Source organism: Marmota marmota, unplaced genomic scaffold, assembly GCF_001458135.2.
Source record: "Marmota marmota marmota unplaced genomic scaffold, marMar, whole genome shotgun sequence".
Lineage (NCBI taxonomy): Eukaryota > Metazoa > Chordata > Mammalia > Rodentia > Sciuridae > Marmota > Marmota marmota.
In genome coordinates this window covers 19,012,657-19,075,618 of record NW_025999982.1, presented here as the reverse complement: position 1 = coordinate 19,075,618, position 62,962 = coordinate 19,012,657, and the positions used below count along the sequence as shown (strand labels likewise).

General features: G+C 39.2%; 2 protein-coding genes and 1 pseudogene across 2 annotated transcripts; 1 reads left to right on the top strand and 2 right to left on the bottom strand.

Moving 5' to 3' along the window:
• Positions 1 to 2,953: 2,953 nt before the first annotated feature.
• Il17f (interleukin 17F) lies at positions 2,954 to 12,683 on the top strand. The gene is made up of 3 exons (XM_015487384.2): positions 2,954 to 3,052; positions 10,676 to 10,896; positions 12,012 to 12,683. Exons 1-3 carry the CDS (start codon positions 2,954 to 2,956, stop codon positions 12,247 to 12,249), a joined length of 558 nt encoding a protein of 185 aa, XP_015342870.1. The 3' UTR covers positions 12,250 to 12,683.
• Positions 12,684 to 15,233: 2,550 nt separating this feature from the next.
• LOC107144094 lies at positions 15,234 to 16,096 on the bottom strand (annotated as a pseudogene).
• A 37,692-nt stretch (positions 16,097 to 53,788) lies between these two features.
• On the bottom strand, positions 53,789 to 57,066 carry Il17a (interleukin 17A). The gene is made up of 3 exons (XM_015487944.2): positions 57,040 to 57,066; positions 55,728 to 55,927; positions 53,789 to 54,182 (listed from the first exon to the last, which is right to left on the bottom strand). Exons 1-3 carry the CDS (start codon positions 57,064 to 57,066, stop codon positions 53,945 to 53,947), a joined length of 465 nt encoding a protein of 154 aa, XP_015343430.1. The 3' UTR covers positions 53,789 to 53,944.
• Between the last annotated feature and the right edge of the window lie 5,896 nt (positions 57,067 to 62,962).

The window sequence follows — 62,962 nt, the reverse complement described above, 5'->3', positions numbered from 1 at the left end:
ATATATACCTTTTTTTTTAGTGAGTAAGATGGGGAGAGTCTCAGTTTATTTTTTGAATTTAATTTTTTTGAATACTGTTTAAACTGTTTAAACCTAGTGCTGTTAACTATCTGTTTTAGTGAAAAATCAGATCCCAAATGAAAATTAAAAATAAGCAGAAAACTGAAAGATCCTTTAATGTCTCTACTAGTTAGTTTAGACCACGACATGTTGCAGAAACAAATAATTCAGAAGGAGATTTCCCAACCCCAGTGTCTTAGAACACCAGAGGCTCTTGTTTTGTTTTTGTGATATTGGGGATGGAACTCAGACCCTTGCACAGCTAGGCAAGTGGTCTGTCACCAAGCTATCACCCCAGCTCCAGAAGCTCATTTCTTGGCCAGGCTGCCATGCCCAATGTAGGTCAGCAGGGCGACAACTCATTGTAGTCACCCTGAGGTTGATAGGGGCTCCACCTTCTTGCCATGCTGTCATTTCCCCACATATTTCCATAATCCCCAAGGCAGAAGAGAAGTTAGGTGAATGACACATGGGTTTGACATTCTTCTGCCTGGAAATGACTTACTTCACTCACTTTCACTCACATTTCATGGGCCAAAGCAATTCACATAGTAAGAGGCATTTTGTTGCTCTTAACTTTACCTATCGCCATTCACCTTTCTTGGTTTTTGCATGCATAATATCTTCACTCCCTCCCTAAGAAAGAGCACCCCAAAGCCCCATGCAATCAGAATATCTCAAGAAAATCTAGGGTTTCTATATGGTGTATATAATTCATTATATAAGGTCTGAGCAGGTAGAATAGGAGCAGGAAAATAGCAACAAATACTTGTACTTGGAAATAGAGCAGGAAATGCATGGGAGTTTTGACCTGTAGCAACTTTGAAACCTGGTTTGGTTGGATTATTGGGAACTCATAGCCAGACACTTGGAATATTCTATACCACACTCTGGTTCTGGGAGTGGATCATCTCTTTTACTTTGTGGCATTCAAAGAAAGTTTTTTTTTTTTTTTTTTTTTGACCTCTTAGTAATCTCTTTAGCCACATATGAAATGGTGTTGGTGAATGTTTGGCTTGGGGGTCTTATAGTTCCTGCTCCTCAATGTTAGGGGACTGACGTTTGGTTCCTGATCAATTTTGAAAGCTCTTTCAAAAACCTAGCAAACTTCTCATTTAAGTCCAGTTTTTTTGAGGCATAACTTCCAGAACATTTCTGTTTCTTAGCTTTTTCATTCCTATAACTTTTCCTATCTTGATTTAAAGGTAGGTTACAAGAACTGTCTATATTCTTACACACTTTATTTTTCATTTTTTTGTCCAATTAAAAGGATTCACTTCATACTTCATTCTGATTCTTGTCCTTAGAAAATTTATTTGGTTGAAAGTTTTGCTAGATATTTCTCCCTCAAAACTTTTTTCAATCTTATCTTCTACTTTTGGATAATAGAATAGCCCCTCTCTCCTTCCCTTTCTTCCTATTTTTTAATCATGGACTTCTGAACTCTCTTTATTACCGTTCTATTTTGTTTGTAGACTATCAACTCCTTCCTGAGTTTCTCTCTTCTAGTATTACTTTGTCAAATAGAGAATATAGCATCCAACACCCACAACAAACATTGTTTTCTAATCTTTTTCTCTAGAGCTACAAGTCATTAGGTGTAAGATCTGCTTCTCAAGTTATTGCAGGCAATAGTTTTGCCTAATGCTTTGCGGTTACATAGCACAGACCATCTTTGATCCAGCCTAAGGTTTGACCACCTGCACGGCTTGCCTCCAGACTGCTGCCACCATGCTACTATTCAGTCTTGCATTAGGGTAGCATCTCACTTTGATTTCTTGATCTTCAGATATATTGCAGCATATCTTGATTAAATGTATCTTTTTAAAATTAGGACAAAACCTCTTGAAATTAGATTTCTAAAACTAACTGTGTACTATCAGTACAACAATCTCATGTTATTACTAATTGAATTAATGCTACAGATCTGTTGATTCTGTTTGAACTTAGTGATAGCTAGTTACTAGTTCTCTAGTCTGGCATCCTGATAAGATAGTTTTTTAATTTTTTTTACACAGAGGGAGAAAACTTTGTGACCACTGGATATAAAGGTCAGTGTCGCTCCCTTCTTACATAAGGGATCATTTTGTTCTCTTGCACAATTCATAAAATCCTCTTGGATTGAATTATGTACTCTTGGTTAAAAGTGATATACTTGTTTCTTCTTCAAGATGGCTGGTATATTATTCTGCACATTGAGCTATAGCTCTGTATGGAGTAGACCACTGAAGAAAGTGAGGGACTCAATCCACATACTGAAATTTAGGTTCTCTTGCATATCTTGCTTTGGCAGCATGGATGATGTAAGCAGAGCTGACAGCTAAATGCATGCTTCTTGCTTTTAATGAAGCTAGCTTCTCTGTGTACGTGGAAAGTATATGGTGAGGCCTTAAAATTCTCTATAAGATGGGCCTGGGGACTTTAATCTGAGTAGGGGACTTTTCTTGAATCTGCATTGTTTTAATTTAGATTGTATATTGGGGATGCATATTTGGAGAAAGAGGCTGTAGACATAACTGGGGAGGGGCTAAAGTTACCCCAAATCTGTGAATACCCTAGAAAACCATTCTAAAACACATAAGTGAATGCAAGACAGGTGCAATATAAGCTCAGAGTTAATGAGGAAGGGAACAGTGCCTGAAAGATGATTCGAGAAAGCTTCTTGTTGGAGTTAAACTTCTGCAGAGGAGAGGTGCAGAGAAGACTCATAGGCATGTACAGGAGCAAAGTGGATGAAAGGCCCATGATCACAGAATTTTGATTAGTTTTGGAGACCTTTCCAATGAAGCCAAGGACAGTTTCCTCTCCATTTTATTTAACTAAAGAAGACTTGACAGCTGGAGGGCAGAAGAGGCCATGCAGCCTGTGTTGTCCTTACCATGTGTCCGGGAAGATGCCAGGAGACTATAGCAGTGGCACACACTGTAGGTTCCAGACCAAGTTCCTGGCACAGCTGGAGAACCAGATTGATAGGCAGCAGTTTGAAGAATCAGTTTGAACTCTAAATTACCTTTATGCAGAAGCAGAGAAGCTTGGAGGCCAAGCGTATCTTGAAAGCTGTTTGGCTTGTTTAACAGCATCTACCATCTTCTTATGCATGGAAACTCATTATGAGAAGGTTCTGAAGAAAGTCCAAAATATATTCAAGGATAGAATGAGAAAATATGTGCTCCCCAAAAATTCCCCCGGAAAGACACTATTGAGGGAGGACTTCAAATTGCTGAAATTACCATTTGTGAGGACAGAGGCATGAGCAGTGGAGGATAAAACATAAAATTAAAGATCCCACCTCCAGCTGGGACCCTCATCTACCCAGTGGCCGATCACAGAGTCCCTACCTCCTCTCCAGAGCATCATTCCTTTGTATCTGCTACCAGAGCTGCAGTGCCATTTACTCCAAGGACGAATTTTCTAAAATTCCACACCTGGAGTGACCTCTAGTCTGTCAGCACCCACTTCGTGTTTCCAGATTGTGTAGGACTCTGATTCATTTCCAAGAAAAAAAAATGAAGAATTTCATATTTTTTTTTTAATTCAAAGTGATTTAATAAAATATGCAGTTGGTCAGCCCAATGCAATGTTGTATTTCTTACCTGCCACCAGTACCATGAATTCTCTTCATTTCTTGGGTTAGGTTTCCAGGTGGCTTTAAACTTCATATCTTAGCCAGTGTTCAGTCTTATTCCCTAAAATTAATAAAAGGCTTTTTTTTCCAGGTGAGAGATAGACTATGTCTATAGTTAGGTTCATGCATTTTCCAGATTTCATAGAACTACCAGTTTTGCCATGATTCAAATCTTAAGATTGATTTCTGCTGCTCAGTTTCTCAAACTGAAGCTCATTGAAAAAAATATGTATAATGTATTTGTTTTATTATAGTGAAAATACCTAATTAAAGCAGTATTGCATGCAATTTACAGTTATTTAGAGACTTTTATGTTATTATTGCATTCCTTTGAATGTTGGAAAGATGTGGTATGTGTTGCTTGTTCATTATGGAAATAAGTAAGCACAATAAAGTGGGTGTTAACCCATCAAACACCTATGTCCCTGAATGTGTAATGAGTAAATATTTTAATTATAGTTTTGTTATAAGTATAACTTGTGAGAAAAATTTAATAGGCTAATTTTTAAACATATTGGCAATTTCTTTATGATTCATAAATTCCTCATATAGTATTCAGTAAACAGAAATCTTATGGTTGGTTCAGTTGAGTGAGTGACTTCAAAGTTAAACTCTCAAGTCTTAGTCAATATTTCTAGCTTTTATTTTGTCTATGTGTTCCTAGTGTTTGTGTTTCTCATACCCTTCATTCTTTTCTGGGTTTGAGAGCACTGTATTTGGGAGAAAGTTAAGAAATATATTATGAGAGATTGAAGCAGTAAGCAGTAAAAGTTTTACTTTCAAAGATATTATAGGTGCTAATGCTGAATTTGACCTTTCTTGGAAGTGGTAGTTATTCAATGTATCCCATAAGTCTGTGTAACATTTTAATTGTATAAAACTTATTTGTTACTTTATAGCCTCTTATAGTGTGTCTGCCTTTTAAACCCATTGCAATACTTTGCTGAAATATTAACACATTAGTACAATTTTTTCTTAAAACAACAAAAAAATGGAGGAAACCTGTTCAAACATGTTAATAATAGTGGAAAATAACTTCATGATGCTAGAATGTGCTCAGCCTTTTGAAAAGTGCATGTGTAATTTTGCCTTATTTTAACAGAGGTTTTAAAAAGGTAAGTTACCATTTGTTGGAAATGTCTGTGTATTCCTAGGGTACCATGTGCTTCATAAACATTGATCTGAACTGAACTGGGACAAATGAAAATTTTGACCATTATTTAAAATTACACATCAGAACATTTGAAGACTTCTACTTGCTAATTCATTTTGGTAAAAAAAAGGATTATTAATCAGAGATAACCAAGAGCATAGCCATTTATATGTTATATAAAAAATGACCATTAGCGACTAGTAGGGGTCTAATCATAGGGTTAATTAGAATTAGTTCAGGAAGTCCACAAAACTACCTGGGGATATAGCTCCTGAGTCTCACTGATGCAAATCACTTTTTTGATTTCCTGTACAAAAAATGGAGCTAGATTTGGTCCTTTTGTTTAATTCCGATTATCGTATGACTGGAAAGTAGAACACATGGTGCGTGACGAGGGTGTTGGCAATTTGTGGAAGAATCTAAAAGATCATGACAGTAATTTGTACCTTGGCTCATCTCTGTAGTAAATCAGCTAAGAATTTTAGTATAATTTGAGGGTAATGGGGGTGGAAGTGGGGTAGAAGAAAAGGAAGATTTGGTCTTTTCCCGTCATCCCTTTTTGTAAAGGGTTCCCTTTGGTTCCCCTTCAGGAAGTGAAATAGAAAAAAAAAAAAAAAAACACAACAAAACTGCATTTGTCAGCAATGTCAGTATCTCTGGGTCAACCACAACTCAAAGACAGTAAGCAGGTCATTCAAAACAAGGACAGTGATTGCTATAAAACCGACAGGTACTCCTGTTGACACACACAGGCATACCCAGGGAGACCAGACTTGCTTCCTGCACAAAGCAAGCAACTGAAGGGAAATAATGAAGAGCCTACATGATAAAGCAATGGTGAGTAGCAATAACTCCAGCTTAAGGGCAAGCATTCCTAGGATTTCAGAAAAGCACATTTCTAGAGTTAGCCTTCATTAGAGTCTTTAAAAAAATTCTTCTTCTTCTTCTTCTTCTTCTTCTTCTTCTTCTTCTTCTTCTTCTTCTTCTTTAAAAGCTGACTTTAATTTTGATTCTTGCTTGGTGGAGAGAAAGAAAAAAATAATTAGAAAACTTATAGTGGGGTGTAAAACATAACTGATGATTTTTGCCCCAGTGGTGTTAGTGAAACCGGTCTTGAAAATCAGAATCAGGTCTTTGTTCTCCTGGTGTTGAACATTAAACACCCAAGAAATGCTGAGGGAAGACAATATGTTTTATTTAAGGAATAAGAGAGAGAGAGAGAGAGAGACTCCTCCAGAAAAGAGAGGGTCCAGAGCTGGTGCCCAAGGCAGTGGGAGTGTCTTGGCCCTTTGTAGATTTTAGGTTTCCTTTCTTCTCATGCCTTCCTGACTGAAAGGTGGGTGTGACCAAAAGGCAAGAAGAGAGTGGTCCAGGGGGTGATTGCTTGTGTTGGAAAGTGTGATCCTTCCCCTCCCCTGGAGGCTGTTAGCAACTGGGTGATGGTTGAGTGTTATCTATACATTTTCTTTTTAATAATCAGCTACCAGGTTGCCCTGGTCACATCAGCATGTGCATTCCTTGGTACATAACGACAGGCATGGTCTCTGGTGATCACTCATGATAGAGTTAGGTTGGCCTAAAACTCTTATCTCATGGGGGGAGCTTAGCCAGTCCTTTAGGAAACATGTATGTATGTATTTTACCCAAGGAAGCTGGGACCCCAAGTGGTTTCGTGATCCTCCCAAGAGCACAGGAGCATCCTGGAGGAGAAATGAAACACCCAGTGATGAATTTTGGACAGCTCCTGGAGGACAGAAATTTCCTGTGTTTCTGGTAGCAGGTTGTTTTTTCCATTGTCTTGTTCCTCTGATAGTCAGAGGGAGGTTAATGTGATGGAAATATATCCCCTTCCCTTGTATCTGGACTCCTGCCAATGCCTGACATCAGCCAGATAAGGCCTGGGAAGAATTTAATATGGAAGTACATGAAAATAAGGCTTAGGAAATCAGGCACCATGTTATTGGCCTAGATAATCCCTCTTTTATTCTCCTTTTAAAAGCTGTGCAACTTAAAAGAGGTTGGATTTCATAAAAGGTTCATGGCATATGGCAATGATAACACTTTTATTTTATATTTGTGTATTATTTTAGAGATTACAAGAAATGTGGTAAAATGCAGTATCTAGAGGGTTTGGAGTCAGTCAGACTCACTCCCCTGCTGGATAAATGTGGGATTTTAGGTTAGTTAGTTAGCCTCTTTATGCTTTAATTTTCTTAACTGTATAGTGGAATAATAATGGCATTTACCTTATGGCATTTTTTTTGGTGTGGATTAGCTGATATAATTGAGAGTAAATGAATCTATACTTTGTGGTGGAAGATCTTTGCATGCTTAGCTTTTGCATAGTTTGTATCATGCAACAGTAAAGATAGAGAAAGCATTCAATAAGTGTTAATTTGTATTATTATTATTAACCCAAGACTCTCATTATCCACTAAATAGATGGGAATTACTTCTTCATTATGTAAATGATCAAAAGCTCAATGAAATGATTTATTTAACCTCACTGGATACTGTAAACACAAGAACTGAAGCATAAATATAAGTTTTCTGGCTCCAAATACAGTATGCTTCTTTCTGAAAGATTCAGAGGCAAGATTGCTAAATTTAAAGCTACTGTGTCCAAGAAAATCTTTTAGGTAGTTTTGTTCTCCTAAGCCATTTCTATTTCTGGTTTCTTTGAAGAAATCTGATGGATTGTTAGCAAGAAACGTGACAGTGCAAGAGGCTTTGGAGTTGGACTAGACGTTGAAAGATTTGGCAAGCACAAATTCTCATGGACCTACTAGCTGGCCAGCTTCTGTAGGGCATTCCTACATGGGGTGGGTGTAAACTGTAGATGAGACTGGGGAAAATTCAAATGGGCTCTCTGCTGGGCTCACAATAGAGTGAGGTGCCAAGGCAGGCTGAGGATGGACATGTCCTGTTACTGCCCACCTTCAGCTGGAGCTTTCTCATTCTACAGAATGAGAGTGATATTTATTTACCTGTTTTGTAAGTGACAATAGAAATTCAAGTTTATAAAGTGCTCTGAACTTTTCTGGGAAGAAGTGCTCTTTGTTTTATTGCTAAGAATGAACAACAGCTGTGTGCTGGGGGCCTGTGAGCCCAGCTATTCAGTAGGCTGAACAAATTTGAGACCAGCATGGGCAATACAGTGAGGTTCTGTCTCAAAATAAAAAATAAAAAGGAATAGGGATGTAGTTCAGTGGTTAAGTGCCCCCCCGCCCCGATTCAATCCCTAGTACCAAAAAAAAAAAAAAAAAAAAAAAAAGGCCTGCAGATATAGCTCACTGATAGAAAACTTGAGGTCCTAGGTTCAATCCCCAGTACTAGAAAAACAAAAACAAAATAAAAACCAGCAACAGCCTTATCAGAGTTTCTGCTCTGTATTGCATAAATCTACAACTAAATCTATAGCTTTATGGAGCTAACCAGAGTGATTTGCAGACATCATCTGATTTTCTGATAAAGAGCCATGTGGTCTATAAAACTTATGCAATTCTAATATAGCTTTCACATTGTTTAAAATGCTTGGATCCTCTAGTGAGACAAAGCTAAGATCAATGTTGGTAATAATGACCTGCAATGGCAATAGCTCTAACCATTGACATGTAGGTTGGAGTCTCTCTGGCACTAATAAGGCTGGTGAATCCAATCAAGGTATTTATTGCTTCTTAGATGTAACTCTTTCACCTAATTGGGATAATTAATATTAGCTATGTAACTCACAACATAGTTGTTAATGTCCAGTATTTAAAGAGATGTGAAAGTATGTTTCCTAAAATTCTACAAGAATTCTTAAGTAAAAATAATAATGACTTGTTAGAAGCATGGTTATTATTACTAAATCACATAAACCTAAGGTATAGTTACTTTAGGCCTTGATCATGAAAATAGAAGTGATTCAATGAATATGGTACACAAGGAGAAAGAGAAAATTCAAAGAGGGAATTTACTAAAAAACCTAAAATTTCTTAACTTTAGGGGAGCTATCTAAGGACCTTTTGATATAAATTGGAATCTTTTTTTTAAAAACTTCACAGCACTTTGTCAGGATAGGAGGTGCACAAAGTAAATTCCACTGTGTAGGATTAGCTCAGTATTGACTATTGCTACCCATATCAAATACTTACCATGTGCTGGTAGGACTCATTTTGAATTGATCATTGCATTTGATCTTAGCATTTTCTATTTTTTTTTAAGTTGTAGATGGACACAATACCTTTATTTTATTTGTTTATTTTTATGTGGTGCTGGGGATCAAACCCAGTGCCTCATACATGCTAGGCAAGCGCTCTATCACTGAGCTACAACCCCAGCCCATGATCTTAACATTTTCTGGTGGAGGAAACTGAGTCACAGTCATAAGAGTCCTGTATGGACTCCGGACATTTGACTCTAGAGCCACCACAGCACAGAGTTAGGAGAGAGCTGTTGAATGAGTGAATGATTGTGGGGGACAAGAGTGGATGACTGCTGATCACCTTGCTTTCAACTATTTTTAGTACCAGCTACCTCAGTACAACTAGTTGACATCATGAACTTTTGGTTTACTCTTTTCATTGTTTGCCTTCAGCATCTGCAAAAGAATAAGAGAGCCTTTTAAACCAACCTGTCTAATTACTTGCCATACCTGAAAAGTGTGAACCTGAACAACATTGGGCCCAGAGAATGAAAGCAACTAGGTTTAACTCTTCTTGTGCATTGTTTTAGACCTTGTCCATTCCCTATAAGGGTCAGTGGGGATGTTCAGATGAACAAATCATGGTCATGCCAAAGGGAAGCTGGCCAGATGGTCAGATTTTTAGTTCTCCTTTTAGTTTGGTTTTCACAGAGTGCTTTTTTTTCTCTGTGTTCCAATGATACCAGATAAACTGATACATCACTGGTAGTATAAAATATACATTCCAGAGCTAAAGAGAAATAGTTTCCATATTCTCTGTTGTTGTGCATCATTAACGCCCCTGCTTCTTTCAATTAGCAAAGATAATTGGAACTTTGCTATAGTTGGTTTTGCGTAATGTTTTTCTTAATGCATCAAGCATAACCATATTGTTTAATTTAAATGTGTCATTCTGTTCATTTGCTCATCCACTCCTTCATTTATTCAGAGAGTATTTATGGAACACCTGTACTATGCCCATTATCATACAGGGAGTTATAATCTAAGGGATGTACATATGACATGAACACAAATACTACATTTCTAGATAATATAAAAATGCTGCTTGAGTGATAAATGGTAAAATTATTATTTAATAATGGTAAACATCTAATTAAGCCACAAATTAGTGGGGCCTTGATGGAAGGATATGATTCAACAGATAGAGGTGGGACAGTGAATTTTAAGAGGATAGATGGTTGGGAGGAAGGATTTTGTGAATATTTGAGGGATCTGAGGTTGGGAATAAAAACAAAAGTGGTCATTTTTTTAAGCCTGTGTTTTTGTCTAACAGACGTATATGGGCTTCACATAAATCATATAAACTGAGTATTATCATACATTTGGGAACAGGAGAAACCAGGGGCTTAATAGGGAAGCCAAGACAAGATTTAAACATAGTCCCAGACTTTACATCTCTCTGTCTCCCTGCTTATAAGGTCTTGAACTATAGAGGGCTTCAAGTGCTAGGCTAATGAGATTACTTTTCTGTTTGGCACCCAAATATCTTCAAGTATGACTGTTCCAATTTCCAGGTGAAGACTTGGGGTCTAGAGAGAAGCCCTGATCTCACTAAGGGACCAGGAAAGCTTGGTTCATCTAGATCATGCATTTTCTCATGCCTGCAAGTGACACAAGAGTCCAACCAACTGCAATCTTCTGTATTTTCCAGGTCAAGTGTCTGCTGCTATTGATGTTGGGGTTTGCCTTTCTGAGGGAAGCAGCAGCCAGAAAAACCCCCAAAACAATGGCTCCTGTCCTCCAGAAGCCTGGGAACTGCCCTCCTCTGGAGGACAACAGTGTGAAGGTTGACATTCGCATCCTCAATCAAAACCAGGGCATTGCCATATCACACGACTTTCAGAACCGCTCCATCTCCCCATGGGATTACAAGTAAGTGCACAGGAGACAGATCTTCACATCCTTTTGAAAACATGGTTATTTATTTTAATCATAAAGTAGAAAATTTGTAATATGTACAAATGGAAGAAAAAAGCCCTCATATTCAGTCTGAACAACAGAAGTTCTACTTTCCTTGGGAGCTCCGATTTTTCTTGCTGTTTTGGGCTAGGTCTACCTCTGTGGTTGAAGGTGGTAATATATTGCTTGCACTTTCTCCTTGACTTTCTGCCTTTTTTTGATTCATCCAGTTCCAGGTTGGAATTTACAAACTTTTTGTGTAGGAAGAAAGGATCTTTTAAATGAAGATAAATGGGAACCAGAAAAGTCAGTTAGGAGAGAGCCACTCAAATTTGACATTGTCCTCAAGGCATGGGTATGAAGGAAGAGTTGGGGAGAAAGTCCATTTTGGAAAGTGGATGGTAGTGTGGGGACCTTCGGTGATAGTCTTGTGGTTTTGTCCTAAGATATAGGTCCTAGGAACACAAAGCACCACCACTACTCTCCAAAAATGAGCATGAAAACAGGTTTCAGGTTTTTGGGGATCGTAGCATAGATCCCCCCACAAGAGGAGAATGTACCTTGGCAAACTGGCTGATTCTCTTCATACTTCATACTTCTAGGCAGAAGGGACTATTGAGAGAAAAACTAGCATAAGGCCCTGGATTCAGACATAAGGCTTTGCTTTTCCTCCAAGTAGCAGGCTTTATAGATTGTATATTGGGAAATCTAGTGGTGATGTTCAATCTCTAGGTAAAGGATAAGCAATGATCATCATCATAATAATGCAAATAAAAATGAACTCAAAGATCTAACATTAATTGAATGCTAATATTGTAGGGGTGTATTGTATATGCATTTGTATCACTGAATGTTCTCCACAATCCCACCAGAGAATGATATGGGAGAATCACCATTTTATTATTGAGGAAACAGGTTTAGGGAGTTAACTGCCCAAGAGTGGCATATGCCAGGCTGCCTGGCTCCAGTACCCTTCTTACTCAGAGCTGCTCCCCTGTAGGCGAAAGCCCACTGCTACGGGCTCTTATCCATGGTCCATCTTCCTTTCTCTGGTCTCACCATTTCACTTTGGCTTGTTACTCTTGCAGCATCACCAGGGACCCCCACCGGTTCCCCTCCGAGATTGCAGAGGCCCAGTGTAGACACTTGGGCTGCATCAATGCCCAGGGTCAGGAAGATAACTCCATGAACTCGGTTGCCATCCAGCAAGAGATCCTGGTACTTCGAAGGGAGCCTCAGGATTGCTCTCATTCCTTCCGGCTGGAGAAAGTGCGGGTGACTGTTGGTTGCACCTGTGTCACCCCCATCGTCCACCATGTGGCCTGACAGCTGTACATCAACTCTTCTGAGGAAGCTATTGAAATGCCACTCCTTACCCACCTCTCTGCAGCAAGTCCTGTCTGATCCCCAATTTTCTTCACTTCTTAGGGCTCTTACTGAGATCTGCATGGAATTCTCAAAGCTCTGTATTAAATGTAGAGTTAATTTTCTGGGTGTTTTAGAATCATTACATAGTCCTGACATGTTCCAATGTCTTGACCCCCTAACAATGGATGGAGGAAATTTAAGGAGTCCTTGGCCCACTCTCTTTACGTCATATAATGACCACCTCCTAGTCACACAGTTACCTTGATCCAGTGCCATTCCCTGGGATCTCTTTTGGGGAAAGAGGCCTCTGTTTCCCCTAGTTGGAAATGCAGAAAATGTATTTATAATGAGAGTGTGGGAGGGACTTTGTAGGGTGTGATGGGTTGGTAAGGATGGGGACAAGGATCTGGCACATGTCTGTAGGAAGCAATAACTACATGTTCATGAGGTTGGTTTGAACTACTAAATATTTATATTTGCAAGGGAATTGTCCATATATTTATGACCTATTGATTATATAAAATGTTGGCATAAAAATTAATATATGCAGGACTAATATAATAAAATATTATTTAAAAATACTTGAGGTGTTTATGTTTAGTCTCAGTTTGTACTCACAGATGGTATAGCCCTCAAGAGTTTGAAATTCTGTATTCATGTCATTCATTTGTCATATTTCCTCTTCAGAATACTGGTGTTAGAGTTATTTTATTATTGGTGGTTCTTGAGGGTTGTTGACATGGATAATTAAGGAAAATGGTGCAAATAGTACCCAGGTTCACAGTAACACTTTATTGCTTCACCATTCCTGTTATATTATTTTACAGAGCAAACATTTATCAGCCTCTATGCTAGCCACTGGAGATACAAGGTAAAGCCAGAAATGTCTATGGAAGGGGGCAGTATTGGCAGCAATCATTCGCAGAATTCCTAGTCATTAGGGCCATGTGGTCATTTTGCATCCTTCTCATTGTGACTTCTGGTCCTTTAGATTCACCCATTGTCCTTCATCCATTTTTCTTTTTTTTTTTAATTTTTTTTATGGTTGTAGATGGACAGAATGTTTTTATTTTATTTATTTTTATGTGGTCCTAAGGATTGAACCCAGTGCCTCACATATGCTAGGCAAGTGCTCTGCCACTGAGCTACAGCCCCAGCCCTTTTATCCATTTCTTGTGTTTCTTGCGGGGCACATGCATATCCGTATTCCAGTCTCAATGCCTCCCTGGGGAAACTTAGAGGCCCTTTTATGCCTCCCTTGCCTAGATACAGCATACCACTTTTTCTCCTTTACTGCCAACATGCCACTGGCTGAGAGCACACCTGCATCATTGCTGCCTTCCAGGTTCCAGGGAGGAAGTGAAATATCTGTCTTCACTCCCACCTGGGACTTGACTTGAGATTGGCAGGTAGCAGGTGCCTGGCTCCCATTCCTTATTCTTTTATTCAATCTGTTGAGAGTAGGGGAAAGGGAGTGGTTGGAGAGGCTAACTCCTCACTTATTTATTCCAGAATCTTTTGCTTAAGATATAAATACTGACTTTTGTATTTAAAACTTTCAAGCTCTTGAAACTTAAAAAATCTTTCTCTCTTGGCTATCAAGAGCTTACTGTGTTTGGCTGGGGACATAGTTCAGTGGCCGAGCCCTTGTCTAACATGCGTGAGGCCCTGGTTCAATCTCCAACAAACACCCGCCCCCCCCCCCCATGCCCCAACGCAGAGTTCGCTATGAATCTCACAAGTCCATTTTGATGTTTAAATCTGTGCAGAGAATTTTCCTTTCTCTGCTCATTTTGCAGAAATTGCCCTACCCCAAGGATCACATATATAAAAAAGCCCTGTGGATATCAGTTCAAGTATAGAAATGAAGGACTGAAGGGAGAAAAAATAATTACACTTCTGAGTGTCAAGATATTTTATGATTACATATGTACATATGTGATTTCAAAGCAGAGTACTAAATACTATGATCAGATACAAAATATTAGGATGACAGTTTGCTGGGAAATGTCAGAAAGGAGATGAATATGAAATGGTTTGGAGGAAAATAAGGGAAAGGCTTTCCATGCAAAGGGAGGAGCACCTGCAAAGGTCAGAGGTATAAGAAAGCCTAATGTTAGGAGAAAAGCGAGTAGTTTCATGTGCCCAACATAGTGTTGACTTGGGGCCAGTGGGGAACACACAACCAATATTTCCTTAATGAATAATGAATGAATGAGTGAGCACAGCTGTAGACAAAGAGCTATAGGCAACTGGGTCCCTTGTGGGTAGTTTTGTAAGCTCCCTTACAGGAGGTACAAGAGCATGGCTATATCTCACACAGGTGACTTTGGTGATGATGAACAAAAGGGATTAGAAATCTAAAGGCCATTAACGATTGGAGAGAAGGCAGATTCTCTCTAATGATAGATTCACCTTGTTAGAGCGAGATGGACCCCTATAGATCACTTTGTCTTTCTCAGTTGCAAATGTGACCTGGAGAATTAAGAGACTTGTTTAAGTTCACTGAAGTAGTTAGTGGCAGAAACAGATTCACTGACTCCAAGTTCATGATTTTTCGTGTTGATTTTGCAACAATGCTATAGTGTGTCCAATAAGAACCCTTTTTGGTCATTTATCTACGTGTTCTAGGGATGACCCTTGGAGAGGGTACAGAAGTAACTCCACATTTCCAAATACATGGAGTCTTGGAGCCTGGGCCCCTGAGCACAGCTTAACTTCCCTGTTTGTGCTGAGGGTTGGTGGTCCATCAGGCAGTTGCAACTTCTCTCCTTTCCACAAGGTGGCACGCTGCAGGCTGCGGTTCTTAGATTCCTTAGCATAGGTTGAAAGGAAATAAATGGCTGCTGTATGAGGGTGTCTGTCTGTTTTTTTTTTTTTTTGGCGATTTGAGACACTGCTGTGCAGAATGAGCAGACTGTGTTCTCCTCCTCCTCCTCTTCCTTCTTTTCTCATCCTGCTATATTTTCTTTAATTAAGTACAAAGATCTCTACTCTCTAGGCATGTCACCTAAAGACCATTTATTTCACCCACTGCTCTGTTTGGCCACCAGTTTCTTGCCTCTCTCTTCAGCCTTTCTCTTCCTGGGGGAAGAGAAATCCATGGTTCATTGCCTTTGCCAATAACAAAAATTTTGGAGAGCCAGTGGCAAAGCTGTTGCCGTTAGCATCTTATACATGAACCACGACAAAAGAGCCAGATTCTCTCTCTCTTTTGGTGATGACACCAGTTCTTCCCAAGTTAGCACTTCCAGTCACCATACACAGGTTACAATGTCAAACTTGATGAAATTGGTAATCTTGCCAGTCTCCAAATCAATCTGAATTGTGTCATTCATCTTGATTAGGGGATCAGGGTAGCAAATGATTCGAGCATTGTGAGTCACCGTGATGAGGGATTCCTTTTGTGTCCACAAAGATCTTTCTCACTTTGCCCAACTTGGACTCGGCTTCCTCAGGTGTAATACGATGAACAGCAAAATGATCCTTGGTGTCATAGATCAGATGGAAATTCTCTCCAGCCGTATGAATGCTGATGACATCCATAAAACCAGTGGGGTAGGTTATATCAGTTCAGACTTTGCCATCAATCTTAATGAAGCGCTGCATGCAAATCTTTTTTTACTTCATCTCCTGTCAGGGCACAGTTAAGTCTGTTTCTTAGAAAAATGGTGAGAGGAAGACATTCTCTCAGCTTGTGGGGACCAGTGGATGGACAAGGAGCAGGTATATTATCCAATTTACCCATCCGCCAATGCTTTAGAGCTGCTACCCACTTCAGATGCTTCTTGGGACCATGAGCCATGGCTGCTCTAGGCACAGAAAGACAACAGACTGTGTCCTTCAGCTCTGTGTCCTTCAGCTCTGTGTCCAGTTTTCTAGAACTCGGAGGTCCCTTGTTTTGCATGTAGGAGAAATGGACTAAGTTGAGTGGTTCAGCTGTTCAAATCCAAAGTTCCCATCCTGTGCAGAGAGAGGACCTTTCCGTGAGGAACCTTGGAAGCACACTGTACTTCTTTTGATATCTAGTTCTTTTTTATGAAGGCTTGGCTGAGGGAAAAACCATATCCTCAGTCTGTCTCTGGGTTTCTCTTTCTTCCTATCCTGTCCCCAAATTTTGATGATAGTCATCGAAATTTTTAAAACTGTGAGAAATTTCACTTGTAATTTTCAGTGAGGAAAAAAGCTGTTTTGTCTCTCTTTTTTAATCCCTAATAAAAGGAGAGTTAGAAAGAATGCATTTAATATGCAGACAGTTATTGGCTTTGAATCCTGTTTTACTATTTCTGGTTGTGTGAATTTAGGCAATTTAGTTCTTCTTAAATGACTTAATACAATATTTGGGAAATCTAAGCCCTGTAACAGATAAACATTATACCGCGAGAGACAAAACTTCTGTTTTCCCCTTTGCTGGGCCCAGGGAAACTCAGAACCAACTTTAATACTTAAGTACAATGACTATGTTATTCCACATGGTTATCAAATTGCTTTTTCCACTTAATTTCTACACACACACACACACACAGTAGATTTAAAGCGGTTTAAACAAAGAATGTCTATATGCTAATGGTTGATAAGTGGTTGTTTGTTTAAACCACTTTTCCAATTGTGAAAAGTCAATGAAGCTATAAATTTAATACATTTAAAAAATCCCCTTTGGACCCAATTGTTTATTATAACCGACTCTGGTGGTATAATTTGGAAGAGAAGCATTTTTTAGTTCGAGAAACTGCAGGGGTAGTAATGTCCAGCTGGATAGGTATGTACTTGACAGTGTGACCTACTGCTATCTCACTGGCAGCTCTCAGTGGGTACCAACTTTTAGAATGTTGCTCAGCAGTGTTAAAGAAGATATTTTTAACCCCTTCCCAAGGGAAGGGCCATGATTTGTGCAAAAAAAAAAAGCTTTTGCCTGAAAAATGTTCATTTCTTCTCTTACATTGTACCAGCATCATTAGAGATCACCACAGCACAGTGACTAAGCGCAAGGATGTTGGAGCTAGATGCTAAGTTAAAATGTTAGTTCTGGAACTTACTGACTGTGACTGTTACTAATGATTTGAGCAAGTTACTGAACTCTCTTTTCCTGCTTTTCCTCAGTTGTAAAATGGACATGATGCCACAACCAGCTTCCTAGAGCATTTGAGGGGACAGAATCAGGTTATATGTAAGGTGCTTAGGACAGGACCCGACCTGGTCAGTCTGTCATTGCTCAGTGCATTATTTCAAAAGAGAAAAGCCATCCATTATCCCAGCACAATAATGTATTGCTTTTGATATTTGGCTTTCTCTTCTGCTCATTTGCCTCACAGGTACATACTTTATAAGGCTGACAGTGTGACATATGTGAATTTTTATTTGATGATTTTAAATTTATTGTTTTATTTCATGTATTTCCAATGTTTCCATAGAATTTTAATGGTGATTTTTTAAGGCTACGTAGTACATTCAAGGAGATGAACCAGAATTTATTTCATATTCCTCTATTTAAGTATTTCCACTTAAAAATTAGATAAGTCTTATACTTGTTTTAATTATTTTTCAGGATTGTGAACTACATAATACAGATAAGAAGAATGAATCTCTCTGATTGGCTTGTGTGTTAAAATTCTGTGTCTGCAAATCTTTAGTTTACTGGGTAAGCTTTTAATTTCTCTGAGTCTTGGTCTTTTCAGCTCTAAAATGGGATGATAATAATAATTGCCTCATAGGCTTGTGATGTGGATTAAAATAAGAACTAAATGCAAGCATTTAGAGCAGTTTCTAGCTTAAACTAGCTGCTATTAGTCTTACTGGCTAAGCAGGCTTAGCCTGTGGATAAATGCTTTTGCCTTTCAATTCTTGTTTTTAAACTCAAGCAAATCAAAGCATTAGCCAAAGATGGATTTATGAGTTGTCCTGGGGTTGTGGCTGTCACTAAACCTAGAGGTTTCTGACTCCACTGGCTTACCTCTGTGGTTTCCTTATGTACTGTTTGTAGGTGTCACACCACAGCACTTGGTATGGCCTAAGGCGAGGACTAGACCTTGTTTGTAGTGGTGACAACACTAGAAGCCCTGTAACCATTTCTCACAACCACATTCTCATGGCTTTGATAGAAACTAGGTCTGGGAGATGTAGCTCTGGACACTCTGTGTGTGCCAAATGCTGGAGTAGGTAGGATCTGAGTGTGAGTGTCCCCTGGAAAGGAATGCCATGCTCATGGGAAAGTGCCCAGTATTCTTAAGATATTAATCAATCAGGAAAGAGCTCTCTGGAGTCCCAAACTTGTGCCAATTCCACAATCCTGGGCTTCTCGACATTTAGAGGAAAAACCCCAGATTTCCCACAGACCACTTGTCAAATGCCTGATTGCCTTCTGTGGTCACCTCAAACCCCAAGTGGGATCTATTGTGAAGACAAAGTTTTCTTCTGCCTCTTGCTTTGACTACGTCTATATATGAGATGCTGATCTTCTGGATACTATGTTGAAAATACATAGAAAATAGAGTCAAATATAAAAGCAAACAAATCTTTTCTTTTGGATCTATGGTGCTTAACTTTATGAGATCTATTAAGTTCTCTGATATGGATATAAGAATTTGAATGAATTGCATTCAAATTCATATGAGAGTGATTTTTTTTTTGGTGAAGAAATAAAATAATGTAGTTACTCCTATTATATAGTGGGCAAATAGAAATAGATTCCCCATTATTTTCCTTAGTACCAGAGTCCTTTGTAATGAAAACAGTGTTACTGTTCAGTGGATAAGTGTTACAACAGAATAGACACTCTTCAAATATTTCATGTATTTACTCAATTTTAAATCTTTTTTTTAAAAAAATAAATTATTTATTCTAATTTGTTATATATGATGGCAGAATGCAATTTCATATTACACATATAGAGCACAAAGTCACTGGTTGTACACAAAGTATTTTCACACAATTCGTGTCTTCTTTGTACATGCACTTAGAGCAATGATGTTTAACTCATTACACCATTATTCCTACCCTTTAGTCCCCTCCTCTCCCCTCCCTCCTCATTCCTCCCAAAATTCCTTCATTCCTCCCATAATTCCCCCATCACCATTAAGAGTCAGCATCCGCATATCAAAGAAAACATTCAGTCTTTGGTTTTTTGGAATTGGCTTACTTCACTTAGTATTATATTCTCCAACTCCATTCATTTACCTGTAAATGCCATTATTTCATTCTCTTTTAAAGCTGAGTAATGTTCCATTGTGTATGTATACCAAAGTATCCCTATCCATCTACTGAAGGGCATCTGAGTTGGTTCCACAATTGATATGGTTGTGTCTCTGTAGTATGCTGTTTTTAAGTTCTTTGGGTATAAACCAAGGAGTGTGATAGCTGGGTCAAATGGCGGTTTCATTCCAATTTTTCCAAGGAATCTCCATACTGTTTTCCAGGATTCCTGTAGTGCAAGAATTAAAACCAAGAATCAATAAATAGGATGGATTCAAACTAAAAAGCTTCTTAGCAAAAGAAACTATCAGTGAGGTGAATAGAGAGCCTACAGAATGGGAGCAAATCTTTACCACAAGCACATCAGATAGAGCACTAATCTCTAGGATATATAAAGCACTCAAAAACCTTAACATCAAAAACAAAAACAAAAACAAATAACCCAATCAATAAATGGGCCAAGGAACTGAACAGACACTTCTCAGAAGAGGACATACAATCAATCAACAAAAATATGAAAAAATGTTCAACATATCTAGCAATTAGAGAAATGCAAATCAAAACTTCTCTAGATTTCATCTCACTCCAGTCAGAATGGCAGCTATCAAGAATACAAACAACAATAAGTGTTGGCAAGGAAAAAGTGGGGAAAAAGACACACTCAATATCCAATCTTTATAACAATTTAAACATTAAGTACTCATGGTAGACAGGAAAAATGAAGTACCATCTGAGTTAGTACCTTTCCTAAGGCTTTGGTGGTAGAATACTGCATGTACCACCAAGCTACCTACTACAATCACTTGTCATATACTGGAGTCTCTGAACCATAGAAACTTCTTTGAGGACCCTATTCTTTGTGAGTGATCAAGTGGAACATGCTAATTTCAATATTTTTTTTAGTGATACAGTTATAGAGTTTTAAGCTGTATGGAAATATCATTGGAAATATAACCAATAGATCCTTTGGTTTGCTTTTCCATAAATACTTCAAATTATGATGGTCTTAATCTTGCTTGTCTATTGGAATTTCAGCCCTTTACCAGGTCATTTTTCCCAGGGGTTTCTGGGAATCTCTGGACAACATCTTCATTTGCCTCAAATCTTTCCTAAGATTGTTCACTGTTCACCACTTTGACCAACTATCTGGTTTTGGGGAACCAATCATTGCCCCACCCAGCCACTTATAGGTAGAGACCTAATAACTTTGATCAAGCTCTATGATTTCTAAATTTCAAAAATCACAAAATATGTAGCTTCCACCTTGTTCTCATTGGAAGCTCACTCTGGGGGGAACCAACTGCCATGCAAGAAGCCCTACTGTCGTGAGAACGCCATGTTGGAAAGGCCAAGCATTGGTGCTCTGGTTGGCAATCCCAAATGAGCTCCTGGCTGACAGCCAGCACCTGAAGGAGACAGGTATGTGAAGGAACCATGTGGATATCTGACCATGATCTAAATACCACTTGGTGCACAGGACCAGCTACAAAATTGGTAGGGCCTAAAGCAAAGTTAAAAAAAAAAATTAGGAATGTCAAACAGAGTATTAAAACAAGTGTGTGTCCCACTGAAGTGCAGGTTGGATTTGTCTACACAGTTTGTATGTCCATGGAGCCAGACTGCTCACAAGATCCCAAGAAAAAACTGCCCAGCTGAGCCCTTGCCCATTTCTTTCAATCAAAATAGAATGGTTGTGATTTTTCACTTGGAAGATGATTTATTTAATGGCCCTAGTAATCACATTAGGCCCCAAGAATAATTATTTTAGATCCAGGTAGCCCATCATTGTTACATTTTCTAAATGTCCACTCAGCATTAAATATGTGAGTCTAATTCAACTCTTATTTTTTGTTCTGTTATCCACGGGGTATTGAAAATTGTGTCTTTGTATCACTGCAGCATTTCTGGCTAACCCAACAACTAAAATTAAGAACATGTGAACACACACCCCTGTAATACTAAGCAACAATGTACAGCAGCACAATATATGGGTGATTGGGCATTTTCTGCAAAGCACAGTCTGCAGAGATGCCACTGTGCCTGTAGTAAAAATGACCTTTTATGTTTGTGTGTCCATGGAGTGCACCTTTTACAAAGGGCAATTAAATTCTAGGAAATGCAGCTTTACTGTACACTTGCCTAATTAAAGGGCCCAACTGTGTATATAGCTGAGAAAAGAAACAGAGGGTTTCAAGACACATTTCCTGCAAGGCAGAAAAGCACTCACCTCTTGGAAATGCAGATTTTCAAATTCTATTATTTGTACTAAGAAAGCAAACAAAAAACAAGATGATATTTAGTAATTTATTCTGAAGTCAAATGGAACTTTGCCTCTGATTTTATTTATTTACCAGAATTCTGTATTAATGAGTAGTGCTGTGCCCCTAGAATATGGTGATGAATTGATGTTCACAAGGATAATAATCTCAGGTCCTGCTCTCTGTATAATCAACAGGGTACTATATTTGGTTGTGTTAGAGCACCAGGTGCATCTGTTTCTTCTGTTTTGAAAATCATTTTTACATGATGTATTAGGCTGACAAATGGTCTCTAAAGATACCCACATCCCAACATCTGGAACCTGTGACTGTTATCTTATGTGACAAAGGTGACTTTGCAGATGTGATCAAACTAAGGATTTTGAGATGGGGAGACCATTATGAAATTCTGTGTGGGCCCTGAATGTAATGTTCTCGTGTGAAGGATGCAAAGATTTGACCTTCGACAAAAGGCCTGTGAGGACAAACCAGATGCTTTATAGCTGGCTTATTCGATGAAAAGGACTGCATGTCAAGCAGTTCAGAGCGGTACCTCTAGAAGCTTTCGAAGACAAAGAAATGATGCTTCTCTGTGTCCTAGAGGGAGCATGGCCCTGCCCACATGAGCCTGCTGATGCCTGATTTTGACTCTGCAGTAGAATAAATGTGTTCTGTATTAAGCCACCATGTTTGTGGTTATATGTTATAACACTGATAGAAAACTAATAAAATGTGTATCTGAACATTTTGTTGTTGTTGAAAGTGTTTTTGTTTGAGCAACTCTCCATCAACTCAGATGTTCAATTAGCCTAAGCATTGTGTTCCCAGTCTGGAAGAGAATGCATTCTAGGAATTACCAGGCATTATCTACCTGTTTATAATCTCTGTGCCACCGTCCTCTACTACAGAATTCAGGTTCATTATGTTCAGGCTCCAATTCGATTCAAGTAGTTTATTATGGCCAATTTGCTTTATCCAGTGGTCAGCTTGGTTGAATAACATCTGTGATAGCAGCAGGCTCAGAAATGCCTCTGACTCACCGTGTGGTGGACTGGGAAAGGAAGCAGCAAGGATGCTGTTTCAGTCTGACTATTGCATGCTCTGTGTGGGAGACAGTAAGGTGCATTCTGAGATCCAACGTCTGCTTCTCACCATCCAAAACAGACAACTGTTTACAGTAACCCCAGGGGAAGGAAGTCAGTGTTGGTGCAGCACTCCTTCCACAAACTGAAACCAAGATGCTTGACCTACATTTTCAGCCTCCAAAATGACTTTCATCTTACTTATAGTGGCTCAAGGTTATAAATGCACAAAAGTAAACATTGCATGATGATCATATTTAATATAAAGATGAATTTAAAACTTTGCTGCATCAAACTTTGAATTTTCCAATGAGAGGTCAATAGGCAAAAGGTGTAAGTGGGTAATTATTTGTCTCTGGGCTTGCCAAGTCATGTTCTTAGGAATATATGACCCTTTTACTTTCAGAGTCTATTATTCTTTATTCTCATCTTCAAGTTTATTCAGGGAAGTTGGCTATGGATAGCTCGTGTTGATCTTAGTCAAAGAGACCATTTTTTTCCTTTTTTAAATTTATTTTTTTATTCTACTTTGTTATATATGACAGCAGAATGCATTACAATTCATATTACACATAGAGAGCACAATTTTTCATATCTCTGGTTGTACACAAAGTAAAGTCCTGCCATTCGTGACTTTATTCATGTACTTAGGGTAATGATGTCCATCTCATTCCAACGTCTCTCCTACCCCCATGACCTCTCCCTTCTCCTCCCACCCCTTTGCCCTATCTAGAGTTCGTCTAATCTTCCCCCTCCCATCCCTACTATGTGGTGTGATTTGTGGGACCCTGGGAGAAGACTGCCTCCAAAATATATCTTTGTTCTCTGCCGAAATCTTCTCTTTGAAACATCACTTTTAAGGGCTTTTTGAAAACCACACACCTCTAGGTGGCTGACACAATAATGTGTAAAGGTACATTCAGTTTTCTAGACATCCTTTAGAAACTTTAAGGGTCCAGCACTGTGCCAACCACTGGGAAATCAAAGATCAATAAAGAAACATTCTTTTATCATGCTCGTGGCCTAAAAACAGAGACAAAAAAATAAAAAAAAAAAGGAAAAGTCATCAAATCCCGCCCCCCCATCAGCTGGGGTCACCATGTCTACTGAGGTTGATAGGTTACAACTTGTTGACACGCGTTGCCTTCTTTCCATACCCATGAGTATTTCTGGTTGAATCTGGGGTTTCTTCTGGTAGCCTGGTTTCTGCAGTCCTGAGCTTCAGCAATCAGGGCCCACCCCCTGCAAGACGGTTCTTCTCTGAGGAGACTGTATGCTTTGCCTTGTGAGAAAAGCACACTGTGTTTTATGTGTGTGAAAGAGGTCCCTGAAGATGCAGAGTGACAGGGGCAGGTGCCCAGTAGCACCCTGGTGCAATGAATTCAACACTCAATATTGGATGTTTTTGCTCCTACACATTCTTCAGCCTAAACATTCTGTCAGTGAGGGATTCTCAGGGGTGAACATTTCTCCATAAGCTCCTTGTCTTTCTCTTAATAGCTTGGCCATCACTCCACCTATCTTCTGTTCTCAGCCTCTCATTCAGTTCCTGTTGCTCCTCACTACATTCTAGTACCTTCCATTTTCAGCATGTTTTTGCTATTTTTGTTTCACTATTGTCTGATAAAACAGGTCCCAGTGACTTTATCTTTTGCACCAAACACTGCTTTTCAATGTATTCTACAAATACTTCTTTAATATATATCATAATGTACATTGTGGCATTTTCTTTTTTTTTTTTAATATTTATTTATTTAGTTTTCGGCAGACACAACATCTTTGTTTGTATGTGGTGCTGAGGATCGAACCCGGGCCGCACACATGCCAGGCGAGCTTGCTACCGCTTGAGCCACATCCCCAGCCCAATTGTGGCATTTTCTTAGGCCAAAAACTGTTAAGTTGGTTGCAGTTTTACTTTTTCTTCTTTTATGTGGCTACAGGAAATAATCCCATTGGATTCTGGCAAGCCTGGGATGAGGTTCTCATGCATACGTGAAAGATGGCCCCTCCGGAGAAGCCTAAGTTCTCCCTACAGCAGACAACATACTGTTTACAAAGTCCCTGAGCACACTGCCAGGTAGCCCACCCTGTCACCCACCTGATTCTAGTCGGATTTCCACAGAGATATGTCAGCATTCAACAAACATCCTTATTGGTCAACTCTACAGAGGTTGTTGGCGTACAGGAAACATTAGCTCTGGAAGCCCTGGGAACCTCAGCCAACAAGGGAGAAGAAATCTCTCTTTTCATTAAAGTTCACAGCTGGACCCACCCCTGGCTCCATTCTCCATCATACAAGCAAAGGTTTTTCTTTTTTTAATGGGATAGGATGAGGCAATCTCTCAGAGAAAGAGGCAAGAAGAAATGAGAACTGGCTATGGAGATTAAGAGTCCTGGTGGGTGGAGAGTTCAGTGCCAGTGCCCGGGCCTTAGATCCAATACCCTCTTTCCTCTCCCCTTCCAGTTTCAAAAATGTAAATGTGTCATTTTGCTAAAGCTGAAATGAGGACAAGCCCTTGGGTTTATTTTCTTGGAGAAGGAAGAAGAGTTATCAGATGAGACCAAGAGGAAAGTGAATAAGAGCCAAAATAGTGGAATAGTGGGAAACCCAGGAGAGGTCCTTCCAGGAATAATTAGAAGATGGCCTTGGAGAGATCAATTTCAATGGCATTGTTGTCAAAAAAGAAGAATGCAAGGGCTTAGGGGGCTGGTGGAGGTGAGGGGGTGAGAGAGTAGAGATGATTGGTATCAAATGGTCGTTCATCACATCTGGCTTTGCAAGATTCAGTGGTGCCTATAAAATTACCAGAAGGATGAAAATGGTGCTCTGTGATGAAGCACTGAGAATCAACGATTGTAGAAAACAGGTACTTCCAATGGTTTGGGTAAAGGATCCAGCTGGCCTCATCCACACAGTGAAGTAACCAGGGTCCTGGAGCATTGAGGAATACCTCCTTGAGTCTCCTGAGATCCGAGAAGACTTCCTTGGTAGGATCACCCTGTCACAGAAACCTAAAAGAAGTGGGACAGTCTGGTCCCCCCTGATACCCCACATTGTAGAGTGGGCTGCCACTTGGTGATGTATGTTGCAAAATAAAGACCAGGGCCATCATGTCCTTGGGTCACTTTTCTCAAGATATTGCTGTTGTGCTGCATGGAGTGTTCTCAGATAGTTTGTCTTCTGGATGCCTTCAATGGGTAAATACCTTTTACTGAAGTGGGATCCCACAGAAGAGAGTGATGATATCAGGAAGAAAGAGGAATAATGGATGGTTTCAAGGAAGCGGAAGAGGGTGGGAAGGCAGACACAAGGCAAAGTGTCTCTGAGGCAGCAAAGAGGGTTTTCACTGAGGAACAGGGTGAATGTTGGGCCTTTAGTTCAAAAAAGTTTTCTGGGGAGGAGGAAGAGAATGAGGTGGGGTTGGAGTCTTGAAAATTATTTTTAAAAAAGTCAGCTCCGTAAGATGTAAGAATGGCTGGGGCAAATGTTCCTAAATGTAGTCAAGTGACAAGACCCTGGAAACATGCTCCTGAGTCAAACAGACCATTTTTCCCCCTTTTTAAAATTTATTTAATACGTTAATACAAATTTTATTAACAGTATCTCAACTTTGCATATTCATCTCTTATAAGTTTACATTGTTCAGATATGTCACATTTGGTTAAACTTACATGTATGAAAATAATATACTCTCAATCATATGCACTCATCCGTGAACGATCACTCTGTGAGACAACACAAGTCTCTGAAGTTTCCCCTTTGTATTTTCTTGCTGCTGATCTGAACAGAGATGAGAGAGTGGCTTAGGCTGAATGGACCCAGGTCTAAGATGTGCTGCTAACAAACATGGGTGATTAGAACCCATTGATTCTTTAAATCACAATGAGAATTTAGCACATGTAAGACTCCTGTCTTACCTGAGTTCCTTCAGGTGTAAATTGCTGAAGTCCTATTTCAGGCATTTAAGGACTAATCCAAAATGAACACTTAGAAACATCATGTATGTTCACTGGACGAGGTGGAGCAGGCCTGTAATCCAAGCAACTCCTGAAGCTGAGGCAGGAGGATCACAAGTTCAAGTTCAGCAGCAACTTGGGGAGGCCCTAAGCAACTTAGCGGGGACATCCTGTCTCAAAATAAAAAATAAAAAGATTGGGGATGTGGCTTCATGGGTAAGTACCTCTGGGTTCAAACCCTGGTACTTAAAAAAAAAAGCATAGCAGTTTACCCATGGCACTAACCAGCCTCCTTCACTCTGTCCTTTCTTCTCCTAGTGTTTATTTTAGAGAAATGTAGAAAGGTTACAAGTACAGTGACAACTTAGGAGTGTTCCAGGTTGAGGAATGAAAAACTGCAGAATATTTCATTTTTTGTAGAAATGAAGAAAAATTTGTCTTGTTTTATTTTTCTTCAGCCCTCATCTTGAGGCTGAAATGAAGACAGACAAAGGGTATTAAAAGGAAAGGGAAGAGACTGGCATTGGAATAGCTCTCTCTTTTTGGCTAGGCTCAGTTCACCCATTTTATTATTTTTTGAGATGAAAATTTCTCCTTCACTGCAACGAAGAAGGTACATATTTTTCTTTCCTTTTTTCAGCATGGATCTGAGGACAGAGTTATTATACTATCGTGGTTAGTATCGCTATGGCAAGCCGCCAATTTATCAGGAAGGCTGTAGACATTTTGGTTAACCACACAGCTTGCTGAGAGATGAGGTAGACCAAGGCGAGAGACGCAGGGACTTGTGGGAGTCAACTTGGATGTGACGCAGAGATAAACTCTAGGCTATCTGGGGCAGTGAAGAGCTTGAGTACTATTTTACTCCACAACATCTCTTCAAGGGCAAAACTTTAAACCAGGTACTTCTCATGACATAGCATAAACTTGGGCAAATAATCTGGAACTCTTGATTAAAGAAATAGGAAACGAATGCCCAGCATATTCTGGTAGGAAAAAAAATATATAATAAGGCAAAAATTTGCAGATAATTTTTCTTTTTGTTTTCTGTAACTTACCCTTGGGCAGAATTGTTTGCTCATCCCTGACTTATTGAAAAGGTAGCCTGAATGTATGGTTCAAGCATAAATGCATTTTTAAAAATTTTTTATTTTTTTTACAACAGAGCTTTTGCTAAAATTTGGCAGCAGGGAGTTTGAGGTTGTCATCTCAAGCATTTGCTTCTTTCACTTTAGCATAATGCTTTAAAAAGTCATTCATGTTGGGTGGGGGTTGTAGTTCAGTGGTAGAGCACTTGCCTGACATGTGTGAGACACTGGGTTCAATCCTCAGCACCACACAAAAATAAATAAAATGAAGGTATTGTGTCCATCTACAACTACAATTTTTTTTAAAAAAGTCATTCATGTTGTGTGTCACTGATACGTTTTTTTTTCATTGCTGAGTAGTAATCCACCATTCAGATATGTTCAGATTTATTTATTCATATGCTAGTTGATGAACATTTGGGCTATTTGCAGTTTTTGCCTGTTACTACTAAAAGTCTGCCCATAGATATTTGTGTGGCTGTGTGCTTTCATTTCTCCCAGGTAAATAGCTAAGATAGGATAGTTGTGGCATATGGAAAGTGTGGAAAGTGTTCACTTTTTTCAAAATTATTTTCCATAATGACTTGTCTGAAGACAAAACTACAAGTTTAGCTTAAAAATTGGCAACGTCTCAAATTCCTCCATTCAGTCCTGAGAACTGAGAATTTGACTTTATAAGTAGAAAAAGGCTGGAGAAAGCAGAAACAGAAAAGAGTGGACTGATCATTTTGAAGTTGTTTTCCTTGTAGGGTTAAAACAGGGCATTTTTGTCTTATGTTGACCCAGGCTGACTGCGAATCTTCTCTCAGTTTTTTTTAACCAGTCCATTTAATTATTTGATTACTGACCACTTGGCATATGTGACTCCATTCTGGTTTGGTCTGGTCTGCTGAGGCTCAGTGTAGGAGGCCAGTCCCAAGCTATGGCTTCCCATAAACTTTGTTTAATAGACTGTCTCACTTTGCTTTTCCATTAGAAATGAATGCATGGTATAATTATGTTTTTACCAAAACCTGACATTGTTGGTTTTTAATTTTAGTCACTCTTGTGGTTGTGCATAAGAACTAATGCACTTTTAATTTTCACATCACAATATATTGATTTAAACAGTTGTGACACCAAGGTGCTGGTCCCTTCATTTAAGTGTCACCTTTGGGGGGCGTACATGCAAGGGGGGGCTAATCCCATGCATCAGCAGGCCCATCTTAGATAATGGACTTTTCACATATGTTTTTCTGTCACCATGTCCTGACCTTGTGAGGGTCCCTGTGAACCTGTCCTCTCAGAACAGTGGTGTCTTACTTTGTGTGAACTGTGAGTACTCGGGCTCCAGTTTTTTCTTTAGCACTGAGCCCACGTTTGCCTTTTCCTTTTCTCCTACTGGATTGGCCACAGCCACTGTTGATCTCAATTCTCTCTCTCAGGAAAATCATGTCTTTTTCAATGATTCCTTCTGTTCCATTTTATTCTTCAAACATATTCAACAACTACCTGTTATATAGCACCGTCTTCTAGTAGAGGGTTCTATTCTATCTTGGATATGTTCTCTTGACTGCTTCCTTGCTCACTCATATTAGCTGTCTAAAGTAATTAATCTTCCTCATTCCTGTCTCACCTCTTACTCAAAACTATCTACTCTGCAATTTAATCCCCCAGTCTCCAGCTAAATGGGAGTCAGACACATCAATGAAGAGTAGGTTAAGGGGCTGGGGTTGTGGCTTGGTGGTAGAGCACTTGCCTGGCATGTGTGAGCCCTGGGTTCAATCCCCAGCACCACATATAAATAAATAAATAGATAGATAGATAAATAGATAAATAAAATAAATGTCCATTGACAACTAGAAAAAAAAGTAAGAGACAGTAGATTAAATTAATTTAGCCTCACTGAGTCACAAGCTTAATGGAAAATCCATAGTTACTGCTGAGTGTATGTTAGTTGAGGACCTCCATTCCAGCAATCTTTGACCCTATTCTTGTTAAGCCCTATAATCAACATACTGTCCTTTGTCCTCATGTTCTCTTTCCCTCCTTTCCCAGATTGAATCCCATGGCTAGTCACAACAGTTGCTCTTTTGCACATGATCTCAGCCCTTCAGCTCTTCCCCTTGGTCATATTCAACTGGTGAAATTCCAGCCACTGTTACACTAATTTTTCCACTTTGTGCTTGAAACCTGCACTGCTGATTTTGGCTGAAGAAAAACACACGTCTCTGCTGACTTATCTCACTCTGAATGTATGATTACTAAATGCACCTGGGTTCATGATGCTACCCTCCCCCTCCCCTACAGGACTGTTTCACACTTTTCCTTATTTTCTTGTGCCAGTAATCTAATTGCCTTTCATTCCTAAATCTATCTTGGTTGATGCACTCTTCAAATCTCCAATACCTGTGCCACTGTTTCCACTTCTTATTTTATGCAGACACTAAAAGCAACCAGAAGGGAACTTCTAGAAGTCCTATAAATCTACCCACCTCCTGGATCCATTCTGACCCATAACTGTCGCTAGCATTACTGTACGCTGGCTAAGGCTGACTCCTCCAGTAGTTCACTTCCAGTAGTTTAATGGCTCCTGTTCCTTTACCCTGCTCAAGTTTACTGCTCCAGAATTATTAAGTTCTTGCTTCATTCATGCAACACAGATCTTCCCCAAATGGGAGTGTACCTTGCAATATGCAATTTGTTGGATACAATTTAAGAAAGTATTATATCTTTATATGATATCATTATGAACAATTTTCCTTTATTCCTGAATCAGTTATTTATACATACTATTTTCTTTAATATATTTTTTAGTTATAGATGGAACAATACCTTTATTTTGTTTATTTATTTATTTTTAATGTAGTGCTGAGGATCGAACTCAGTGCCTCACATGGGCTAGGCAAGCACTCTACCACTGAGCCATAACCACAGCCCCTATTCATATTATTTTCTGAATTAAAAGGGAAGGTTAAGTGCTGGGGAGTGATAATGGCCAAGTTATATTGTTATGTTGTGTGTGTGTTCTAATATGTAACAACAAATCCTACCATCATGTACAACTATAATGCATCAATAAAATAATGTGGAAGAAAGAAAGGTAAGGTTATTATGGTTTCTTTGATATCCCATTGCATCTCCCCTAAGGTAATGATTGTAATGAATGTTTACATACATGACCTAAGATTTCAATGGGACATTAAGAAGAGCTTCTTGCTTTGGGGGATAATGACTCATTGGATTGTGAGATTTCCATATGTGAAGTTTTTTTTTAAATTGCCTTGATATATTTGCTCATGAATAATATCACTTTCTCATATATTTTGTCAGAGAAATGGGCTGCAAGACCATGCAAAGTCTTCCAGCATGATGATTTTATAATTGCCTTCTGATCATCCAGTAAGAGGCAGCTGAGGGCCTATTTCTCCAGGAAGGCACTGGGCAGGTAAAGGTGAATGAGTCAGCCTTCCCACCTTTGACTTTCCAGTAGTTCATGCAGGACCAATGACACAGGTGCCCTCAATAAATGATAGTTTATAATTGAGTCTTCATCACCATCACCATCATCATCACCATCATTCATATTCAGCACACATATGGGAAGAGCAAACTGTTACTCTTTCCAGGAACTTATGGGAGTAACCTACCTGTGATGTTCTAGCATGAGGCTTGGGAGGTATAGGTCACTTTTGATCTAGGCCTTGTAAGGCTGCTTGCTTGTAACCACAGACCGAGTCAACTTCTCTGACATCACTAAGAAGTAGCTTCATGTTTTGAGAACCGAACATATCATTTGAGTCCTGAATTATATGCTCAATGAGAGTTGTTGCTTGGGAGAGTGAGGATGTGTGGGGATAAGCACAACCACCCCTGAAATCTCTAGGCTTGTCTTGTTGGTGGTTAGCCCTTGCCTTCCCTCACCTTGCCTTGCCTTCTTTTCCACCCATCACTACAAAGGTGCTGGTGATCAAACCCAGGGCCTTGTGCATGCTAGGCAAGTGCTCTACCTCTGAGCCACACCCTCAGGCAAGCTCTTTCTGATTTGCTCATTTTGTGTTGGACTCTGTGCTTCTGAGCCTGGATTTTAAGTGTGCCTTTGCAGTTGAATAGGAAAAACACATGCTGTGTCCTTTCCCTCTCATCCTCTTGCTCTCTCATCCAACAGTGAAGTATCTTTCTTCTGAAAGTCCTTGATACACTCATAGTCTGTGCCAGTACTTTAACCTGTATCCTGCTGGGGAACCCCGATTTATTCTTCACACTTATTTTCCATCTTCACTGTGCCTTACTCCATTAGAATGTGGGCTCTTTGAGGATAGGAACCTTATCACTTCCTTGGATTCCTTCCAGGTCTTTTGCCCCAAATTAATGCTCAATATAAACGAAAAATAAAGTGATTGATATTGCATTTAATCCATGGTTCTGAGGATGACAGTTATTACATATGAGAACAACAGCAAACTGCATTTGGGTTTATTTTGATGGAGTACAGGCTAGAAAAACTGTTCAGTCGGTGGAGCCAACTGTTCTCTCCCTCTGCAACCTTCTCCATCACCCACCCTAAAATGCTTGTGTCTGGTTCCAGTCCTTATTGCCTGGGCCCATCTGAGAGCTTCTCTTAGCACTCCCTGTTCTTCATAGCATCACCAGCAAGACACAAGAAAGCAAACATGGATCCCAAGGATGCCTGCCCCCATGAATGTGGGGGGGAGAGTTTTGTTGTTGTTGTTGTTGTTGCAGAATGCAAAGCTTGGGGTTCACAGTGTGAGGGTGGGAATGAACAGGAACAAGCATGCTGTGCTTTCGATAAGTTCCTGCAAAGGCCCAGGTTGGTTGCCAGACTGAGGTTCTTTCGGAGTGTGGTGAAACCTAAAGGAACTGAGGCCTTATAGAAGAAAGGTAGGTCATTGAGGGCATGCCCTTGAAGATCATTGGGACTCCAGCCTCTTCCTCTCTCTCTTTTTGCTTCCTGGCTGCTGTGAGGTGACCAACTTCTATTATGAGTTTCTATCATGAGAGACTGCCTCATCACAGGCACAAAGCCTCTGGGGCGAAGTGACCATGGACTAAAACTGTGAGCCAAAACAAACCTTTTCTTCTTATAACTTTATCTATCACAGGCATGTTGTCACAGTAACAGAAAAATGACTAACACAAAACCTAAGATGTTTCTCAGAAAATCTGTCATTCCCATAGAATTTTTCTTCAGCACAATCCACTTAATATTCTTAGTGACTAAGCCTTGTAGTTTATAGGGATGCTCTGTGCAGGTAGGTCTCTTTGAACCTCAATCCATTTAGCTTGCAGTAAGTTAGCTGGGGGAGTATGTATATTGTAGATGTTGAATGAGAAAATAAAAGATAGTTATTAATCTATATCTCTATGGAAGCAGTGGGTTTGGGGATAAATATGTCTGAATGGGTTCATTTGACTAATAGGGTGCCTGAGACTCACAGAGCTTAAACAATTAGTTCAGACTCAAAGAGCTAGATAACACAGCAAGGATTTAAATCCAACTTCAACCAGGAGTGTTTTGTCTTTTAAGCCTTAAGATAGAGTGCTCAGAGTTTATAAGGCCTAAAAAATGTTTCAGAATTAGAAAAAGGAGTCAATTGGCTCTGAAATGCCAAAGAAATCCAAAAAGATAAAAATGAAATTAAATTACATGCATTTATAGAAGAGAAAATTCTGTCGGACAATTGAAATTTGTTCAGCTCAAATAATTATGTATAAGCAATTTTTACTGTTAGTGTAGATACATTTTTAATGGTTGGATTTAAGGCAGAGGGGCCTTCAAAAGAGAGTCTGAGGCTGAAGAAAGTTGTAAAGTGGACCTACCTATGCATGCCACCTCTGGAGTCCTTTGTTCTTTCTGGTAAACTTCTATCACAAATGAAGCAGGAGGTGAAGAATGAGGAAGAGTTGATGGAGGAGCAATGATAGCTATTATCTCATTTAGAAAGATGGTCTTATTTTTCCTTTATACTGTACAAAAATAGGCAAAGATTGAGGACTCAATGAATACCCGGATGTGTGAGAAAACTCACGAAACTGGCAGAAAACATTATTAAACTGAATTTGCCAGTTCTTCTCACTGGTGTTTGATCAGGGCCAATGAGAGAGCAGAAATGTGGGACAGACTGACCTCCAAATGGGACACAAATCTAAGATAAAGGGAGTGCAGGGGCCTTTGCAGCAGGAGAGGAAACCCACCCAGGACAGGACCACGTGTGAGGCAGCACAGCAGACACTGACTCCGTTTGGTCACCTTTTTCCTGTCCATATTCCACTCCCACATGAGTGGAGGCCCAGAACTTCCTGTAGCCCATTTGTAGGCAACAGTCTATTGCCTAGCAGAATAAAACATAAATACAAGAGCGAATCACATTTCTTGAGCATTTTCTCCATTCTAGGCACTACCACTTGTGCGAGTCGTATAATAAACATTATCTCAATTATCAGAGCAAACTTATCGATTGTTCCTATTGATTTTCTCATAGTCTAGATGTGAAACTGAGATGCAGAGACATTAAATAAATTGCCTAGAGTCCAAAAAAATCACTAAAGCGGAGGCTGGATTCTACACAGGGCTGTCAAAAGAAGTTCATGCTGTGTTCACTGTGTGCTCTGCTGCCCTAGTTTTTGACGAGTTTGAAAAGGCCTCTTTGCTCCACTGGTTGCTAATGCCTGCATGACCCACCATTAGAGTCATTCTTGCAGGTTGTTGGAGGTCCACTCTGGAAATGGAAATACATGAAGAGAGAGGACATATTAATGCATGTCACTCAGACCCTAGGATGGAACAGAACCCTCCTGCAAGGCAACTAAGAAACAATGCAAAGAAATTAGCAAGCTGCATTGTTGGACAGAAGTCAGGGATGCTTTTGGAAGGTAGGAAAAGCTCACAGTTGGGTAAATCAGTTCAGATTTTAAACATTCTCCCTACTGCTCCCTAAATCATTAAATCTATCCTGAAAATTTCAACACTTTGAAATTTACACAGCATCGTACCAAGTTCTTCCCTCCAGAGGTGTCTCACAATCCCTTTTAGATCTCGTGCCTTGAAGTATTTTCTCTTTGGAAATGTGGTTAGCCCCGGGCAACTGTAGTTGGTGATGTGTGACAAAGGGCTGGTGAAAGGGTTTTGTTGAATAGGCCCAGGGAAGCCAGATTTTATCTCGTAATTTTATTGGGGTAGGCCAGCTATGGGTCTTTAGGAGAAGGGTTTGTGGTGGACAGTTGAAAATCTTTCAGCACCCAAGACATTTCCTCAGGGAAAGTGGATGACTTGCTCTACATGAGGTCAAGCAGGTGCACCTGGTTAACAGGTGAGGGAATGAGCCATACCTGGGGGTAGAATGTGCTGCAGAAATGGAGGCAGCATGGATTTCCCTCTCTCCTGCTGCAAAGGCCCCTACACTCCCTTTATCTTCAATGTAAGGCCTTTGCTTTCCCTTCAGAAAATTAGGTCAGACTTACTTGCTTGTGTCATAGGAAGGCCTCCCAAACATGCAGCTGGGACATGGGGGCTCAGGGGAAGGTCGGCTAGGCTGCAAGTCAGGTATCCCCACCAGGTGTGCACTTGATGGTGAAGACAGAGTGTTGCTGTGAGGATCAAATGCTGTGCCTGAGGTGTGTGCTGGCACCTAGAAGGGCTTATAAGCATGGCCCTTTTTTAAATTCACCTTTCCATTTGTCTTTCATGCTCCCATCAAAGTGTTCTTACACCTGAAGAGAGCTTGCTGCAGAAAGATGATCCATGGAAAGGGAACTGGCTGGTGAAATGAAAAGAGAAGAGAGAGCATGCTCATAGGCGTCACATGTGGTTAAAGGTGAAGTATGACGAGGGCTGACGAATAACTTGTAACTTGGTCACGTGGAAGTTGTTGTGACAGTGGCAGGAACTATTTTGGAGGAGTGCTTGGGCGTGAGTGTGATTAGAGTGGGTGTTACAATATTATAAAATCTCCCCCATTCGAGAGGTGGAAAATCACTATCTGAGGATTTCAATTTGTGATACTTTGATGCGTGAAAGCTTCTAAACCAGTTTCCTCCTGTGTCCTCACCTCTGCCCCTTTTGATCCTGCAGAATCCATTTGTCACCTGAGACCCCAAGACTGAGAAGATGATGGAGGGGTGGCGGTGATGGCCTCTTTCGATCATTGGTCTATTTGTATAATTCATGCCCCAAAGTAGACTTGTTGAGTCTTTTAGATTAAATGGTTGCTTAATGCTGTTCCAAGACTCAGTATATATGGCTTTGGGTCTTTAATCCGCAGGAGCTGATACAACATAAAAAGGATAAAAGTGTGTTTATTTCAGTGCTGCTCTACCTGTCGGAGATCCTTTTTCCTGGTATTTGAGGAAGGTTTATTTTTAGAGTGAAGCATTTGCTAGATTTTGTAGTTTTTTTTTTCTGCTCGGAGTGGGTTCTCACTTCTCTGTTTCTCTCCTTAAGTGTGCTACCACCAGGGGAGGCAAGAGACCATAAGCTCAGTGGCCTATTTTTGAGTCAGTCTTTCTTCCACTCATTATGATTTTTACTTTTGATTTATATCACATCTCAGACATTAAAAACCTTTCATTGTGATATGCTTTGACAGCTCCATTCAGAGTTTTGCCTCTCTACCTATTTCCTATTATTTTGCTGTGACAACTTTCTAGTATGGTTACTTCTAGGCTAGAGAGCATGAGTGTTGTTAAAGCTCTTACATTATAAAATTCCTTCCGAGGATGTTTTACTCATTTATACTTACTATCAAAAAATAATTGCTCTGTTTAGCACATTCTTGCTCACACTATGAAAGTTAAACGTAAACTTTTCTAATTTGAGGGGCAAAAGATTTTTGAATGGGAACTTATTAGATCCTCAGTCACAGTACAGATTTCTCCATGAGCTTCTAAGACATTCTGATGTCTTAGATCATGTAAATGGTCAGTTTCTATCTTTTGTCCTATTAGTTGATGTTCTTAATACTTCTCTTAATTATCATAAGCTCTTCATATGCATTAATTCCTCCATCCATGTGTTCAACAAATACTTATTGAGCACCCACTAAGTGCCAGACCCTGTACATAGCTCTGAGAATAGAATATTGAACAAAGCAGACAAAAAAAAAAATCTGCCTACACGCAGCTTTTGTTCTTAGTGGAGTGAGGTAGACACAAAAGCAGAATGAGAAAGTTAACTAGCATCCTAGAGGGAGGTGAACACCATGGGGAAAATAAGGCAGGCTGTCAGAGATGGCTCCACTGAGAAGGTGGCATTTGCACAGAAGAAAGGGAGTTGCTCACCAGGCTCTCAGTACAAGACTGTACCAGGCAGTACAGAGGGAACAGCAGGCAAGGCTCCGAGGGGGAAGTGCACCTCATACCATATTACTAGCCTGGGTATTAACCACTTGCAATATTTGTAACTAATATTGCTTCAACTTGTTTGTCTTTCAGTTAAATATTTTAATATTTATAAATTAACATTTATAAAAAGATTTAAAATTTTAGGTAGTTAAATCTGTCACTTTTTCTGATAGATTCTTTAAAGAACTTTTAATATGAAATGTAGAATATATGAAAAGGAATGAATAAAGTGCATGTGTACAATTTATTTAAAAAATTTTAGTTGCTCTTTTATATAGACATGACAGTAGAGTATATTTTGGCATATTAAACATACATGGAGTATAACTAATTCTAATTAGGATCCCATTCTTTTTGCTGTATAGGATGTGGATTTTCTCTAGTAGTGTATTCATATGTGAACATAGGAAAGTTATGTCTGATTCACTCTGCTGTCTTTCCTATTCCCAGCCACCCTCCTTTCTCTTCATTCCTTTTTGTCTAATCCACTGAACTTCTATTCCCCTTCCCCATCCTTATTGTACATTAGCATTTGCATATCAAACAGAACATAGGCCCTTTTTTTGGGGGGGGGAGTGGCTTATATCACTCAGCACAGTAGTCTCCAGATCCATCCATTTACCAGCAAAAGTCATAGTCAATTCTTCTTTATGGCTGAGGAATACTCCATTGTGTATATATACCACATTTTCTCCATCCATTCATCTGTTGAAGGATACCTGGGTTTGTTCCATAGCTTAGCTATTGTGAATTGAGCTGCTATAAATTAGATGTGGCTGCATTACTGTAGTATGCTGATTTTAAGTTCTTTGGGTATATACTGAGGAGTTAATGGGGTCAAATGGTGGTTCCATTCCAAGTTCTCTGAGGAATATCCATAATGGATTCCAGAGTGTTTGTACCAGTTTGAATGAGTATATCTTTTCCCCCCACATCCTCCCCAACATTTATTGTTACTTACATTCTTCAACATTTATTGTTACATTCTTCAACATTTATTGTTACAGTCAGACTGGAGTAAGATGAAATCCCAGTGGAGTTTTAATTTTAATTTCCCTAATTGCTAGAGATGTTGAACATTTTTTCATATAATTGTTTACCATTTGTATTCTTTCTCTTGTGAAGTGCCTATTCAGTTCCTTTGCCCATCTATTGGCAAAAAAAAAGCATCTATTGATTGGGTTACTTATTTTTGAATAAAGTTCAAAATAAAAGTTTTTTTTCCCTATTGATTGGGTTATTCATTTTTTGGTGTTAAGTTTTTGAGTTCTTTATATATCCTGTGGATTAATGCTCTATCTGAGGTGAAGATCACAAAGATTTTCTCCCATTTTCTAGGCTCTTGCTTCACGTTCTTTATTGTTTCCTTTGCTGTGAAGAAGCTTTTAAATTTGATACCATCCCTTTTATGGATTATTGATTTTACTTCTTGTGCTTTAGGAGTCTTGTTAAGGAAGTCAGTTTCTAAGCCGAAGTGATGGAAAGTTGGGTCTACATTTTCTTCTAGTAGGTGAAGGGTCTCTGGTCTAATGCATAGATCCTGGATCCACTTTGAGTTTTGTACAGGGTGAGAGATAGGAGTTCAGTTTCATTCTGCTGCATATGGATTTCCAGTTTTCCCAATACTATTTGTTGAAAAGGCTATCTTTTCTCCAATGTATGTTTATGGTGCCTTTGTCTAGTATGAAATACCTGTATTTATGTGGGTTTATCTCTGTGTTTTCTATTATATACCATTGGTTTTGGGCCTGTTTTTGTGCTAATACCATGCTGTTTTTGTTATTATAGCTCTGTAGTATAATTTAAGGTCTGGTACTATGATGCCTCCTGTTTTGCTTTTCTTGCTAAGGATTTGCTTATTCTGGATCTCTCTTTTTTTTCAAATGAATTTCATGACTCTTTTTTTATATGAAGAATGTCATTGGAATTTTAATAGGAATTACGTTAAATCTGTATAGCACTTTTGGTAGTATGGCCATTTTGACAATGGTTAATTCTGCCTATCCTAGGACATGGGAGATCTTTCCATCTTCTAAAGTCTTCTTCAATTTCTTTCTTTAGTGCTCTGTAGTTTTCATTGTAGAGGTCTTTCATCTCTTGTTAGATTGACTCCCAAGTATTTTATTTTTTTTTGAGGCTGTTGTGAATCAGGTAGTTTTCCTAATTTCCCTTTCAGTTGATTCATCACTGATGTATAGGAATGCAATTGATTTATAGGTGTTAATTTTATATCCTGCTATTTGCTGAATTTGTTTAAAAGTTCTAGAAGTTTTCTGGTGAAGTTTTTTGGGTCTTCTAAATATAGAATCATGTCATTAGCAAGTAGGGATAGTTTGAGCTCTTCTTTTCCTGTTTGTACCCATTTAATTTCATTCTTTTTCCTAATTGCTTTGGCTAGAGTTTCAAGGACTATACAGAATGGAAGTGGTGTTTTTTCCTGTTTTTTAGAGAAAATGCTTTCAGCTTTTCTCTATTTAGAATGATGTTGGTTTGGGTTTAATATAGCTTTTTTTTGGGTTTATATAGCTTTTACAATGTTGAGGTATGTTCCTGCTATCTCTAGTTTTTCTAGTGTTTTGGACATGAATGAATGCTGTTTTGTCAAATGCTTTTTCTGCATCTATTGAGATAATCATGTGATTCTTGTCTTGATGTCATGAAATATGTTTATTGATTTCCATATGTTGAACTGTTATAGTTAAAGCTTCGTCCCAGGGTTTCATAAACTGACTTCCAGACCACTCACGTATAATCGAATCAAGCCTTTATTGAAGCACACCGGTGGCGGCTGACCAGAACATAAAGCTGTTCCCCTGATCAGCCCGGAACAATTGCAAGGGCACTCCTTATAAGCCTGAAAACCACAAAAGGGATTTTTCGGGGGGTCTAGCCAATGAAAGCAAGCCAGGTTACAGAAGCGGGAGAGTGCAGTCTAGCTGAAGGAAGCCTAACCAATCACAGATAGCCCAGTCACCCCAGTTACAGAAACAGGGCCCCGTTACCCTAGTTACAGAAACAATACCCCATTAGGTAGTTCCGTGTTCTTAAAGGTTTCTATAGCAAAAGGAAAAGAACATCTTGCTCCAGTCATGACTCTTCTACTTGGCATGGTTGTTTTACAGGATGAAGTCATAAAACAAAATGGAGTCACATTTGCTCCTACTATCACAGAACTAACCTTGCATCCTGGGATGAATCCCACTTGATCATGGTGCATTATGTTTTTAAATGCAATTTACCAGTATTTTATTAAGAATTTTTGCATCCGTGTTCTTCAGGGATGTTGATCTGAATTTTTTTCCCCTTGATATGTCTTTTTTTAAAAAATATTTTTAGCTGTAGATGGACACAATATCTTTATTTTATTTATTTATTTTATGTGGTGCTGAGAATTGAATCCAGTGCCTTGCATATGCTAGGCAAGCGTTCTACCACTGAGCCACAACTCCAGCTGCCCTTGATGTGTCTTTGTCTGGTTTTGGTATCAGGGTGATACTAGTTTCATAGAATGAGTTTGAAAGTGTTCCCTCATTTTATATTTTATGAAATAATTTTAGGAGGATTGGTGTTAGTTCTTCTCTGACAGTCTGGTAGAACTGGGCTGAGAATCTGTCTGGTCCTGAGCTTTTCTTTGTTGGTAGGCTTTTGATGCCATCTTCAATTTCATTGCTTGAAATTGATCTGTTAAAAATTTCTATGTCCTCCTGTTTTAACTTGGGTAGGTCCTATGTCTGTAGAAATTTGTTGATGTGTTCATGATTTCTATTTTATTGGAGTATAAATTTTCAAAATACTTTGGTTATTGTTTGTATTTTGGTTGTGTCCATGGTGACATTTCCTTTTTCATCACAAGTTTTAGTAATTTGATTTTTTTCTGTTTCTCTTACATTAGCTTGGCTAAGGGTCTATCAATTTTATCAATTTTTTTTCAAAGAATGAACTTTTTGTTTTGTTGATTTAAATTTTTTTGTTTCAATTTTATTGATTTTGCTCTGATTTTAATTATTTCCTGTATTCTACTGATTTTGGTGTTGATTTTTTCTTTTTCTAGGCCTTTGAGATGTAATGTTAGGTTATTCATTTGGTGACCTTCTATTCTTTTAATGAATGAGCTCAATATAATGAGCCTTCCTCTTAGAACTGCCTTTATAGTGTCCCAGAGATTTTGATGTGTTGTGTAACTATTTTCATTTACTACTAAGTATATATTTTTTATTTCATCCCTGCTTTCTTCTGCTATCAATTCATCATTCAAGAGTGCCTTATTTAGTCTCCAGGTGTTAGGGTAGCTTTTATTTTTTATTTTATTGTTGATTTATAATTTCATTCTAATATAATCTGATAAAATGCAAGATATTTTCTCTATTTTTTTTTGTATTTGCTAGGAGTTGCTTTGTGGCCCAAGATGTGGTCTATTTTAGAGAAGGATCAATGTGGCTGCTGAAAATAAAGGATATTTAGTTGTTGATGGATGAAGTATTCTACATGTCTGTTAAGTCTAAATTTTTTTTTTGTTTTTTGTTTTAGTTCTATAGCTCCTTTTTGTCTAGACAATCTATCCAGTGATGAATGAGGCATGATAACATCACCCAGTATATTTGTGTTTTATCTATTTGATTCTTGAAATTGAGAAGAGTTTCTTGATGTACATAGATGCTCTGTTGTTTGGGGCATATTTACAATTGTTATGTCTTATTGATGTATAATTCCCTTAAGCAGTATAAAATGTTCTTCTTTATCCCTTCTTATAAACTTTGTCTTGAAGTCCATTTTATCTGAGGATAGAGACCCCTAGTTGTTTACAAGATCTCTGTGAGTGATATGTTTTCCTCATCCTTTAACTTTCAGTCTGTGGATGTCTTTTTGAGGTGTAGAGTAAATATGTATAGCATATTGTTGGGTCTTTTTTTTCTAATCCAATCTTCCAGTTAGGTCTTTTGATTGACCAAGAGTAGGCCATTTACATTCAATGTTCTTATTGAGAAATGAGTTTTATTCCCTGTTATTTTTATTTATTTCTGATTTTAATTTGAATTAGTTTCTCATTTAGTTGACTATTCTTCTAGTGTATTTCCTCCCTTTGCTGGTTTTCACTTTTATTTCTCATTTCTTCTTCATGAAATATTTTAACAAGTATGTTTTATAGTTCAGGCATTCTAGTCATGATTTTTTTTTAACTTTTATCATGGAAAGTTTTTATTTCATCAGTTCTGAAGATTAATTTTGCTGGGTATAATATTCTTGGCTGGCATCCATTTTCTTTCAGAGCTTGGTATATATTATCCCAAGACCTCCTAGCTTTTAGGATCTGGGTTGAAAAATCAGCTGAGATCCAGATTGGTTTCCCTTTAAATAGGGTCTGTCATTTTTCTCTGGCAGTCTTTAAAATTGTATCCTTATTTTGCATGTTAGGCATTTTCATAATAATGTGCCTTGGTGTGGGTCTGTTGTAATTTTGTATATTTGAGGTCCTGCAATCTTCCTGTATTTGATTTTATATTTCATTCGTAAGGATTGAGATTTTTTCTGATATTATTTCATTGAAAAGGTTGTATATTCCTTTGGTTTGTATCTCAGGCTTTGTCTATCCCAATAAATTTATATTTTGGTCTTTTCAGATTATCCCATATTTCTTGGACATTCTGTTCATGATCTCTTAACATCTTTTCTCCATGGTCAAGTTCATTTTCAAGATTGCACATCTTGTCTTCATTGCTTGAAACACTGTCTTTCAAGTGATCTAGTCTGCTAGTATCCTTTCCATTGAATTTTTAATTTGATTTATTGATTCTTTCATTTCAAGGATTTATGCATGATTTTTTTTTTTCAGAATCTCTTTCTTTATTGAAGTGGTCTTTCACTTTCTGTATTTTCTCTTTGATTCCACTCCTTACATCATCCTTTAAACTTGCAGATCAATTAATGAATATGCTAAACTATTTCTCTGACATTTCCTTCACCTGTGGTATTGATAGATTGTTATTGAAGTATTTTGGTTTGGTTGGGGATATTTGTTCCCTTGCTTTTTTTAAATGTCTTTTTTAGTTGTAGATGGACACAATATCTTTATTTTATTTATTTTTTATGTGATGGTGAGAAGCGAACCCAATGCCTTGCACATGTGAGGCAAGCACTCAACCACTGAGCTACAACCCTAGCCTTCCTTGCTTTTTTATGTTGTTTGTGTGTCTAACCATGTAACAGTATGTATCTGAGGCAGTAGAGTTTCTTCCCTGTGGAATTATAGTGTCCCCACAGGTTTCCAGTACCTCCCTGTTTAGGAGGAGACAAATAATAACAATAATCAATGCAAACAATTTACATCATTAAACCAAATAGTTCCTGCTATGACATTTACAATGTTAAGTGTTACAGTAAACTGAAATTATGTGATCAGTTATTGCGCACAGTAAAAACAGAAAGTTTGCAAAAGAGTTTACAATTTCAAATGGTGGACAGAGAAAAGAAGTGTTGTAGGATGTGATGATTATGAGGGAGGAGGAAAGAAAATAGAAGTAAAAAAATTAAAGGAAGAGTGAAAGAATAATAGAGATTGCTGTTAACAGAAGAAAAGAGAGAAAGAGAATCAAGAGAAACATATGAGAAGAAATATATAAAATACTACTTAAAAAACCCCAAAAGAATACAAAATAATTCTCAAATTACTGATCCATGAAAAATAACTGGCTTCAAAATGCTAGAAAGAAAAAAGAAACAAATATGGATATGTATAAGTGTCTATGAACCACTCAGGTCACGATTAAACAGAAAAAAGAAAAAGAAAAACAAAAGTCTTGATGAAAAGTTAAAGAATTGTTTCCACTGGAATTCAAAAGATTCTTGGCACTATTATGTACGGTGGGCTGAAGTGTGATGTCTTCTCCAGGGTGCAGTTGCTGGAGTGTGAGAGAAAATCCCTTATGCAGAGCTCTTAGAGGTGGGTAGGTTTAGGTAGGCTTTGCATTCTTTGCTGAATGGTGATTGGTCTGAAGATTATAAATCAGTGTATCTTCATGGCCCAGCAGTTGCCAGCTATCTGGGAGACTGTACCCCAGGGATCTTCCCTGAGTTCCACTCATGTGGTGGAGGAGCCAATTCTTAGTCCCCTCTGTCACCCAAGGACCCTGCATATCCTGGTCTCTCAGGTTCAGTCTCCAAACTCAATATTCCTCCCATCCTTGTTCTTTCAAATTCCTGTCCTAGAGCGTCTCTTCCAGCTGGTCCTGTAAGTGGCCAGACTGGAGGGGGAGAGGGGAAGCTGGGTGGGTTTCCTTGACCTGTGTTCCCTGTGTAAACCCCTCTCCATATTTGATTTTCTCCTGGCCACTTAGGCACACTCTATGTCATGCAGTGTGGGTTTGCCAGGCCTGTATTTCAGGGCAAGCTTGGGGTTGCCAGGAATCAGCAGCTGCTGGCTCCTGTATAATAACTGCAAACTGGTTCCTTCCTTTGTCCTTCATGGGCAGCTGGGAGAGACGTGGCTTCTTTCCCACAGGGTATTTTGCCTTTCAGGTTAGTCAGGCAGTGTCTTTGATCTCTGATCTCTCCATACCCAGGCATGCCTCAGGCCTTCTAAAAATGTGGGTTCTGTTAATTCTCTTGTCCCTCCACTTTGTTAGGGGGAATCATAGCAGCTGGTGATGCTTGTGGCAGTGGTGGTGGTGGCACTGGGGATTTTTTTCCTTATTTTATTATATCCAACTTCCTGAGTTGGAAGCTAATAAGCTTTGAATGCCCAGTATTAATTCCTAATAAAGTCCCTTTTTTCCCCCAGTCACCTTACTGAGAGGCTGTCTATCTGCTTTCTTGGTTTCACACCATGGAGCAGTCAGGAAAACGATCTCCTCTATTCTGCCAACTTGAAAACTCTGGTATATGTACAATTTAATTAATAAAACTACCTCAAACCCCTGAAACTGCAGTGTACAGATTCAGTGAAGCATTGCCAGGACCTTGAAGCCCTGGTGCCTGCTGGCCCCAAACCTTTCCCTCAACCCCGACCTTTGTGTTCATCTTTCCCTTCCTTTCTTTACAGTTGTATCACATTTATGTTTGCATCCTTACATGGTGTGTTGCTTAGTTTTGAAAAACCAAACAGGCGAACATAAACTCAGCTGATGAGAAGGTGACATTCTCACTATTAGGGAGACTTCCACAGACACGGTGAATCCTTGATTCTGGTCATAGTCTGGCTTCAGCTTTTCTGGGATTTTATAAGAACATATTCTGGGAAGGTCCTGAGTAAGATCTTGGGAAACCTCAAGAGCTGTGGAGTGGGGCCAGGGAACCAAAGCTGCCAGCCATACCTAGAGTTCAGGACACAGTTTTATGTGGGATATATCTACTCATCCAGGGACCTCATTTCCCAGCACCCTTCCATCCATGGGGAAAAGAGCCTGGGCTCTGGAATTTCCACATGAGGGAGAAATACATACTGAACAGGAATACCTCTCATAAACTATAATTTGAATGAGAAATAAATTTCTGTTTGGTCATGATGCATTATGGCTCCACCCTTCAGCTTTTTATCCTACTTCGATACCAGAGGTTCTTGAAGTCTAGCAGAAATATGGAGATTAGGTTGCTCTGCATTGTGTGTTTCTGAACCTACCATACATAATCTCTGTTTTCTAAAGGTTGGCAGAGTGGGAGGGAAGGAATGAGCCCATAAACTAATCCAGTCAATGAGTCAAGGAGACAGGAAATTCCTCTAAGTCAAGAGGGCTATGTGCAAATAAGAATTTGAGATGGCTTGACCTGGCTCTTCTGTCCTCAGATTCAAAAGAGATAAATGGCAGCAGAGATTTTCCCCTTGAAAGTCCTCAGTGTGATTGTCCCTTGAATCACACGGCTCTATCTATACTGGGTATTCTCTATTACACAGCTATCTATCTTTCTGGGATCTCCTTTGCCATCTTGACAGAAGACTTTTAGCATCTTTCCTGTATTGACACCACTTCTGACACTTTATATCTTCCTATTTCATGGTTTACTCTCTTGTTTCAATGGAAAACATCCTCAAGAAGTTTCTTGAGAAAGGATGACACAGATCTTTTAATCTAGGTGGTTGAGATAGACACAAAGCAGAATAAATAAGTTAAATGGCAGCCCAGAAGGAGATGAGATCTTGAGATCTTGTTTACCTCAAATGCCTTTTCTCTTCCTTCATAATATGGCTTCAATGTGTTTGAAGTTTTATGTCAGAAATAACTTTCCTTTGGAATTTTGAACATACTATTCTATCATGTTCTGTGTTCTAGGGACACAATTGGGAGTTCTGAGCATATTCTGATTCTGGGTCCTTTGTGTCTGTCTGTTTTTCTGCCAAGAATTCTCTGGAATTTTCTTTTTGCCTTGAGTATCTGAAATTTCAGTAAGATCTGGCTTGGTGTCAGTCTGGGAAACCCCAGGAGCTGTGGAATGGGGCCAGGGAACCAGAGCTGCCAGCCATCCTAGAGTTCAGGACAGAACTGTATGTGGGATTCGTTTACTAAATTTAGACAAAGCAGACAATGAGTCTTCTGGCAGCCCATTCTCTAGTTCTGAGAATTTTCTTTCATCTATTTAAGTTATTGATTTCTTCTCCATTACATACTGTTCTTTCTATTTTGATATAGTTCTTTCTGGGTGGGTTCCCATTCATATCTTTTCTCCAATATTTTTCATTTTTCTGTTCTGCTTCCTTGAACATGTTCTAAACTTTGTTTTCCTGGCATTTGGTTGGCCATTTCATTTCTGCTATCATGTTTTTAATTTTCAGGAGCATTTTTTTTCTGTTCTTGGTATTTTCCTTCTAAAGTAGTATCTTATTGTGATTTATGGACCCATAATTTCACGATCTTCTCTGAGAATTTTCTGAGGACTTTAGTTACATTGAGAGGGTGTTTTTCCCCCTTGTATATTTTCTATTGTCTACTAATGCTCTTTTCTGTTTATGTTGGTATCGATCTTCACGTTAAAGGGACTTTTTCTAGATGTTTTCTCAAGATTAAGATAAAAACTATTAAAAATTCATTGTACATAGGAAAATTAGTGGACTTGTAAGTTTCACTAAAGGGTGATATGGAGCCATTTGTGGGGAACTCCCTCTGGGAATATTTATACTTTTCCTTTGGGCTGTACAGATATTTCAGTATCTTGCCAGAATGTCAGATGTTGTTGGTAGAGTTCTAAAACCTGAAAGGGTAGACAGGTATGAAGATGGGGCCTTCCTCAGCATTCAGAACCTGCATGATCCTTGTGTTTTTGGTGGCACCAGACCCTCCTCTGCACTGATAGTCCAATTTTACTTAGTACAGAAAAAGGCCACCCATTAAGTGTGAAGCTCAATTGAATATCACAAATTTGTCCAGGAAGATTTGAATGAGCAGATGCTTTTGACCTGTGCTTCGCCCCACTCCCCTTTGGAGACTTTACCCACTTAAAAACAAGTGTTTAATGTGGAAAATCTGATGTCAATATAATTTTAGTTCCTGAGTTGGTGTTTTGTATATTCTTCTTGTGTTCTTTACTAATAAAATTAAAAAACAAAACAAAACAAAACAAAAGATTGTGACTGGGTGTGGTAGCTCATACTTGTAATTCCAGCAACTTGAGAAGCTGAGGTAGGAGGATCCTAAGTTTGAGGCTAGCCTGAGCAATTCAGGATAAGAAATAAATAGGAAATAAAAAGGGTTGAGGTTGTAGTTAAGTGGTAAATCACCCTTGGTTTCAATCCCCAATACCTCTCATGCAAAAGAGTGAATATAAATCAGTTTCTCCTAAGTGTAGTTTTCAATTTCACTTTATTTTTTTCCAGATTCTCTAAAAAAATTTCCCTAACCCAGGAATCTTTTCTTTTATTATAAATTTTCTTACTTTATCTACTTACTTTATTCAGTTTTCTTATTTAAAATTTCTTTTGCTGACATGGTTTGTCTCTGTTCTCTTTTATATCTATAATCAATTTATTTTGATAATTCATTTCTTTGTTAATATTCATCTTAATCATCTCTATCAATGATTCCAAAAGATTTGTCTATGGGTGGTTGCCAAGGAGGGTACATCAAAATCAACCAGGGAGGTTCTTAATAATAATCTCTCAAACTCCTTCTGCGGAGATTTGTTGTTGTTTGTTTGGTTTTTGGTACTGGGGATTGAATCCAGGGATGCTTAACAACTGAGCCACATCCCCAGCCCTTTTTAATTTTTATTTTAGGGCTATGCTAATTTGGTGAGGCTGGCTTTGAACTTGCAATCCTCCTGCCTCAGCCTCCCAAGCCTCTGGGATTACATGTGTGCACCACCAGGCCCAGCTTCAGAGATTTGTTTTTACTTGACCTGATTAAAAAAATGTTTAGATATTGATACCAGTTTAATGGTTATGAGAAATGGGGAGAACAATAAGGATGTTCCAGGTAAACCAGAAGCATAACCAAAGCCCCAGTGGGAATCAGACAGGCATGACCTTGAGAACTAGTGGCAGGGAGGGGTAAAGGTGGATCACAGCACTGACATAGGCTGATCAGGCCATGGAGTTATTTTGTGTTATGCGAGATGGCTTACGCTTTATACTCTAGGCCTAGGGGAGTTATTGAGAAGCATTTAGCAACTGTAATCAGACTTACATTTTAGAGAGAACATTCTGAGCTGGGCACAATGCACACGCCTTAGGCTCCGGAGGCTAAGGCAGGAGGATTGTAAATTCAAAGCCAGCCTCAGCAATGGCAAGGTGCTTAGCAACTCAGTGAGACCTTGTCTCTAAATAAAATACAAAATAGGTCTGGGGATGTGGCTCAGTGATCAAGCACCCTTGAGTTCAATCCTCTGTACTCACTCCCCTGCAAAAAAATTTCTGGAAACATGAGGAGGGATGGAATGCAGCAATGATTATTGCATGTAGAACACAGGTATGCTGGAGTTGGTTGTGTGGTATGCCATAAATAAATTATTTGCTTTGTAATGTGCTAAATAAAAAATCTTATAAAGGATATTTAAAAAGTTGTGAGATTCAAAGTTATAATAATCTCACTTTCACTTGCAATATAGGTTTTCTTCCCCCAGAAAGTAGTCCCATAACACCTCAGTTGTTTGGAATTGTGTAACTATAGGAGTATGCCATTCATTCTGTATGTGGAAGAGGTAATGCTATGTGTTTACTAAATTCCATTTCATTTTCTTTTTTCTGGACATCCAGAAAAAGCACATTTCCAAGTTTCCATTGGCATTAACTGGGCCTGTGTGATTGAGGCTTGGTCTTTAAACCCTTGTACACATGGTTTTGAACCTTCTTGTCTATTTTATTGGCTATGTGCCCAACAGAAATTACAATGATCACCAATTTTAATGAAAAATTTCTATTAGCTATGTTAGCCAAAGAAAAAGAAACTGGTAAATTTTTAATAATTTTGGTATATTTAATTTTATAATACATTTAAAACATTATTTCAACATTTGTAAACATAAACATTAATGACATAGTCTTAGTATTTTAGGAAATACTAAGTTTTTGAAATCAAGTATCTATCCTACAACAGAACTCAATTAGGATTAGCCAGATTTCAAGGGCTCAATAGCCACAAATGCTTACTGGTTATACTGTATTAGACAATGCAGTTCTAATTGAGGGCTACTCTGAGAAGGCAGAGCCTGTCAGTCTAGGTCCCTGAGTAGAGCAAAACTCACTGAGGACTTCTTTTAGACAGTAACATGCACACAAATTAAACTTTGTTTATTTAGACATTGTTGCAGAAGCCCTTAATTATCTGCCCTTAATTGACTTCTCTAAAAGTTTGAGAGATGATGAAGAAGTAACACAGGCACCAGTGGGAATCTTATTATGCCGTAATCACACCAGCAACCTTGGACCTAGAGAGGAGGAAGAGGATATGGGAGCCATTGAGGAGGGGTTTGCCAGTTGTTGGATAAGGGGAATGAAGGACACAGAGAGAGCTAGATTTCTGATTCAGATGTTTAGGTGATGACTTTCCATTAGATAAAAACAGCAGCAGGAGCTAGTTTGGGAGCAAAGTGTAGTTTTTGTCTTTGTAGACTTTGGGGTATCTCTGGACTCTTGGTTCAAAGTTCAGTTCAGCACTGACTTCTATGTGCTAGGTCAAGTGTTGATACTCTGCTCTCAAAGAAAAATGAACTGGTTAAATATGTAAAACCAACAGTCTGTAAGAGTAGTGATAAAGGAAATTCACAATGCTCTTGGAGTGCAGAAAAGAGAGGTCTGATCTAGGATAACAGGGAATGATATGTCTTAAGGCTTTTATGAGGAGATGATACCCAAGTGGATGAACAAAGTGTTGGGTGCAGGGGAGAAGAGAGGGCAGGGCAGGAATAAAGGAACACCAGGGGACAGGCTGGGAAGACATTCAGGGAGAGGGGACCACATGACACAGGCACTGAGGCACTGAAATCAACAAAAGCATGGTGGTCACTATAAGAACCTAACTACAACCGGAGCATGAAACGCCAGGGAGGAAGTGGCATGGGATAAAGCAGAAGAGAGAACAGGGCAAGATCACAGAGGGTACTTTCTATTACGTTTAACTTTGTGCCATGTGTAGATGTTGGGGGATGGACTGAGGGGACAGGAGCAATGGCAGGAAGAACAGATAGGAAGTTGTAGCATGAGGAAGGAAATGACAGATGAGGTCCTGAACCTGGGCAGAAAGGTGTTGATGAGGAGGGAGGGAGGCCATTGAGAACTTTTGGGAAATGAAAAAATACTGAGTTGGATGATTTCTGGATATTAGGAGTGATGAAGAGGAAGAGGAAAGAGGAGTCAGGGAAACCTTGGATGACGAGTAGATGATATTGCTAACTGGGAAAAATGAAGGTAGAGTAAAAGCAAGCCATATCAGATGAGGGGGAATGTAGCAAGTGCTGTGGTTTGGATAGAGTTTGTCTCCAAATATGCATGTGCTAGAAGCTTGGTCTCCAGTGTGGCAGTGTTGAAGTGCTGGGATGTTTAGGCCGTGAGGCCTTTTGCAAGGAAATTTGGTTGTGGAGGCCTGACCCTCAGAAGAGATTAATACTGTCCAATGACAATGGATCAGGTCTCGGGGGTGGGGGTGAGGGGCTGTCCTGAGAAGTTTTATAAGCAAGCTTGGTATCTCCCCCAAATCCCTCTTCTTTGGCACATGATCCTTCCATGTGATGCCATCCACTATTAAATCCTTACCCAGAGTCAAGCAGATGCTAGTGCCAGGGTCTTAAATCTCCAGAACTGTGAAATAAACAGTTCTCTTTTCTTTAAAAAGTATCCAGCCTCAGGTTATAACAACACAAAACATACTAAGACAGAAGGCAACTACCACTACCTTTCCCAGGAGAACATTCTAGTGTGAAATAATGGTTCAGGAACATGGACATATATACGTCCCTCTCTTGGTCTTCTCCAAAAACAAAACCAAAATCAAAATTTTCTTTCCACCACTAGCTTTCAGGGAAAACTAAAAATGAACAGAGTGTTTTTAGTGATGAATTTTAAAGCCTAAGGGCTTTAAAATTGGTTGTTGGTTGCAGCTGTGTTTGAATATCCTGTAGGAAGCTGGTGGGCTTAAGAACAAGATGTGAGGAACACAAAATGACAATGAAAGAATGGGGCTGGAGAAGCTGTTCCCTGGATTTGGAGTTGGGAATGAAATAGAGAAAGGCCAAAGGCTTCTGGGTAGAGCATCCTGGAAAATGAAGAGGTGAAGGGAAAGCTTTTTAAGAAGCCTGGAGCCTACAGGACTGGCTGGAGGATTTCCAGAGGCCTCCAGAAATAGGGCAAGATGGCTGCCTGGGCCATGGCTGGTGGGAGATGGTTATGAGTCGAAACTTGAAACTACTCTGGAATTGAATGTGATTCAGTTTTCATTTTACTTGGACTGAATTTTTCTCATACTTCAAGCTGGTTCTGCCCCATCAGCTCCTTTTTGGGTGCTGGGTGCATCAGATCAGAGAGGCCAGGTCCTGGGAGGGTAGTTCAAGTAGAGAAACATATTACTCTGTTGATCTCTGGTGGGCCTTAATCCCAAAGGAAGTCTGAGTTCTAGGGAGACAGTAACCTAGTCTGAAAACGGAGTCTTCTCCCAGTACTTCCTCTTTCACATCAAACTTCAGGTTATAATTCTGGGAGATTGTTTATTTTTTCTTTTTGATCATTACTAATGACATGCCATTTTCCCAAGGTTAGTATTTTATTTGCTTAAATCATTTTGGAATGCTTCTGTTTATAGCATTGCTTACTGTGATTGTCTTGAGGGCATGTGAAATGGAGAACTTGGACTTGGGTGGTTTGAGGATATTGCTGCTCAAAGGCATGGCTTGTTTGGCTCTGTAGGTGAATTTGTATACTCTCCCAAATAGGAAAAAGCTGAATTTGCTGAAGTGCACTTGTCCTCAATATCTTTGGGGGATTTGTGACTGCACACCACTACCCCCAGGATACCCAAATCTGCCAATACTCAATCCCTTATGTAAAATGGTAGCATTTGTATATAGTCTACACATATCCTTCAGTATGCTTTAAATCATTTCTAGATTACTTATAATACCTCAAAAGATGTAAATGTTATGTAAACAGATATTATGCTATATTGTTTATGGAACACTGATAGGAAAGTGTATGTGTGTTCATTGTAGATGTGACCATCAAAATATAGGCCTAACTATATTTTGATCCCCATTTGAATCTGAGGATATGGACCCCATGGATATGTCAGGCTGACTATAATTTTAATGAGGAAGAGTAAGAAAAGAGCTGAGTGTGGTAGCATGTGCCTATATGCCTGTAGTCCCATCTACTTGGGAGGCTGAGACAGGAGGACAGCTAGAACCCAGGAGTTTCAGAACACCCTGGGCAACACAGTGACACCCCATCTCAAAAAAAAAAAAAAAAAAGGGGTCAAGCTAGGGACATAACTCAGTGGCAGGCAGAGCATTATATAAGTGTGAGACTCTGGGTTCAATGCCTAGCACTGCAAAAGAAAGAATGAGAGAGAGAGAGAGAGAGAGAGAGAGAGAGAGAGAGAGAAGAAGAAGAAGAAGAAGAAGAAGAAGAAGAAGAAGAAGAAGAAGAAGAAGAAACAATTCTTTTTTTTCAAAATTTTATTTTTATTATTAGAGTTTTTAACAAGGGTTTTACAGAACAGAGTTAGACTTGCCATCTGTCTTATGAAACCTCAATAATTTAAAAACTTAAGTTAATAAATATGAAACTAGGTTTAGTCTTTCTCTCTTTTAAGCCATGCCATGCACTTCTAAGAGACACAGAGGAGAAAAATCCCATATCCATCTGTAGTAAAACACATTTTCAACTACCAGTTAATGCTACCTACGATTTCCCTAGGCAGAGCTAATAATCATGGTCTTTTATCTTTCTCAAAAGATTTAAGAAACATAAATAGATCCATAAATAAAGGTTTAACTTTTTAAATAATAAAATCCCCTAGTCTTAAATCTTGTCCTTTTAAAAAAGAAACACAAAATAAGATAGGCAATTAATAAAATGAAATCTTACGCTCCAAAGTTATCTTAGGACATATTAAATACATAAATAACTTAAAGACCTTAGAAAAGCAAACAAGAAGTACATTGTATCCATTCTAAACCTTTCTCTTTGGGGAAAAGGAAGGCTGATTTGGGTCCCTTCTCTGAACCAGTGTTACCTCCACAGGGTCAATCTGATGAACTGTTTTAAGAACCTTGAGTTTGGCCAGAAAACCTAACTGCTTCAGGGAGACCCTTCAGGACAGACCCAAAACTCTTAGGCCACGTGGCGGATGATGGGGGTGACGCAGGTGCAGCCCACAGCCACCACCATCTTCTCCAGCCGGAAGGAATTGGGGCAGTGCTGAGACTCCCTTCGCAGGACCAGGATCTCTTGCTGGATGGGGACGGAGTTCATGTGGTGGTCCACCTTCCCTTCAGCAGTAATACAGCCCAGGTGGCGGCACTTTGCCTCCCAGATCACAGTGGGGTATCTCTCAGGGTCCTCATTGCGGCTGCAGAGGAGACAAAAGCCAGGATGAAAGTGGATTATCAGTAAAGTAGGAAGAAAACCAAATAGTAACAAAGGAGGCAAATTCACAGGTGACAAATTATAGGCTTGGCAAAATCTCTGAGGGATGTTAGTTTAAGGAAGAACTTTTGGGGAAACTTGGATTTTCTTTCTTTTTTTTTTTTAACTTTTCAAAAAATTTTTGCAGTGCTGGAACTTGAACCTAGGGTCTTGCATATGCTCTACTACTAAGCCATGACCCTTAGCTCTGAAATATGGATTTTCAAGCATATGGAATATTACAGAAAAAAAGACAATGGTCCAGTTTTTCCTAATTTCTTTGAAGAATGAACAAAGTAAGATAGACTGAGACCATAGCAAAGATTTAGTTTCCCACAAAGGATACATTTTCAGAGTACATTTGATTGAGGGGGAAAAAAAACAAGGGAAGAGTAGGCTTAAAATCATCTAGGAGCTGTTTGTGTGACTTGATGAAATCTACCCCAGTGAGAGGAAATGCCTCAGAATTTTATCTAAGAGCACTTGCATAGGAAACAGCCCAAAGATGACAGGAAGGATTAGATACAAAAATTTTCCTCTATAACTTTCTCTTCTCTCTCTCTTTCATTTTTTTTTTATCTCTTGAATAGATTATTTTAACTATTCTTAGTAATAGCCAGAGGAGAATAAATCCTATAGTCAGGTGAGACTAAAACTGAGACTTATTTGCACAAAGTCAAATTATCAAAACACATTGTATTTCATCTTTTCTGGGGTCTGAATAGTAGGTATACTAAGGATGTAGCAAGTGCCATGTGTGGGGGTGTAGATCAAACTATCTAACTCAAACAGGAACAGAAGTACCCAACATGATTCTTTCTCCACTAAGATTCAAGCTGTATTTCCCCAGTGCTCATATAACCTCTCCCCAAGGACAAGCACAAACATCCTAGATAGTTATTAGTTATTTTCAACATGTTTTCTCAATTGTGGGTCTGGCCGAAAGAATTCAAACATTAATCCCCTATGATAAAAGTCTAATTTTAAAAAATTGACCAGTGGCTCAGGAGGCTAAGGTAGGAGGATTGCAAGTTCAAAGCCACCCATAGAACTTAGTGAGGCCCTAGGCTACTTAGAGAGACCCTGTCCTAAAATACAAAATAATAATAATAAAAAGGTCTGGGAATATAGTTCAGTGGTTCAGTGTCCCTAAGTTCAATCCCTGGTATAAACACACACACACACACACACACACATAATTTAAAAAATGAGAAATAGTTTTGAGGTCTCATAAATATTAGAATAGTGACTATCGTTAACTTGATTTGATTTTTGGTGTCCGTGACAATGAAATCTAATAGGCTAGGTGTTAAGGGGTGTCCTGTGCTGTCAAAGAAGTCTGTAGAATGAAAGTTGGAAAATTACAGCTCGGGACAGTGGGCCTTTTATGGATTTCTGATTCTGAGTGAATAAAGTCATGCTCTAGGTGACTTAGAACAGTCTGGTGCATGGGAGAACTGAAGGATGCAGAGATTTTATCCTTACGTACTGGAGGTTCCAGGGTGAAGTGGATCGGTTGTAGTAGTTGGAAGGCCTTCTGGAATTGCCACTGGGGCTAAGGATGTTCAGGTTGAGCTTCACGTTCTGGAGGAAGTTCTTGTCATCAGTATGTGGGCATCCTGGGTTTTGTGGGAAGACTATTGCTGCTTTTGCTATAGCCACCAGACTCAGCAGCAGCAGCAGCAGAGACTGGAATTGAATGGAAAGGAGACAGAGATAGATTTTTTGTTGATAAATTCATTGTGATGATAATTTTTATTGCTAGTCATAGGAAGCATACTATGTTCTGGGAAAATCCATGTGAAAATTTCCAATCATTTAAATAGATAAATAAAAGCCCTACTTAGATGAGCAAAAGTTATAGTTATTAAGACCATGAATTTTTTTACTAGTTTTCAACATTCTCTTTTGACTTAGGAAAGGTATGTTATACATATTGGCTGGCAGTAATTTTAGTAAAAATGTCAAGCCATGCCCTGTCATCAGCCTGTCAGCACATGCAACATCATCAGGCCAATAGGATAAGAGATGACCTTGATTTTCAAGGGGGAAATGTCCTTCTGCACCATTGTTCTCAGTCTGATCGTTCTGTGAAATCAAATGTGCACCTTGGAGAAAAGGGCTGTAGCAAATCCACATGGTATCAGTATTCATGTTAGAAATATTGTTTGTACCATTGGCAAACAGTCTACTAAAAACTGAATCCCCTTTATGTCTCCACAGGTATATTTTATGCTTGTTCTGAATTTATCATGCATTGATTCTGTAATAAGATGAAATTTCAAAAAGAATTCTTTAGGTTAAATATTTTAAAAATATTAAGTCCACTCTTTCTAAAGCAGTTATTTATCTATCTAAAAAGAATAGTTTTGATGTACCAAGAAAATAGCATAAAATAATAGAAACAAAGGTTGCTCTCACAGTTTTTAAGGCGTCAGGGATAGCAACCCATTTTACTATGGATTAAAGAAAAACGTTGTGGAAGAACAATATTAAATCACTGTATTCAGGCAAACAGACTGTCAACAAACATTTATTTTACTATACAGCATCATATCACACTTTTTGTGTGGTTTAGCCCCAATACAGACATCTTTCAGTTTTAATCTCATCTTTCAAACTGATGTGTATCAATTCCTGAAAATGCTGTGCAGTTGTCTACCAAAGGTCTCATTTCCCATCCTACATATGCTGCATTCATGGATCTCCATTGTTAGAGTCCAGCATTTTGCATACCACAGTCCAGAAATCTGGGCTGATCCAAATCAGCAAGTGCATTGCACATCAAGTGCAGAACTCACCATGGATGAAGTCCTCGCAGGAGACATCAGTGCTTCTCAGTGATCAACTGGGGCTGGATGAGCTGTGCCTGCTGTGAGATGGACAAAGTGCAGCACTGTGTTCTCTCTTTTTATAGGGCTTTGCTTCTTCTGTGGTCTCTTACGTTGGCGTCTCAGAGTGGGTTTGGGGGTGACACCATTTTGGTTAAAAGTTCCATCCTCAAATGAGGTCAGAGAAGCACCACCACTTCATGACGGGTAGTACCTGCTTCTGAAGGAAAATGGGAAGGGCAGAAGTTCACTTCTAAAGGCTGCACATCCTCTCTTCATTCTTCGAAGAACTACTACGGGGTTGGCGTTGAGCAAAGATGCTTTGCCATGAGTCAACAGCATGTATTTATGGAGATAGCTGAAGCTGCTGTAGAGCTATGCTCTGTTTTAATGGCTCATGGGAAAGTAGAAGTTTGACATAGCATCCAGGCCTTCTGATATCATGTACCTTGATTTCCCATTTGATCTCTCCTTTCCTCACCAGATTCCCTGGCCAGATGTTACAGAGAAAACTCCAGAAATTAGTCAAGGTCCTGCCATATAAACAACAAAGCAAAAAAATAATTAAATGATGATGAAATATATTATATTTAATTGAATTTAACAACTGTTTTGTTGAATGTCTATCCAAAGAACTAATAACTCAGTTAGAGACATGAGATTTACTATTAAAAGTATGTCTAACATGGTATGCTACCAAACAATTTGCTAATATTTGGTGATTTTTTTTTTGTGGTGCTGAGGATCAAAGCTAAGACCTTATGCTTACTAGGCAAGCATTCTACTGCTGAGCTACAGCCTCAGCCAAATATTTGGTATTTTGAGATTTAAACTTACGTAATTCTTTAAGGAGGAGTGAGATGGATGGAAGAATAAGGGAATCTGGCTGGATGAAGTGAGGAGGGAATTGAAAATGGAGATGGAAACTGAAGAAAGTTAGAGGTACAGAAAAGGAGGCAATCGTGTGGAGAGTGTAATATTAACAAGAAGTGGGAGGAGGAAAGAAGAGGGTTAAGAAGGAAAGAGAAAGAAATAGCCCCTCTCTCCTTTTCTCTCTCAGTGAGATGACCTCTGACTCTCGTCCTTGAGAATTGTTCCTCCTTAGGAGTAGAGGACAAAGTCGATAAAGAAGGGGACCAGTGGATACAGATGTGGCTGGCTACCTGGTGCTCTTCTTCTTCCCCTGCCACCAGTTACGGGAGCCCTCAGGAGGGGTCTCACATTCAGCATGGCAGCACGGGAAGGCTGACTAGCTATTCCAGCTCACTGCTGGAATGCCTAAGTTTGCTGGATTCTGGGCCTGTTTGTTCTGAGATCCATTCCTCCCTGCTCTGATCTATGCTAAAGCTACTTTTGCAGACAGTATCTTCCCTTCTGTCTCCCAGAGCACTGCTTTCTCCCTTTCTTCCTCCAGTCTCAGGATATAGTAGCCTCTTTCTGACACCAGTCTCAGTCACCAGTATAAGCAGTTCTGGGAATCCAATGATCTCTGCTATAAATGCTTGAAATGGCTTCTGTTTCCTAGCTAAATAGATCCTGATGGATCTATGAGGGAGGCCAGGAGCAGCTGAGTTTCCGTGGTGATGGTATATACCCTTGTTAGGGCAAACAGATACAGATAGGACAGGTAGGATGCAGTTTTGACTGATTTCCCTAATTCTTGTATTGACACCACCATCTACCCACCCTTGAAGGCAGGGCTTACTGTGAGCCCTCCTGTCTCTCCTCCGGTGTGATCAGCCTGATCTCTCACATCAACCCCCTATTCCAGGTCTGCTGCTGATCCTCCAGCTCAGACTTTTACCTGTTGGGACTGTTTGATTAGCCACTTTTGCATTTCCCAGTTGCTATCCTTAAATCATCTTCCTCATCCCTGCTACAATGAGTTTCAAAGTGCAACTCTGCATTTATCTTCTTCTATTAACTTGCATACTAAATGAAACGTGAGTTTAGCACTCGAATTAGTATAAGAGTTTGTGCAAACTTCTTTTCTCACCTCATCTCCTCCATTCTTCCTGCTGGGGTGGATAGGAGTCCTGATTTTCCTCTAGGTCTGCTTCCAAAGCCTATATACCTTTTGTTACAGTACTGTCTCTGAAATTTCTTTCCCTGTCCTCAGTATATCAGAATGCTGCTTGTCCTTTAAGGTACAGTTCAAATGTTTCTTTTAGGTCCAGAGGTCTCCCTGATGACCTTGGGTGGAGTGGATGCCTCCTTCCATTGTATGTAGCTTATATCTACCTCTCTAGTAACTTCTGCTTCATTGTGTACTGTGTATATTTGGCTTAAAAAGTGTGCTTGGGACATACATATATTTCCAATTTTAGATTTTATTGTAAGCCTTCAAGGACAGTGTGTTATTTGTCTTTGTAACTTACATCTTTCCCAATGTAGCCCTTTATACAATGTGGCTCTTCACAGATTGCTTTAGTGTTTCTTATTCTTCTCTTGTACATGGCAGGTCATGCATATTCAGATTGCATGTCATTTATTTATATACAGAATTTCTTGCTAGTGTGCACCCCTGAGCCCCTCTTTGTATCCCTTAGTATAGTGTCTAGTGAACAGTGTCAAATATGGTTGATAGTATGGAAAACGTCATTTCAGAAGTTCAGAATCTTGTTTCTTTTTAGAGCCCTGGTGCATTCCAATGACCCCATGAGTTGTCTAATGCCTTGGATCCCTATCCTGATCCTTTGAAAAGTAGTGTGAGGAGGTCCTTGCCTATTCTGACTCCCTAGTGTGGCAATTCCTTCTTGTTGCTTTCTGGCAATAATGAGGTGGGAGGGAAAATGTGAGCTGCCAGTTCCTCTGGTTGATGGGAGGGGGGAAAAGCTGACTTGAGCCATTCTCCCCAGTCCTGCCTCCTGTGCAGATGACAACCAGCCTGTGAGCCATCCTTTGAAATATCAGTCCTTGCTTTAAAATAAGGATGGAGAAACAAGATGGCTTTCACCTTATGAAATGATCATTTTGATGTGATGGTTGGAGCTGGGTGTGCCAACCTAGAGTAAGTGCTTATCTTCCAGGGGAAAGCTTGAGCTGGAAGCCTTAGCCTCCTTGGAGAAGAAATTAGAAGCACAAAGAGGGTGTGCAGAGTGGAGTGAGGCCCTTTCTCTGTGTGTTACATAGGCAGTGGCTCAGGTTTGGATCCTAGTCCTTTGAGAGTAGAAGAACTCTGGGCTACTGAGAACTAGTGTTCTTAGAGCCCTGGATGGGAGAACACCTGTGTTTTCATATGGTGTTGCCTCTTTGAGACTTAGTTTGCTTTTTTGAGGCTTAGTGTTCCACTTTATCAAATGAGGTGTTTTTTTTTTTAATTTTAATTTGGTAATGTTTGCTTGTCGATGATTTTTTTTTTGGAGGAAGTAAATAGTAAAGAATAAATGGTAGAATACATCAGGGATGATAATTTTACTTAGTGATTATCTTCAGGTGTATCAGTATTGCTTCTCTTAGGGCTTGAAACACATGACCATAAGCAACAGGGAACTGTTTGGAGTTTGGAGCCAGAATTGGGGGCTGGCAGAGAAGGTGTTCAGATATTCCTCGCACCAAACACGTATTTGAAGCAGTGATAACTGTGAAATGTTTTGTGGGCTTCTGGATACAGGGAAATGATTTTCACAGTCCCTAAAATTATCAGGCCATGTAACAGATAATAGAGCATAATGCAAGGGATAGAAGTCTTTTATCTCCATGTGGTTGAAAATTAAGACACTGATAGAACTTAAGTCGTATGAAATTTTCATGGTTTATTAAATAGGAAACACAGAGAGTGTGACCTTTCCAGGCTTGTGTAACTCTATTGTGTTTCTTACGGCTGTGCTCTGAGGGCCATGTTGAACATGACCTGGTGGACAGGCCTGCCAGGGATGGATATGGGATCCATTTGGAATCCCTGTGGAGGAAATTCCCTCCCTTTCGTGACATGATGCAGTGACATGATGCATTAAAGGCATGAGTAGCAAGGAGGGGATTTGAGCAGAATAGTTGTCAATGGGATGTTGGGGGCTGAGAGGCAGAGGGGGTCAGAATGCCTTCTCAACATTCAGGTCTGTTTTGTCGCCAGCTGGTCTTCTAATTCTTGGTAGGTGTCGGTCTGCCCCGATGGAGACCAGCAGGAACAGCTTCTTTGTGTTGGTACTTTTCTTTTTTCCATTAGTTTTTGAGGTTTCCCTTACCTAGTTTAGACCTTTTATTTATTTATTTATTTGAGCTTTATAGTTATACGTCGTAGTTGGGTTCATCCTGACAAACTCATATATGCATGGAATTTGATTTCAGTTCATGACCCTTTTTTTCCCTCCCCCTCCTCCTTCCCAGCTCCCCTCCCCTCTCCCATTCTCCTTCTACTCTACTAAACTTCCTTTCTCTCATCTATTTATTTATATTTGATTATAGGCCAGACATTTTTATTTGGTGGAGATCTCATAGCTATTCGGACATCTTTAAAAAACAAACCTAGTCTATATGGCCAAAGTAACATTGAACAAACATTACCTCTCGGTGAGGAGTCTGGTTGGAAGGCGCTGTGTCCGGGACAAGTTTTGGTAACGTGCCAGGCTTTCGCGACTTGCGTAATGGAGGCTTATTCTTAACATATTCCCTTTGCCAGCCCCAAAGCATTGAGAAGCTGAGTAAGAGGTTAAGCTATGCAAAAAGGAGGATGCGTCACATCACGTCATTGTAAAGCAACCACAACGCATCAATGTTTTCCCATCCCTACATTAAAGTCTACAACCAAACTGACCATGTGAGCATGTCAATTTCTCCTCTGAGTAATGCCTACTAACCTAATGGAAACCAGGCCTCTTCCTTAAGTGCGTTTCTCACTAGTCTTTTACTGAAACACTGATTTAAAGTGGGTCAGAAGGCTTTCCATTTTTTTTTTCAAGCAAATATGCTTGGAATCATATACCTACGAGTACGTTAGCAGGTATATGCAAATATGTTTTACTGGTGGCCTTCCCTTTGGTAATGTTAACTCCATTTGATACTCGAGGAATTAAGGTCAGCAAGTGACTGAAGTTTCAAGTTTGAACGGATGTCACTAAAAAGTATAGTCTAAAATTAAACAAGCCAACCAAACCACACTCTGTGGTCGGGTATCATGTTAAAAGGTTTATTTTGTTTTCAGCATTTTTGAAGTTAGTATTATTTAGATAACCACAGAATGTATTTAAAAGGAAAGACGTAGCATATGAATTTAGAAAAAAATTGCTTTTTAAAAATTTATTTAGACAATATAGAAGATGCTAGGGTGAGTTGACAGCCCCATGAATTGGAAATATGTTAAAATTGAGGCATAATGATGCTGTATTTCTTTAATTCAAAATCCTTTGGAGGATTATAACAAAGATTTGGTGATAACTTATAACAAAGATTAGGTAATAAAATAGAAACAAAATATGAAGAAGGCCCAGGTAATCTAGAAACAGAGTTACAAGTCAAGATCAAGGAAAAAGCCCAAAGTCACAGTCCATAAGGGCCAATATATTTTGTCTCTGAGCTCCCTGGCAGACAAAGGGAAAAGGAGACATCCTTAGTTACATGGTTCTCACAATCAGAAAAGAATAAGCTAGCTAATTCTTTAAAGGAGATGTATTTTTCCTAGCATTACATTTGAAATAAAATTTTCATTTGAAGTTTTAAAAGCTCCTGGACAGTATATTGGCTAAAACCAATTTTTATTTTTCTTTAGACATTCCCAAGACCAGGTCCCAGCTCCACATTAGTAACTATGCACTCTTGAGAAAAATCATGTCATCTGCATTTTGGTTCTCATACCTACAAATGGAAATAACAATGGGATACACCTCATAGGTACATAATTGTTAGGAATAAAAATTAAATAAAACATGTGGCTTGGTATGTATTAAATGCTCAAGGA

Bases quoted from the DNA above. Each gene is read 5' to 3' on its own strand.
- Il17a (XM_015487944.2), bottom strand. From the start codon at position 57,066: ATGTCTCCTGCGAGGACTTCATCCATG. The intron at 55,928-57,039 runs GTGAGTTCTGCA...ATTCAATTCCAG, and splicing joins CTGCGAGGACTTCATCCATG to TCTCTGCTGCTGCTGCTGCT. The intron at 54,183-55,727 runs GTACGTAAGGAT...TCTCCTCTGCAG, and splicing joins ACTTCACCCTGGAACCTCCA to CCGCAATGAGGACCCTGAGA.
- Il17f (XM_015487384.2), top strand. From the start codon at position 2,954: ATGCCAGGAGACTATAGCAGTGGCACACACTGTAGGTTCCAGACCAAG. The intron at 3,053-10,675 runs GTTTGAACTCTA...TGTATTTTCCAG, and splicing joins GGCAGCAGTTTGAAGAATCA to GTCAAGTGTCTGCTGCTATT. The intron at 10,897-12,011 runs GTAAGTGCACAG...TTACTCTTGCAG, and splicing joins ATCTCCCCATGGGATTACAA to CATCACCAGGGACCCCCACC.